The sequence below is a fragment of the Rutidosis leptorrhynchoides genome, chromosome 9 (assembly GCF_046630445.1).
Source record: "Rutidosis leptorrhynchoides isolate AG116_Rl617_1_P2 chromosome 9, CSIRO_AGI_Rlap_v1, whole genome shotgun sequence".
Taxonomy (NCBI): Eukaryota; Viridiplantae; Streptophyta; class Magnoliopsida; order Asterales; family Asteraceae; genus Rutidosis; species Rutidosis leptorrhynchoides.
The window spans coordinates 233445489-233517577 of record NC_092341.1 but is presented as its reverse complement, the minus strand read 5'-3'; the positions used below and the strand labels follow the sequence as shown (position 1 = coordinate 233517577).

Genomic DNA, 72089 nt, shown 5'->3' with positions numbered 1-72089 from the left:
ATAGATAAAACACTACATGACCATATGTACAAACTTTAAAACAAATTATACAATCTTTTACAAAACATTCTATGAGCACATTTTACGAACTTTGAAGCATATTATACAACTTCATATAATAATTGTATTTTAATTTTTTTTTAAATTTTAAGAGTCATTTGTTATTACTAAGTACTAATAATTATTATTAAAATTATAAATACTCAATTTTTATGCAAATTTTATTATTATTGTTATTTATTATTATAATTATAATTGTATTATTGTTATTTAAATATAGGTTCTCTTTACGAGATTAATTATGTTACATACATTATGTATGCGAAATACATGTCTCAATAAAAGGTTATAATGTAGGCCTTTTATGACCAGAAAAATAATAACTGTGATAAAAATCGGAAAGGAGTGGTGAGAGATATGTATTTCATTTATTCAAACCAATTTAAGTACAACAATATATTTTTAAAAACAACGACAAATTTTTTAGTTTCTACGGGTCATTAAACTAAATGTTTTTTGCATTTACAATCACTTAATAGTACCTAAACATATCATTAAAATGTTTCGTTCAAATAAACTCGTAATTTCACTAGTTAATATTAATATGAGCAAATAATTCCGTTCCATTATATAAGTATTATGTTAGTTAACCTATATTTACTTTATTGTTTAACTAATAAAAAATTTTAATTGAGTAGATGAAAAGTGTAATTAATGATAATAAAATTAAGGCTATTTTAATAAACTTTTTTAAAGTTTATATGGTACAATCATATTATTTGATATATACTCCGTTTATCCTATAATGGAATACGAAGTGAAAATATATATACAACTTATTTGTAACTTTAACTCTAACATTAATTGGAACCATTTTAACTATGATCGTTTTAACTATGATCGACCGAGAGAATTATTGAAGTCGGTCAACAATCAACATATCTATCCTCCAAATGAATGGAACTTAATTAACAGCTCACGTGGGTTTATGGGACTTTTTACATAGCTATGCATTTAGTCCGTCACAAAACATGTCACATTAGACTTATCCCAAAATAGATATCTCATACACTTTTGGCCCTTCACTTGGATATCCCTGTGGATAACTTGATTTATGCACCACTTTACTTTTAACATAAATATATATAAAAAATATCTACACTAAATATCTTAGTATTTGTACTTTTGTCTACATATCCACTATATATTTCCTTGGCATATATATACTACGGAGTACAAAATTAGTGAGAAATACATAACATAAAAAGAGAACAAGATATGAGAAGGATTCAAAGTCATAAGTTACAATGCTTACATTGTCAATCTAGTCGCCATAAGCTACCATGCTTAAATTGTCAACCTCATGACTTCATTAGAATGGTAAGTTCATACATACATGCTTTTGCTTTCAATATACACGAACATATGAAACACAACACTCATGTTTCTTGTATAAGCGATTCGTTTAGAGTCTTAACAAGTCTAATTAACAAGTGTTATTATCTAATGTGCAAACAAGGTTGCTAGTAGATACGAGATATCCAAAGTTTTATTTAATAAAATGTTATCAAAGATAACGTGAAGTCACAGATGTAGCTACTTGCGTGGGAGTGGTGACAAGTGACACCAATGAGACTTGTCAACGTTAAGTTTGATAGATTTTATATTTTGTTTTGAACGGTGAACTTTTACTAAAAGAAAGACTCACAAAAAGATTTAATAGGTTTTATACGGAGTATTAGTTACACTATGTAGTGAAAATGGATGGACTCACGTTGACCCGCTCAAGTGCAACAAAATGTTTTAGATCCAATGAAGTTAGCCAAATATCACTTGATTGATTTAATTAATTTTTATGTTGTATGTTCAAACTTTTTGTGACCAAAAATAAAATATTAATTTATGATATTACATAATGAATAATGATTATTAATATATGTATAAATGAGAAAGTTTGAGTTTTTTTGTTGAATGACAACAAAAAAGTAAAAAATACGATATACTGATTGTTATTTTGTCTATAAACATTTATGGCTTCGTCAATAAACCGTGTCACTAATTGTATGAATTGATCACAGGTTCATAGTTTAATAGAAAGATGCATTATCTTTCGAATGGGTCGCGATGACTGCATAAGGACGCTTGCTAAGCATGCGAACATCGATCCGACAGTTACCTTTACAGGTTTCTAATAACTCGTTATCACTAGCTATATTACATATTGTGTATCTATATGCATATCTTTCTTACAAATTATGGTTGGACAATTGATATAGTGTGGGAAGCATTGCTTAAAGAGAATAAATTCTTTTTTCAAGCATATTCACGTTCTATTCTACCAGTTAATTTATTCTACAGTAAGTTTCGGTTAAAAATGAAAAACTGAAAAAATTATGAATCAACCAAAATAACCACAAATGATCGATTTTGAATTTGATTTTTCGTTTTGAAATAAGTTTGTGACCTATATATATTAATATTCAGTAGTTGAATTTGTAAACCAAACTACAAATTAAAATCAATCATATTAATTCCGATTTAATAAAATTCATAAAAAATAAAACGAAAAATCAAACTAAAAAATTATTCACATTTGTAAACCAGACCGAAATCAAATTCGGTTTGATTATTTTGGTTTTCATTCGATTTAAATTCTGATTAAACGGTTTGAAACTGAACTTTTACCTATTTATGTTTTGTGATTGATTTTATTATATGATATAGCACAACCACAAGAGGCAAGCGACATCAACCGTATTAGAAGAACAGGGACATCATGGAGGAGGTGACATTCGTTTGGTAGTTGCTCGATTAAATTTGTAATAGTTCTTGAGTTGGCATAGAATTTGTAACATTTCGTTTTTTAATCTATGAATAATTATTCGTGACATTCTTTTTAAATCCATAATGGTGATAACATTACAAATCATTAACTTACACGATCATCTAACCATTCAATTTTCACTTTCATTGTCTACTACTTTCCTGCAATACATAAGATAATATACGAGTTAATTTAATGCTAACACTTGCTAACGAAAACAGTAACCTTCATTGCTTGTTTGCATAATGGGCAGTGAAATTCTTGTATCATCAAAGTAACAATCCGTTTATTAACCACGACAACCGCAACCAAAATGATAGCAACATCACCAAAACTTGAAATAACACATTCTCAATGTATAAATATAAGAACTAACAGAAATGAGGTTTTATGATATACATTGATAGCTTATAACACATTCTCGAGTAATGTATCTAATTAAGAATGAAAGTTAGGGTTTACGATCAACATACCTTTAAACTACAAGAAAAATTATTGATTTGGAGAGAGCCAATCGCCTGTCACTCCGTGAAATCTTCGAAAATTTGATCGGATGGTTGACGCCGATACTTATTGAAACAATAAGTTTCATGATCAATTATATAATTCTTTCATGTGTTGTCTATGTCAAAGCATGCTATTCAACTGATATCGAATACTAAGTTGAATATGAAAAGGACACAAGTCGGCGAATGACAAGTGACCTTTCAAGATGACGTGGGATGCAGAGGTATAACCGCGCAGTTCATGGATGTACCTAATGTCAACGCTTAGGGATCCCAACATTCTATTTGTTTATCAAATGGTATGTCCGCCAAAATTGGACAGTGTAACGTCCTCCCAATAGGGTCTGGAAGGAACGTCACTAATATCAAAACATACCAACATATTATAATAAATGAGAACAATACTAAATGATGAATTTAACTTTAATGAGTACGCAGCGAAAAATGAAATATCGTTACAATGACAGGAATAACAATATCGCAAATGTTCACATGCAGAAGTAATAAATGCGATATCTCTTGATCCTATGTCCAAGTAGCATCACATAAGCAGTAAGTATAAGAGCTTGAATCAAACAGCACCTGAGACAAAACATGCTAAAGTGTCAACCAAAAAGGTTGAGTGAAGTTCATAGGTTTAACAAAAAGTTTGTCGTTGTTTTAGACCACAAGATTTAGTTTGTAAAGTTGATCTCCCGCAAGATCAAAAAGTTATGCCAATGCGTGATATTTAGACTACACGTTCAAGTTTGCCCCATGACAAGTTGTGTCTGTCCTTGTCGGTTTAATTTCATTATTAAGTAATACAATGACTTGGTCAAATGTATCGGGGACGTTACTCCCGATAGGCCTACCCCCAATAATTAAGCATGACGCAGCAATTAAAAATATCACTGTAGGGACTTAGTCGGACATAGCCGGGTATAGCATAGTTTAACAGTTTGGTACTTGTGTCTAAAGTGTAAAAAGTAAAAACAGCATGTGTCTCACCCCAAGTAAAAGTAAGTAAGTTTGCTAGCAATTAAAGAGGGGCTATGAATTCACCTTAGTAAGTAGAGAGAGAGTTATTCCTCGGAATAAAGAGTTGAACGAGTGAGCAGGAAAATCAACCTATTGACATTTAAGAGTAGTTAAGTGTTTTGCCCATGTTTAAGTTTAAGTATGTGTTTAAGTATAGTTTGTTTTACTAAGTTTCTATTCCTAGTAAGTTACTATTTTTATAAAGTTTCCATTTTTAGAAAGTTTCTTATTTTACTAAGTTTCTATGACTAGAGAGTTTCTACTTTTATCAGTGTTTTCCATTTTAGGATACTTGTCGTATTAGATAAGCTTCCAATCACCCCTTTCCATTCGAATGGCTAATTTAGATCTAGGGGCTTGAGCCATAGGACCCTTTAAATCGGAAATCCAAACCCTCTGCCTAGAATCTCATAGAAACCATTCGTCAAGAAAGTTCGAAGATCTATACATCTCTAATACATATCCCAAAATATTTTTATGTTACAATATAAGTAGTAGGTTATAGGTGCTAGTAATAGTAATAGTGTATACATGTTATTTATTTTATTTTTAATTGCATATAATTTATAACATTATTTACATATTTCGGTAAAAATAATAACCGAAGTAAAAAGTAAAAAGTAAAAAGTAAAAAAAATAAAAAGTAAGAAAAGGATACTTACTAATAGTAATTCTTCAAAGAGAGAATGAGAGAAATTTTGGTGTGAGTTTGAATGAGAAATGAGGGGTATTTATACTTGAAAAAATTAGGTAAAAAGAATAAAATAATTAAAATAAAAAGAAATATTTTAATTCTTAATGAGATTTTAAAATTAAAAAATATTAAATGTTAGGTCATGGAATAATGCACAAAATAAAATAATAAAAGTAGTTTTTCCATTACAATTTTTAATTAAAAAGTAATTTATTTATTTATTTATTTATTTTTTTCATTTATTTTAAGGATTTTTTATATAAATAAACAAATTGATTTAATGCTTTTCCAAGAATATTTGTCAATAATATTTTATTTTTTATTATTTTTTTTATTTTTGTTTTATTTAATTAATAAATACAAATTTTGCATAAAAATAATAAATAATTCGGTATTTTGTATTTTTAATAATAATTATGATTTTAATTATTAAACTATAGTTTTAGTAAGTTTGTAAATATTATTACATTTATATATAATTGGATTTATTATATAGTTAAATATATAATACATTAACTAAATAATAAAAGTGATACAAAGTTTATATACTTAGTTAAATTATGTCAAATTATATAAATTAATAATATATTATTTATTTAAGCGTACATTGTTGACTGAAAATTACTATTCGTTCAATATTTAATTGTATATAACAACCCTTAATACATATAGTTAGACATATAACCCTAGGATTAATTCAGTAATTTAGAAGTCGAAAAGTGAGGGTTGTTACAGTACCTCCCCGTTAATAAAAACTTCGTCCCGAAGTTTTAGGTAGACTTCTCGGATGCATCAGCGGTTGAGAAGAGATGGGGATATTTCTGTTTCATTTGGCCTTCACGTTCCCAGGTATGTTCGGGGCCTTGCGTGTTTTCCAAAGGATAGAATATTGTTTTGTTTCAAGCGTTTAAGTCATACAAACCATAATCTCTATAGGTTCTTCTACGAAGTGCATTTTATCATTAATGCAGAGATCATTCAAAATGATGATGTTATGCAAGTCATTTCAGTAAATTGGATACATGAAATGTGTTATGAATAATATTGAGCTCATTTAAAACCTTGAGCGTTTATGCTGCAATATTAGGCAGACAACAAAACAGAGAGGAGTTCATGAAAATCATAGTCATGAAATTTGATAGAGATCGTCATTCTTTATAACAAGAATGATGAATTAGAGTTTTATCGACATTAAATAATATGGATAAAGTAATTCGATTATAGAAAGAGTATAAACGAAGCTATCGTAAAAGAGTAAATGAGAAAATTAAATGTTCGCCTTAACTTTTGACGTAGTTACGATTGATTTCCGTATTTCAAGAAATTAAAGAAATCTTCGAAATCTTTATAAGATTTGATTTTCCGGTAATTACGGAAATTAGGATTTTCTTTAATTAAATGCGGTTAATTGCCTCGATTGCTGTGTCTGAAATTTTTGCTATAAATTAGCTTCTTCCGTTTCATTATCTTCACCACTTATATACTTTCTTTCTCAATTCATACTTCCAAAAGTTTTGTTAATATGCTCAATCTAGTTCTTGTCTTTGACATTATATTGGTTATCGCCACAATCATCCTTTTTTTCCAACTCCCACCAGAGGAGTCTGTTTACTTCTACTATGCTCTAGGATTTATTGTGTTTTTAGTTCTCCCGTGTCTTTATATTGCTATACGCATTGATATACACGGTTTGTAATTTCAGTGTTGTTATCGGGATTTATATTTTCCCTTATATGTCGAAGCTTCATGCTTTTGTAAAGCAAGTAACGGTCCAGAATTCGTAGGTATGAAGTTTTGAATGATCATGATATTCAAAGCAGAAGGAAAGGTAATAGCACAATTTGATTTGTCATATTACCAGAATATCCAGAAAAGACCGGATTATCAAGAAAAATATTTTCTTGATATGTTTAGAGTTTAAATAGATAAGAGTCGTGTAACATGGCAAATGATGATTATAAAGTCTATGAATCATCATCTTCCATTAAAAATTTAGCATGACTTACTGTAATATAATCACGTTGGCCTGACGTCATTATATTATACTAACTCATGCTTCAATTCCCAACACTACTTCAAATCATTCATAATTTAAACTTGAACTTTACAGAATATAGAAACTAAAACAGTTTCCTTTATGATGTGATAAAGATATCGCAAAGAGATAATTAATTGCTGACAAGAATCGTTATAAAGATATCTTCAGAAATATAGAGGATATTTATAACGAAAGATACAGTGATATCTCAGAATTTCTTAGTTCCAATGACGAGGAAAATTCTTTTGTTTCCTCTGCATTTAATGCTACCATATCTGAATCATTGGTTATCAATCCGAGATGGTTTCAAGAAATTTTATTTTTTAGATGATTAAACGCTGATTGTAATCGTCAACGGATCTAATGGTTAACGAATAGGCGTTGTTGATGATAATTTCGGTGATTTGATGTGATAATTCATCATAGAATACGAATGAATATAATTCATGAATGTAGTGATCTTTAGGAAGATAACACCTGCTAAAGCTTTACTTGAATTCTGGCATGTTAATTTCAGAATGTGTAATTAAATTTGTATGAAAATGATTGTGTATCACAGTGAAGGCAGTGAGTATAATTAATGATTTATGAATCGAAATTGAAGAATGTACAGTGTATTTATGTGAGATGTAACTATTTCTCGGGTATTACCTACCCGTTAAAATATTTTCACAATTAACAGTTTTTACAATCTTTATGAAGATATACGTTCATATATGTATTCTTCAGATATAATCATGGATTTAATGAGTTATTATATATTAAACTCATTTGATTTGCGGTTTGGAACGAGAGTAAATAATCTCCAAAATCTTAGAGATTTCATAATTGTTGCGAAATATTTCGCTAATGAAGTTATGAATCAATACATTCATCGTTATACTTGATTTATTATGAAATGGAGTTTATTGTGCTGAAGCAGTGATTAACAATTGTTAAGTCATTAGCGAAGGGTGTACATCATAGCATATTAGTGATATGAATTAACCAAGTAGTACATACTTGTGACGATCGCTCCAAATCCATATGGACGAACACGTCATTCATTGATTTCATTGCGAGGTATTTGACCTCTATATGATACGTTTTGTAAACATTGCATTCTTTTGAAAAGGCATACCATAAATGAATATTTAATTCCAAGGTTTTCGACATCTGATGATTTCTACATATAGACAATCACCGTAAATAATAGTTTACAATAATAATACTTCCGTTGACAATGCAGTCAAAATAGATACATGATGATGGTTTTGTGAATGCAACATTTTCTTGAATAAAGCATGCAAGACTCCATGCACATAGCTTGTATATCATGTAAGCAAACAGCGGAAGACTTCTAGGGAACCTGAGAATAAACATGCTAACAAGTGTCAACACAAAGGTTGGTGAGTTCATAGTTTTAATGTTTCGTATAATCTGTATATAAAGGTGGATCACAAGATTTCAGTTGTTTCATCCAGAAACGTTTATCAATAGATTATATAAAAGTGGATCACAAGATTTCAGTTGTTTCATCCAGAAACGTTTATCAAAATATTCTACGAAATTGAGCACCCTGGTAACTAAACTTTAACGTATATATAATTTGTACCCTTTGTATAATCATCTTAATAATACACGCAAACCAACGTGTACGCTTCTCAAATAGCATACGTCCGTTAAAAGGCTAGTGCTCTAGCTCGGACGGGGATATCAAGCCCTATGGATCCATATACTACTACTCGCGCCCACCAGTTCTTATAACTGGCAGTTAACAGTTACCAAAGCTAAGGGATTTTCGGTTCAAACTCAGTGTAGAATTTAGTATGTACTTGTATCCATTGCGTTTAAAATAAAGTGCATGTATTCTCAGCCCAAAAATATATATTGCAAAAGCAATTAAAAAAAGGAGCAATGAAACTCACGCATATAAATATTGTATATCGGTTAATAAAGCATTTGCATGTATTCTCAGCCCAAAAATGTAGAGAGTAAAAGGGATCTTATGAAACTCACGCATATAAATATTGTATATCGGTTAATAAAGCATTTGCATGTATTCTCAGCCCAAAAATGTAGAGAGTAAAAGGGATCTTATGAAACTCACAGTTTAATATTGATATACAATATTGCAGGAAAGCACGTAGACGCATCGGAGATGATAAACACGAGGTTTGATTCACAAAAATACCCCCGAACATTACCCATAATTTCCTTGGCAATAACCCATATTTTCCTTAGCTCTAGTTCGCTCGGAAACTCGTTTTGAAAATTACTTGGACAGCACTCCGTCGTAATATTTTTTTGTACATTATTATTTTTGTATCGCAAAAATAATAACACTAATAATAATAAAAAAATAATAAGATTGATAATAATCTTATTAATAATAATAATAATAATAATAATAATAATAATAATAATAATAAATAATAAATAATATTACGGAGTATATCTATATTTGTGTATGTGTGTGATTATCTCGAGCCAAAAACTGCAATTTATAGAACCTGGCCTGAAATCTGGAGTCATGCGACTCGCATGGAAATGGCCTTCTGGCCATGCGACTCGCATGAGGACCAGGGACAGCTCACATTGTTTTGTATTTTAGTTTGTCGACATATTTAAATATAATATATATTATATTTAATTTATATAATTATTTATATATTATATTATATTTACGTGCATAGTTAACTTGTAACTTTTGTTCCGATAAGTCGTACGTTGTTACTTGACTTATGTCCCGGTTCCGGTTTCTCGAATGTCCTTTCGTACGCTGAGAAAACTTGCATTTTACATTTCGTGACTCGTACCTTTGTTAAAATATAGCCTTAAATTATTCCTAAACTATACCACTCAAAGTATATCTTAAACTTTCGAGTATTTTGGTCATTTACTTCTATAAATCATCGTCTCACTATTTGTTAAAATACATTTTTAAAATAGTGGTTTACTGTAGCAAAATACATTTTTAGTCGAAATTTCCGGGTCATCACAATACTAGTTGAGATTCTCACGTAATTGCTTAGTACGACAAGATTTATTATTGTTCCAAATCATATATATATAAGGTATACATATATAATTCTTCACGAAGAATGAGTCAATACATCTTAACTCTTTATTGCTAATATTCCTTGGTATCTATGGGGCGTATCATGTTGATGTTTGAGGTACTGAGTGTGTTGTTGAGGCGGGGGATGCGAATGTTGTTGTTGATGAAGCTGATGCTGTTAGTGGTGATGTTGATGGTACTGATGGTACTGGTGGTGATGCTGGTTATGCTGCTGGTGCTGCTGCTGGTGTTCGTAGGTTTCGTACCAGATTTTCCAGAGCCACTACTCGAGCGGAAGCTCGTTGACTTCTTCTATTATTCCGGGATGATTGGTGGTTGGAACAAGGGGGTGAATAAGATCTAGAATCTTCGATATTATATATTCGTGACGGGATACCCTGGAAAGAAGAGAGAAAATGGTGTTTCGGACTGGTTCGCCGGTAAGCGCTTCAGGTTCTTCGCCAAGAGGTGAATTCGGTTGGTGGAAGGGATCACCTTCTTCTTGTCTCTATTGATTGAGTCGGCTACGAACCCATCCCCAATTCATCCAGAATAGATGATGGATGATTGGTTCGTTTGTTCCGGTTACGCTGCCGTGGGAGCTTGAAGAGTTTGAGAAATTCATATTATATGTTTGGAATAGGGTTTGATATGAAATGGGTATTGAATACCGAATGATATATTCGTCTCCTTGAATACGTATTTATAGCAAAAAGATTTCCGTAATTTACAGAGGAAATTTAGGATAAGTGGTAGACAAAGTTTATAGACATGATAATATATGATAAGATATGATGTGTCATCCATTTATGTAATAATGGTGGTATGACGTGTTGAGATTTGTAACCAGATATTGATTAAAGAATTTCAATTCGTATACTGTGATAACCCAATAATATTTTCTGGTTCGCAAACCGATGCATAAAGGCATAAGATACGTGAGTGTTTGAAGTAGTAGCAGGAGCTTGTGGACGAACCGTTATCTTCAATAACATATAGAAGTTTGATAAACTTGATAGGTCATAAGTTTGAAAAAAAAAATTAAGTGGATTAAAGATGAATATGATATAAATGAAACACTTTATTTTATTAAGAACAAGGCTTTAAACAAGCCTTCTTATTACACGATTCGGGGATAGAAATAGTTTAAGGCCTAGCCTTTGCATAGATAGAAAATAACTAGGAAATATTAAGATTGAAGTAGTCTTCATATTTCTTCTTCTCGTCCTCAACCTCCTTCATAAACTTCTCAAACTTGTCGTTCTTCTCCTTTTGTTCCTCATAAAGATACTCGATGTTATCATAAAGATTGGAAACATCATTGTTTATTACATGGTACTTGTGATCCCTCATAGAAAGTTGATTATTCACGCGGTTTTCCTCCATCTTCAATCTAAAGTCAACATCTTCTCTTAGGTAGGAGAGATATTGCTTCCCCCATCGGGCATTTCTTGTAAGGGTGCAAACTAAAGTCAACATCGGTCATGGGATAAAACAAATGTATGTATATAATCTCTTTCTTTAGCTCAGCATTTTCCTCCGTGAGCTTCTTGATCGCTAGGTCTTTTTCCTTCATTTGAGCATCGATCCTTGCAATATGGCGAATAAGGTCATCGGTAGTTTTTCGCAGATTCATGAGCTCGTACTTGGCATCAAATTCATCGTAGGAAGGAGATCGGGATCTTTTCTTTGACGGCCCAGTTTCTTCAAGACATTTCCTCTTGTCTTTATTCCTTGGGGTTGGATAGTATTCAGGAGACCCATGTAACTTTAGAGTAGTATTTGGGCTATAATTTGGTGAGGGAGGACCACCAAAGTCATAAGGTGGACTTTGGACTGGTCTTTCTGTGGAAGACCTTTCAGTATCTTTTTCGGTTGGCTTGAAAAGATTCATTTTGGTCGTTTGATGATAATTAGACATCCTAACATTAGGAAGGATATTTTGATTAGAATCTTTAAGCATAATCGTTAAGATTATGGGGCAATCCTAAGTGCTTTAATTCTAAGGCAGGAAAGGTTATAGTTTCCTAGATTGCTAAGGCACCCTAGCTAACAAGTAAGGCACACATAAAAATGCAATCCTGGTTCTCTATAACAGCCTGATTATGCTCTGATACCAATCTGTAACATCCTCCCAATAGGGTCTGGAGGGAACGTCACTAATATCAAAACATACCAACATATTATAATAAATGAGAACAATACTAAATGATGAATTTAACTTTAATGAGTACGCAACGGAAAATGAAATATCGTTACAATGACAGGAATAACAATATCGTAAATGTTCACATGCAGAAGTAATAAATGCGATATCTCTTGATCCTATGTCCAAGTAGCATCACATAAGCAGTAAGTATAAGAGCTTGAATCAAACAGCACCTGAGACAAAACATGCTAAAGTGTCAACCAAAAAGGTTGAGTGAAGTTCATAGGTTTAACAAAAAATTTGTCGTTATTTTAGACCACAAGATTTAATTTGTAAAGTTGATCTCTCGCAGGATCAAAAAGTTATGCCAATGCGTGATATTTAGACTAAACGTCCAAGTTTGCCCCATGACAAGTTGTGTCTGTCCTTGTCGGTTTAATTTCATTATTAAGTAATACAATGACTTGGTCAAATGTATCGGGGACGTTACTCCCGATAGGCCTACCCCCAATAATTAAGCATGCCGCAGCAATTAAAAATATCACTGTAGGGACTTAGTCGGACATAGCCGGGTATAGCATAGTTTAACAGTTTGGTACTTGTGTCTAAAGTGTAAAAAGTAAAAACAGCATGTGTCTCACCCCAAGTAAAAGTAAGTAAGTTTGCTAGCAATTAAAAAGGGGCTATGAATTCACCTTAGTAAGTAGAGAGAGAGTTATTCCTCGGAATAAAGAGTTGAACGAGTGAGCAGGAAAATCAACCTATTGACATTTAAGAGTAGTTAAGTGTTTTGCCCATGTTTAAGTTTAAGTATGTGTTTAAGTATAGTTTGTTTTACTAAGTTTCTATTCCTAGTAAGTTACTATTTTTATAAAGTTTCCATTTTTAGAAAGTTTCTTATTTTACTAAGTTTCTATGACTAGAGAGTTTCTACTTTTATCAGTGTTTTCCATTTTAGGATACTTGTCGTATTAGATAAGCTTCCAATCACCCCTTTCCATTCGAATGGCTAATTTAGATCTAGGGGCTTGAGCCATAGGACCCTTTAAATCGGAAATCCAAACCCTCTGCCTAGAATCTCATAGAAACCATTCGTCAAGAAAGTTCGAAGATCTATACATCTCTAATACATATCCCAAAATGTTTTTATGTTACAATATAAGTAGTAGGTTATAGGTGCTAGTAATAGTAATAGTGTATACATGTTATTTATTTTATTTTTAATTGCATATAATTTATAACATTATTTACATGTTTCGGTAAAAATAATAACCGAAGTAAAAAGTAAAAAGTAAAAAGTAAAAAAAATAAAAAGTAAGAAAAGAATACTTACTAATAGTAATTCTTCAAAGAGAGAATGAGAGAAATTTTGGTGTGAGTTTGAATGAGAAATGAGGGGTATTTATACTTGAAAAAATTAGGTAAAAAGAATAAAATAATTAAAATAAAAAGAAATATTTTAATTCTTAATGGGATTTTAAAATTAAAAAATATTAAATGTTAGGTCATGGAATAATGCACAAAATAAAATAATAAAAGTAGTTTTTCCATTACAATTTTTAATTAAAAAGTAATTTATTTATTTATTTATTTATTTTTTTTCATTTATTTTAAGGATTTTTTTATATAAATAAACAAATTGATTTAATGCTTTTCCAAGAATATTTGTCAATAATATTTTATTTTTTATTTTTGTTTTATTTAATTAATAAATACAAATTTTGCATAAAAATAATAAATAATTCGATATTTTGTATTTTTAATAATAATTATGATTTTAATTACTAAACTATAGTTTTAGTAAGTTTGTAAATATTATTAAATTTATATATAATTGGATTTATTATATAGTTAAATATATAATACATTAACTAAATAATAAAAGTGATACAAAGTTTATATACTTAGTTAAATTATGTCAAATTATATAAATTAATAATATATTATTTATTTAAGCGTACATTGTTGACTAAAAATTACTATTCGTTCAATATTTAATTGTATATAACAACCCTTAATACATATAGTCAGACATATAACCCTAGGATTAATTCAGTAATTTAGAAGTCGAAAAGTGAGGGTTGTTACAGACAGCTCCATAAATAGCTTATAAACAAATAGTGATCCATGTGCTTACTTACAAGCTTGCCGACTGAAGTACAAACATCCTTTGGACCAGCGGACAATGGAGCTATTACCCGATTATTAGTTACTAATGGCGTGTGTTTATTAAATCAATAGAGACTGTAATCTAGCACGTGCTTAAGAGCTTTCTAAGCTATCTAGGCGTTATCTGTATCAACCAGTCATTTCTCCGCTACAACATGACCGTCATTCTTTGAGATTATATCAATAAAAGAATAAGTTGAAAATTGCATTTGACTCTGTGTGTTTATTTGTGTCTTGTTGTTTTTATATGTTATCATGGGTGATGTTGATGCTCTTACTTTGATTAATATAAGTTAGATTTTGGTGATCCTCTCTATTTGCATCCTAGTGATACATCTGGTACTCCATTAATTACTATTAAGTTGAAAGGTACTGAAATTACAAAATATGGAGTAGATCTGTTATGCTTGCTCTTGGTACTAAAAACAAAGTAGGATATGTTGAAGGTACGTATGTTAAGAATACTGATGATAATGTTTTGGCTAATCAATGGGATATATGTAATTCTGTTGTTTTATCTTGGTTACTTGGTTCTATATCTGATGAACTTTATTCTGGTTTAATCTTTTCTGAAAAGGCTTCTACTGTTTGGTCTGAATTGAAAGAAATGTATGATAAAGTTGATGGTTCTGCAATTTTTATCTGCATCATAAAATCAACTCTCTAAAACAAAATGGATTGTATTTATCTGATTACTATCATGGTCTTGATGGTCCGTGGAAACAATATGATGCTAAGGTTGTTATCCCTACTTGTACTTGTGTTGCTACTGCTCATTTAACAGAGTACTTAAACTAATGCAATTTTTAATGGGCTTAGATGATTGTTATATGGTTGTTAGGAGTAACTTGTTGTTAAGAGATCCTATGCCTGATGTTAAAGCTGCTTAAGCTATTGTTTCTAGAGAAGAGTCTCATAAGGGGTTTGTCTAATAAAGACAATGTTTCAAAACCTCAGACTTCTGCTTTTATTGCTCAAACTTCTAATAACAAGTTTAACATCAATTCTAATAATGGTAATAGTAGAGGCCCCAATGCTAATCTTAAATGTAAAAAATGTAATAAACCTGAGCATACTATTGATAGGTGTTATGAAATTATTGGGTATCCATTTGGATATAAAAAGAATAATACTCATAATAATTGGAAACCCGCTAATTCTAATAAATGGAAATATGCTAACAATAGTATTTCTAATTCTGTGGAAGAAGGTCAATATTCTCCTTCTGTTTCTCATGTTTCTTTTTTTAGTGAACAGATGTTGAAGGTACTCAGCCTTATAAATGACAAACCCTCATCTTCTTCTAGTCATGCTAATGTGTCAGGTAATTTGTTTAATAATAGTAAAAAAATTCAACTCAAACTTTGATAAATTCTTTAATTACATTGTTTTGAAAATAAATTTGTTTATCCCATTGTTGGAAAAAGTTCAATTGTTGGAAAGCTGTGATCCATGAGAAGTCATTACTTCTAGGTTCAATATGCACTACAATGATACTAATATGATGTTGATCCAAACACAATACTAACAAATTCAGTTTTCATTCAAGCATTTCATCAAACAGCTTATATGCAGGTTACAAAAACTCACAAGGTCACGTTTAAAAGAGAGAAAAAAAATGATCACAATCACCCTTACCAAATAAAAACATTTCAAATCATCATACTTACCTGAATTTATCTTCAACCTCTTGTTTTGTACTAGCAAGTTTGAAAAAAAAAAATACACCCTTTGTCCAATTTTACCATGAGCTTCGATCTATAAATCACATAATGATGAACTGCAAAACCCCCAAAATCAAATGAAAAATTCGGTATTACCTAGGGCAGAGATAAAAATGAAAGGAAAACGATAAGAATGGAACTTCAAGTATTTGAAAATATATTACTGTGCTCGGAGAAAAGACTCGTCATTTTCAAATTTGAATTCGAATAGAATTAGTTGTGTAATTAATTCTTAAAACTGATTAGATGCCAGAAAAGCTATTGGAGTAAGAAGGCGGTTGGCACTAAATTTATTGAAGCAACCAACTAAATTGCTTCTTCGCATGTTTTACGGAGTAGTTTTAATATTTGCTCCAGGTCTATATCCTTTTTTACATTTTATTAAAAAAGTATATTTTAATTCTATTAATTAATTGGGTTAATATTAGCTACAAAAGTATGTAGCCAAATCCCTACATAATTGTGTCTTAGAAACTAAATTTTTTGTATTCGGAAGCCATATTCCTCTTTTTAATAGCCAACCATCTCAGGAGCTTGCAATCCAATAATGTTTGTGATGAGTGGGATTTGTGTTTTTCATTTTCAAAATTGCCAAAACTAACGAACAGTAAAGAATCACAAAAAATATGCTATATTTTGAGACTAGCATGCAGCTTGTTGGCTGCATTCTTTTGTATGGATCATTTTCCCTAATTGAAATTATTTAATAACTAATGATATCATTATGTTTTTTCAAAATTTATTAGGAAATGCCAAGTGTCTAGATTTGTTTTTGAAGCTTTGTAAACACTTGTTAATGATGTCATGTTTTTAGCCTTATAGATAGATAGATAGATAGATAGATAGAAGTATAGATAGATGAGTGGAGATTATATTATCGGCACGCAAGAATGGGCCAATAGCCTAGTGGTGAATGACTCATTCTCCTTTAGGGGAGGTGAGGGTTCGATTCCCACTAGGTGATGATTTTTCAAATAATTGGATCAAAAACCATTCTTACCGGGCCCAAATGATCCCTTGGTCCCACGCATGCGAAGATTGAAACAATGACAATGCAGGTTCGTTTATCGGGTCTGACATGCTGTGGGGAAATGGGTGATGGTGTTTCGCCAGGCTCCAGTGGGCTACCGGGGACCGCTGGATGGGTTGACAAAGTCAACACAGGGCTAACATGTCCCTGCCGATACACATGTTTTTGAAACAATATTATCGGCACGCGGAATGCGTTGTATGGCCTCAATCACTTTAATTAATTAATAACTAATTTATTTATTTTATTTAATTACTCAATTAAATCAAAAATACGATGAATTCTCGCATTGCATCAGATCCACTGTGTCCACGAGTCCAATCTTTGACTGCAGAATCCACGCACCACATATATATTATAAGTATTATTATTTTTCCTAAAACAAAACAAATTAATAATTCTCCATTCCAGATTCCACGCAACATTTTACTTTTCCGATCTTCGTCGTCGTTCGGATCGGAATAAAAATAAGGTAAATTTACTCTTACATTGTGTACGACTAGTTGATTGATCGATCGATCGTAAAAACAGACGTCTATATATATATATTATGTATAATTTCTCTTCTAATTCTGCACTGCTTTCAATGTTTGATTTCAGCTTCATTAGTTGGTTGTATGGTTGAATATGAAAAGCTGATGTTTATCTGTTTGTTTTATTTTTTATATAAAAATATGAACATGAATGTGAATTCAGCTGAATTCTGTATATATATTGATTCAAAGCTTGTACTAAAAAGATGCAGTTCAGTTGACTGTTTAATTCATCGCTTGTGTATGTATTTATTTTGATCATGATTTATTGTTAGTAGTAGAATCTCTGCTTATCTGTTTGTTTTGGATTCGAGCCACTCGGATATGGCTCCATTCTGTATGTTTTGTATGCAATGCTACTATTGTGAATGATTCTGTTATTTTGAGTATATTTGATTCAGATTATATATGACCTATTATCAGGTCTGCATTATAATTACGTTTATCGTCAACCGAATGTTTTGTGGTTTAAGTTTTTTAGTATCGGCTAAATTTCGATCAATGGTTGTTGATTTCTAAATCGTACGAGATTCACAGTGTACTATTGTGCAAATATTCCAGAGTTGAAGAATTATAATTAGGTGACTCAAGTTCTCTGATATAGGCCAAGTTACATTTATCACAATAATATGTTGTATCACATGTCTACTTGAGTCTCGTTTGGGATAAATGTTTGATTAAACTATTATCGCAGTAAATGAGTTTTAGGTATAGATGATATATGATCATGAATTTCTGGTAAAAAAATTTAGAATTTTTAAGAAATCTGCTTATTAAGTTAAATAAACTTTAACACCTACTTATCCATAGCTCTTGAAATCACAATTTTTCACGTTCGTCATTATGTGTGAATGCCCCTAGAGGTTCTTAAGCATCATACATACATTAACATAGCTTAATAAGTTTTTAACAGGATGGTGCTTACTTTGGATGGTGATACTACTAGCTTGGATTACTGGATGAACTGGAAATTCTTAATCTGTTGCGTATGGGTCTTCGGTTCCGTGATTTTGGCATCCATTCTAATTTGGATCTATGAAGTTACACACTATTGGAAAACTTACAAAGAGGCAACTCGGCTTGAACGGGATTGGTCTTCGTATGATAGTGAAGCATGGATGACATGCGTGAAAGCGATACATCCTGCTTGGTTACTGGCTTTCAGAATCATTGCATTTTGTATACTTTTATCCGCTTGCACTGCTAATGTTGTTGTAGCTGGGACCGACTTATTTTATTATTATACTCAGTAAGTCATTATCATCTTCTTTCAACCACTACCTACACTATAATATATACTTGCAGCATGTATATTATTGTTGGCAACTTGGAATTGAAAAGTATTCAGTTTATGTACTTTTTACTGCAAGTTTTTGATAATTTTTCTTTGATCTGGATAGGTGGACCTTCATGCTGGTTATCTTTTATTTTGCGGTATGTGTTTTGCTTCGAGAATGTAATATAAAATAGAAGTTGCTATACTTTTTGTAATTGTATACTTATATATGGTCTTATTCGCAACTAAAAAGAACAAAATTCAAAGCTTTTGCATTAAATTTTAACCAGTTTGTTCTTACAATTGTTCTTAAGTTCTTTTGCAGTTTGGATCAGTGCTCTCAGCTTATGGGTTGTATCGGTGGCACAAGATGATTACTGTTATGAGCTTGGATGCAGATGCACAGCAAGCTATTTATGCCCCTCTTAATCATGAAGATTTGGAAAATGCGTCAAGTCGAAAAGGTGGAAGTTTATTTTTAAGTTCTTCCTTTTGGGGCTACATCTTTCAAATTCTTTATCAGGTACACAAGAGCTTTTTTTTGACAAAGAATTTCTTTATTTATTTTTTAGTTTCTTTTTCCATTTCTTGTTATCTTTATTGGATTAGCGGAGAACTTTACAAATTTGACATGTTTAATTGTAATCTACATTTGAAATTCTTATATAATTTCTGATAGCTTAATTACTTGTTTGTTGTACACAGATGGTTGCTGGGGCATCGATGCTAACGGATTCTGTTTATTGGTTTGTGATCGTTCCATTTCTTACCATCAACGATTATCCCATGAATACTGTGAGCGCTTGCACATTTCTTATTATCAACTGATTTTCATTTTCTTTGGTTTTTTTCTTACTCATAGTTTGGCAGCATTTAAATTATTGGTTTCTAAGCATCCTGATCTCCTTACCATATATCCTTCATCTGGTTTAATGATATTGTTTTCATTTGTGTGCCAGGTAACAGTTTTTGCACACTCACTTAATCTTGTCTTCCTTCTTGGTGATACTGCACTGAATAACTTGGTTATATTCTCTATCTTTACTTCATCTTTATCTCCTCAAGTTAAATATATTCTAGATAACAAATGTTAATATCTGGAAACTCTCGTTTCAGCGGTTCCCGTGGTTCAGAATATCATACTTCATCTTCCTTACCGCCTTTTACGTGATCTTTAATTGGATTGTCCATGCCTGTGTTGAAACTTGGTATTTTGTTCTCTATCGAATTTAGTGTGATTTAACACATATTTATTATATAGTATAATTTCTTATCATATTTGTCTTATTTTTCAGGTGGCCATACCCAATTCTTGACTTATCTGTTCCATATTCTCCCTTATGGTATGTCATCTCAAACATTCAAACGTTAACCTAGAATCATATTCTGATAAGCAAGTGATCTTATTAAGTTCTTCGATGCAATTACATACAATTCCCTTCATAATCCAATACCCGCTCTCAGTTAAATTATATCGTTGGTCACTGGTTTCTGTCATCGTTAATTTATCGACAAAAAAACTGCATCTTGTTTCAAAAGTTATATGGCCTAAAAGAATAGTAGATTAAACAAAAAGTAAAAAGAACAAGCAGAATGAAATTCTCTTAAACGTCTTGGTCATTATGCTTCCGACGTCAAAAAGGCATTTTGGCAAGCTCTTTGTTGGACTTCTTATTATCTCATTTGGAAGGCAAGAAATTCAAAGGTTTTCAAAAACAAAATCGAGACGGTTCCGGCTTTATTTAGTGAGATTCAAGTTGTTTCGTTTGAGTGGATTTCGCGGAGAAGTATCAAGCATAAGTTGGATTGGCTTAAATGGTTTAATAACCCTTTGACTTGTTAGTACCTAGTTGCAATCTTAGCAACAGGTTGTTTTTCTAGTTTAGCTTCTCTCATGTATTTCGTGTAATCTTTGATGCTTGGCATCATCTCGTGTACTTTGTTCCATTTTAATATAATCACTTGCTTTTCAAAAAAAAAAAAACGTCTTGGTCAAACATTTTACTTTCTCATGTTATTGTATTTATGGTCAAACATTTCTCTTAATCTGCATGAAATTCTCTTAATTGTTACTTAATTTCTATTTAACTCATCCAAACACGCCTTGCAGGTACTTAGTGGTTGCATTATTGCATCTCCCATGCTACTATACCTTTGCACTGATTGTGAATATCAAGTATCGTATATTGACTAGATGGTTTCCCGAATCATATCAACGTTTGAGATAACATCTTTCCTCGAGACTAAACTGTAATCAAGAACCTGAATGGTTGATATTGGTACAGAATGCTTAAGCCAAAGAAAGTCATCGCAGCAACGTTTTCTTGCGTGCTGCAAATTCTTTTGAAGCCAGAGTTTTTCGCTCTGTTATATATCATTCTGGCAGGCTAATGCGATTTAGCATATAAATAGTTGCATTGTTAATGTAAATGACATTGGAATAGGCGATTCTTTGAACATATTGATGTATTGTGATTGCACATTATACTTTTCTTTGTTTGGTTTATTCAATTGATTGCTACTTCTGGCATGCCTGATTTCAATGTGGTAACTTGCAAGTTGTGGCCGCTGTGTGAGGTAAGGCTACAAACTAGGTGAAATGAGTTTGAGGTCCACTCGATAATTTTACAATAAGGTCGAATTTGATTAGGAAGCTGTGGGAGTCCTTTTGATGTACTTTTCAGCTTGTAGTTATTTGACAATCTGGTTTGAAAAGGTCAACTAGTTTACCAATATTTGAAACTGCATTAATGAAAAGGTCAAATCGCTTACCCCGGTAATCACTCTTCAGTCCTCAAAAGTGATGCAAGTTCAAGTTAATCCAGCTATTACTAGGATTGTTAAAACTATAATAAACGTAAGTGGATGAAGTTTTTCTTGTTCACGTGATCCGGGGAGGGTGAATATATTTACTCTCGTGTACGCACCCTAATCAGGTATCACGTGATTGTTTCTGACAATTTCTCTGGTTACCGGGGAGGGTGAATATATTTACTCTCGTGTACGCACCCTAATCAGGTATCACGTGATTGTTTCTGACAATTTCTCTGGTTACCGTAATATCAGAGCACCAACTGTTAGGCTATGTTGTGAAGACTTGAAACTCTTAGATTAGCAGCAAGCAGAACATACAAAATCTACAAAGCCGACAGAACTTGTAGTGGAGTCGAAACTTTTTATCAACGAAATTTTAGAAGACAATTCGTGTATTAAATTGGCACAACTCTATTATCCAAGACATCATTTCAAGAACAACCACAGGCTAAAAGATCAAGTTCTATTTCGACTCTTGAAAGAATCCTATTTGTCATGTCCTATAAGAACCTTTTTTTTTTATTTTTATTTTTATTTTTTTTTATGTTTTTGCTAGAGATGATATTTTGACCCATTAATTATAAGTTGGGGAATTTTTACCCCAACGGGTCAAGAAGGCAAAGTAAATACAAAAAATAGTTCAGATGCATCAAACAGGTCCAGACTGTATTTTAGTTCAAACTTTCAACAATAGTTTCGTAAGGAAAAAAAAAATATACTTGGGGTCTACATCAACCCACTTTCCACTCAACCCACACTAAAGTTTACCTGTGTTGACCCGTTACAAAACCCATGCGACCTGTCCAGTTTGCCACATTTAGTTTTAGCAATCAGGATAAAACTGAACTAAGCTCCTAAATGTGTGAAACCTAACCCTTCGCAGACGATTATGGGATTACTCGATGCATAGTTGAAGACCTGCAAGGAGGGAATCCAAAACACAATGCCGGGGTAGTAAGATGTGTGCAGCTTCAGGTGAAAGAGGAACCATCTTATGCATTCATTGTATGGTATAACAATCAAGTGATATATGATATAAATACTTCAATACTGCAATTAAAAATATATGAATAAGGTCCTAAATGCTGCAGCAGCACCTACAGTAAGTGGACATGTTAGCACTTTAGCTGAAGTAGTGGCCTTTGCCCGTGAAACACGCCAATCAGGCAAGGCTTTTAAGACATTAGAACGATGCCTTGTTCTCTGTAAGCACAAACCGTCGTCTCAGGGCTCATAATTATAATCATCTCATTCACCAATGGCTTTAATCGTCTTTGTATCACTTACAGATTGTTGAAAACTTTCCACTTTATAAAATGGACTTCGGTAAAGAATCAACATATTACTCGTAGTAATGTTTATGTGCACCTTTGGTTTATCATTCAGAAATTAATAATAAACAAGCTCCAAGATCTACAAATACTGCAAGCATAAGACAAGATAGATACACACATATATCCTGAATACCAAAATGCAACTATTGTAATTGGTAACACAAATCCCAAAAGATCAGGAGTCAATCCATAAACAAAAGTTCAGAAAGTTTCATAATACTGTTCTTTAATGGAAGAAAGTTCATTAATGATATTATTTAAGATGCTCCCATGAGTATACTTCTTTTAGGAAGATTTGGTAGCAATTGCTTTAGCTTCAGTAAGCAGAGGAATAAGCTTTCCTCCTTTGTGCATGTTAACGGTACCTAAAACACGATTGTCGTGGAAAATTACATTACATTCAGTAGTCTGTCAGAATTAAAACTAAAAACCGATAAAACATGGAGAATGTAAAGAAGAAAGGCCGCCTTACTGTCACAGCCACCAATGTGCTTGCCGCCGATGAACACGTTTGGTACAGTTCGTTGACCAGTCCACTCGTGCAATGCTGCTTGCATCTCACTTCCATCACCTTTAGAAATAAATATATGATTTTTTTAGCTATACTGCAGGTGATTTAACTACCCAGATTTAAATTTATATGTCAACTGACAAAGTATAATGATGTTTTCAAATCCAAATTTAAAATTTTAAAGGTTTTTATTCAGAAACCAAACTTGGATGGCGGTCCACCCAAATAATGATCCACCATTACCATTAAACATTTCTAATGAATTGGATTTTTACTTGCTCAGGTGGGCGATTGAAAATGTGATACTTCTATCCAACTAGACAAGTTTTTTTTAATTTTTATACAGCTTTAGCCATAGAATAACAACTTATGTTGTATTTGTCCCTTTAGGGGCAACATACAATCTTATGTTCCACTAAACCATTTAAAGTTGGTTTCGATATTCCATTTGGGCATTCAATAACCTAGAAACTTGTTTAGCACTTAAAATTGTTTAGCACTTAAACTTGTTTAATATGGATAACTACTTCACAATGATTATAGCTTATCTTAAATTTGATGCCGCAGCCAAATTACTTACGCAAATTGTAAATTCATACCTAAGGAACCTAGTATGCTCATGTAAAAAGCATGTACTGTCATTGTCAAAAATCTTGTTGGTCATTGTAGAAACTTAAGATGATTCTTTCAGAAAATTTTTTTTACCTTATTTGGTATGTCAACAAATCAAATTTAATAATTATCCGAGTAAAAACCATGTAATCATCAAGTCAACAATATCACCTTCTTAACAGGTCAACAAGTTACCTATATCCCAAAATATATATTATAACCAATTTTTGATAGCCCTAATGAACATCAAATCATAGGTTGCTGCATAAGGGGAAACCTAGTTGTTCTGACTCTCTCGGGGGGATTCAAAAAACCTTCACAAAATTTTTACGGCGCCGGTAACTTGCAATCATGGGTGTCCGATCCCATTATCGGAAAGATGAAGATGGATGGTTCTTCAGAACGAGAAACAACAAGGCAAAACCGATCTCGAATCCATACAAGAAGGCAACAACTAGGGTTCAATACTCCACGTTCTTTATCACAAACCTTCCAGATCGAATCGATCGTAAAGGCTTGTGGTCCATTTGCGAACCCTACGGTGACATCACTGATTCGTATGTTGCGTTCAAGAGATCTATTCACGGCAAATGATTCGGATTCGTCAGATTCAAAAACGTCAAAGATGACGAGAAATTCGCCAAGGTATTGTCATCTATATGGGTTAACAAGAATCGGCTTTTTGCTTCTACTGCTAGATTCCAGAAAGATCGGAAGGGGAAAGAACGTCGATCGGAACCTGCAGCACAACCTCGTTCGAAGGAAGTGAAACACAAGATTCCTACCAAGACTGCATCTGATTCTTCTCTTAATAAAGCATCTGATTTTTCTCTTAATAAAGCAGAAGGTTCTTATGCTAACACGTTGAAAAAGGATACCTCACAATCATCATCGCATGCATCGAAAGTGATCAAGAATGTTACCCTGGACAAACACGATTTACTTCAGCTTTCGAACCCCATGGAATCTTTATTATTGAAACTTAAGGATGCTGCATCCATGGCATGCCTTTAAACGGTCATTAAGGAAGAGGGTTCGAGAATGTGCGAATGAACCACATTGGTGGATTGTGGTTGTGGTTAACTTTTCCCTCGGTGGAGGCTTGTTGAGCATTCAAAATCAACACAATGATGCGATCACTTTATTCTTTCACTAGACCACTATCGAAAAACTTTGTGGTAGATGAAAGAATGACGAGGGTGAGGTGATTGGAATGCCATTTTGCGCCGGGAAGGCTTCGGCATTTAAAAAAGTGGTGGCTACAGTCGGTAGGTACGTGTTTATTGACGCTGATAGGCACGGTGCAGCTTCACTTGGCAATGTTTGTATTGCTACCAGATCGATCGAGACTATCAATGAGAAAGTGATTGTGTACATTAATAGTATGGCATTTGACGTTACCATTGAAGAGGTAGGTTATTGGGAAGTTGAACTAGAAGAAGAGGAGGAGGAATCAGACGAAGAAGATGGATTCTCTATCCCTTCTGCTGATGAAAAACAGACAAAAAATGATGAGGAACATGAGCTAAACGATGAGGAGGATATCCCTGTCGCTAAAGACAAGGAGTCGGGTAAGAATTCCACTAAACATGAATTTAATGTTGAAGATAATCCTTCTAAAGATAAGGAAGGAACATATTAAAAACAGTGGTAATATTCCGGGATTTTCTGCCTCTTTTATCAAGAAGATAGATGAGGTTGCTAAAACAGCAACAAAAGTGGGAATGCACGAATCGAAAATGAAATCTTTGATCTCACAATTGGTGGATCAAATAGGAGTTCTATATTGTCATCAAAGAAACTTCTATCTATTAACAAGGGGGAGTAGAAAAAGGAGAAGAAAGGTTTGGATTAAAGACATGTGCTTCGCAAATGACATCCAATTCCTTAGGGTTCAAGAGTCGAAGATGACACGTCTTGAACTCTTTCGCTGAAGTCAATGTGGGGAAATTTCTCGTTTGACTATGCGTGTAGTCTATCTAGAGGATATTCGGGAGGTATCATACCCATTTGGGATCCTAACTTCTTCACTAAAGAAAGTATTTGGAGCGATGGCAATTTTCTTATCATTAAAGGAAAGTGGTCTAGCTCGAACTCCGCGTTCTACATGGTGAATATCTATGGCCCGAGCACTTCTATTCTTAAGTCGCAAATGTGGGATAGAATTAAATCGTTCATGAGTGCTCATGTTGGCGAATACGTTTTGTTCGGGGACATGAATGAAGTAGCCGATGAATCAGAAAGATTGGGTACGATCTTTAATAGTCGTGATGCCACTGTTTTCAACTCCTTCGTTGGAGATCTTGGCTTGGTTGACATGACTCTCGGTGGTAGGAGGTTTATGTGGATAAACAAAACTGCTACTAAAATGATCCGGATTGATAGGGTATTAATTTCTCCGAACGTTTCAAACATTTTCAACGACTTGAAACTTGTCACATTAGTAAAAGGGTGGTCGGATCATCTTCCACTTGTTCGAAGTGATAAGATGGATTTCAGACCAATTCCTTTCAAGTGCTACAACTCATGGAACAATGATAATGACTTCGTTGATCTTGTTAACAATGCTGCGTCCACAGCTTTCAATGAAGTTGGGCTCACCCTCTGACAAAATGAATCTGATCAAACAAAAAAATAAACTACGGGCCAAGGAGAGGCGGACTACTGGACTCACAAGGAAAACTGAGTTGATGGGCCAGATTAATGAATTGGAGGCCCAAATTGAATTGTCTAATGATACTTCTGATGCACTAGACGATATTCGAGCCCAAAGACTAGCCACGAACTGGACATGATCGATCGTGATGAAAACATTGATCTTTTGCAGAAGTCACGTGTTAAATGGGATATCGAAGGGGACGAGAACACTCATTTTTTTCATTGTCTGATCAAGCAAAGTCGAAAGTCTCAGATGATAAATGGAATTAATATTAATGGAGAATGGATCACGGAACCGATTGTTATCAAAAAAGCGTTCTTCGACTTTATAAAGGTAAAAATTTCGGCACTCTCCTCTCCCTTTTCTCATCCTGGTCTCTTGGCGGATGTTTAGATTTCAGATCAGGATCGCTCTGTCCTTGAAGGAATCGTTTCAGAAGAGGAAATTCGGGACGCGGTATGGGATTGTGGAAGCAATAAAGCCCCGGGCCCCGATGGCTTTACATTTGATATGTCAACAAATCAAATTTAATAATTATCCGAGTAAAAAACATGTAATCATCAAGTCAACAATATCACCTTCTTAACAGGTCAACAAGTCACCTAAACCCCAAAATGTTTATTATAACCAATTTTTTGATAGCCCAATTGAACATCAAATCTTAGGTTGCTGCATAAGGGACAATTACCAAGAGTAAGTTGTTATCCTTTGTATAATCCTTTTTTTCACTAAAAATTTGGAAGGAAATTAACAGGTTTAAAAAATTCTAATCAAATAGGAGATATATAATTAAAAATTCAGATCAGCTAAGTCTAACCAAATTGAATGAAATGTTATACGGAGTAGTAATGTTTATAAACTAGCAAATACAACATACATACACAAATTTCATATTATTATATATTATATTGAATAAAAAAAAGAGTGTAATAAAGAGAGGAACTACTGACTTTCTTGGTCAAGCTCAATAACTTTAAAGGAAGATCCAACTTCAGTTAACAACTTCTTAACGCTCACACAGTACGGACAATACGATTTGCTACAAAAAAAAAAAACAGGAATAAAATAATCAAAACCTACAATACATAAACATAATAATTATAACTAGAATTAGAATGACTAGATCCATTCAAACGCAAATCAGCATCTATACACAAAGATAAAATCCGATATGTATATGAATTACAATAAATAATTACACTACGCACAAAACCTACAATCGTAATCGGTCACATCCACAATTTCTTCTGATTTATAATTTATAAAATATTATTATAATTAAAATGATGATAAGTAAATTGAAAAGTAGGGTAAAAAAAAAAAAATGAATTTAAGGAACCTGAATACAACGACAGGGTTTGCGGAAACGAGCTCTTTCGCCTTTGCGGATGCCATGCTAATTGCCGATTGAAAATTAGGTAAAAAGATGAACGGAGTGGAGTGTATGTTATGATGAATTTGGTCCAGAAACTGGGTTTATATAGTCACCAATCAGGGCTAATTTATAGATTAGGGGCGTGTTTGGTTGGGAGTTTAATTATTATTATTTTTTTTTTTTTTCTCATGAGGCTTCTAGTTTTGTTTGATAGAAAAATATTTTAGATAGTATGTAAAAAATAAGTTAGTTGACGTAGAGCTTCTAGAAATAAACTCGGAAGCTTATTGAAGTAAAATTACATTATAAGTTCCTAAATCATTATTTATCATTTATTTTTTTGTCCTTTTATATCATTTTATATACATAAGCTCCAGTTACTTTATCAAACAGTTATAAAACATAAGTTTCAGCTTCTATCTTAAAAAATAAGTTTCAACTTCCAGTTTCAACAACAAGTTCAATTACAAGCTAATTTCATCCAAACACGTCTTAGAAATCTATAGTTATAGAGAGTAATTATTATTATTATTATTATTATTATTATTATTATTATTATTATTACTAGCTTAAGACCCGCGAATTCGCGGGAATCTTTTAGAGGCGAATCAAAATTTGAATTGTCAGAATTATTATATTTTATATAGTATTTGTTAATTTGTTAAAAAACCAAAACAGTTTCAGTAGTGGTATATATCTACAATCTTAATGATGGTTGAAAGAGCCCGTGCGTTATACGGGTGGGTAAAATAACGGTGCAAAATGTATTGACTTTATAGATAACGAATCAAGAGGTGTTTTATGAAATGTTCGATTATATGTATAGATAGTAATTTTGATGGTTTACAACTTCAAGTATCTGATAGAATGATTTTTTTGTTGGCCACAAATGTTAGAAACACGAAAAAATTACCTTATAGAACAGAGCTAAAGATCATTTTGTGAAAACTAATATAAGTAATTGATAGTCGAAGACTTGCAGGTGTATAACTATAATCTTAAATTTTGATGTAGTTCCTAATTCATGAACCTTAACCTATTTTAAGCTCTTATAAGGTTGCAAAAGTCAAGTGAAGTATGTTTAGTGTAAGCTTTTTTAGATCTTTTGACCTTTTTGAACAGATGTAAGTTTCAAATTAAGTCAACTTTTATACTGTAAATACATATTTGATGAACAAATCGATCATATATTGCAATGGGTCCAGATTGAACGATTCAACAATAGATATATCGGTTCAGATCGTAAATCCAAACAAAAAGTAAATGGGTCAAGATTGCCACATCTAACTAAATATACTAAAATTAATCTAGTATTATCAAATGGTATTATTGACACTAAATATACATGTTATTTGTTATTAGAACAAAGAATAAACTATCAAGTATTAATCTTCATCCCGAAAGAAATTTAATAACAAATGTAGAAAGCGAAGTAACATCATACATCAAACGTTAAAAGCTTTGAAAAAGTTTAGAAGTAAATAAGAAACTAAGATCAATTCATCACATTTCCGATTCACAAACTAAGAATTTACCTTTGCAATATACTTTGCATGGATTTTTAGCGTAGTAAAAGATTGTCAAAAGCGCAATTTTGAAAAGCCCTGAAGTTTCACTCTTTGCAGCCTGCAAAATGGTCAAAAAAGCATGTACAGTTAAAAAGAATAATCAAGGTTTGAGGTTTCTTGAAAACCTTTGTAAGTGATCCTCTTCATGGTGACACAGTTTCTAGCAAGTAAATGTTCTTTACTTCCTTCACTCTCATCAGTTCCCAATTTTATTTCACCAGTTGAACAATGCTTTTGCATCTTCTGCAACCAATTCCAAACACCCCTTGAAATATTTTAAATAATTTGACTTAAAAATTTACAGGCCAAATTGTGCATCAATTTTCATTGGCATGTGATACACTAAGGTTAACATTAGTGTGCTATTAGAGATATTTGTATCTTAGAGTTTCAAACTCTAATCGTTGAGACCAAGTATCCCGAGAGATAGCTTTCATTATGCTTATCCTGAAACGAACAAACGAAAATGTCTAAATCCGCAAGACATGATAACATTACAACTTACTGCCCTTCTAACAACCTGTAGAAATTTGCACCAGTGAACAACTAATGGTAATGGCCACTGCTTTTCTACAAATAACAATTGCCACATCCTTATAGTCGTATCTAATGTCAGACACATACAAACTGAAGAGTTCAAAATATACGATTTAGATAACCTAAACATACCTCTTTTCACTTAGATACAATTAACAACTAAAAAATGGCACATTCTTCTTACAACCACTGCTACGACCACAATCTTTATCAGTAGTTGAACTGTATAACATATTCAATGCCATATATATGAGAATATATACAAATAAATATCATTAGGTAACAAAATCGAATAAACAAATTAAGATTACCAAATTCAAACTATAACAAAATAAATCTAACATATGCATACCCATATCACATTGCATTGAAACTCAATACATTTGCTATAAAGATAATGCAATATAACTCCATCAGTATTCATTATTTGAATTTGAAACAAACATGAAAATAAGGAAACGATTATAGTGTATCTTTTTTTCTTTTAACAAATAAAAGTATTAAATATTAAACTTCAGCTACCAAATATGTGGGACCAATATTTGGTAGCTGAAGTTTAATATTTAACACTAAATCAACTACTAAATAGAAATTTGAAGAAAAAATGAAAAAATAAAAGTATTAAATATTAAACTTCAGCTACCAAATATGAGTTTTTAAACTACCAAATATATAATATATAATCAAAATAAACAATATGCACACTAAAATGGGTCAATATTGTTAGGCCGAAAGTATATTAAAATAAATCATTATTGCATGGTTTATATCAGCATAAAAATAACTATTTTGATGTGTAGTGTGTTCATATGTGTCAAGATTTGAAACAAATATATTTTGAAAACTTACTTGGATAGAAGTCATGCGTACAGCATCACCTCTTTCATAGTTTATTCATCCATTGGTACATGAATTACAATAGAAAGCCAAGCCCTTAAAAACTCAATGAAAAACACAATTAAACACAATAAACACGTCACATAACAAAAGGTAAGAAACATATCAAACGGGTTACCAGCTGATACTTATAAATGAAAGGTTCGATAAGATGATGTCAGATGAGCTGGATAAAATTCTTGCCTCCTAATGCGAACTAACAAATAGCATGTCAGTTAAATCATGGTTGGTTCAGATCAAAAACCATACCTGTAACTCAACCAACTAACCAAATTTTACACATTTAATGTAGTACAAGAACACCAAACCTGAAAAATTGAAACAAACAAAAATGTTTATCGTCAGATTATTACATAAGAATAATTGAAGTTTTTTTACCCAAACAATGATACTAAATAATGTCAAGCCTGATAAACTAATAACAACATTACTTACCAATCACAAACTGAAAGTAAGTGTAACACAAATCATACCATGTAACTTTATTACTCTCAGACATTTCATCAAATACCTTTCATACACTTGAACAATCCCAATTAAAATGCTCACTTGCCAAACCTGTATCAAACCTAACTAAAAAGAATAGTATGTGTATATGTAGGCAAAAAAAGTTTCTAAAAAGTACTCTCTTTTCCAAGATTAATAACCCTTAATCTTGTATCATTACACATTTCTCTAGTAGCTAATCTTTTGCAGTATACCCATTTGGCCCAAATGAAATAAGACATATTTGAGTCATCTCATTCATTATTTGACATCCGTTTCATTTTATTAATTATACTTATAATTATTTTCCTTTCTACAGTTGGTAGAGATACTACCATCAGGCTCTCATTTATTTATCTTGAAGAAGCTTCCACCTAAAAAAGGATACATCATTATCACAATATCCGCTAAGAAATGACTATTTAGGAAATGGGTCAAAATTTTGTTCAAATGGTATAACTTATCCATAAGATCATCTTAATCATTATCAAGATGCAATCTATGAAATAGCCTTGTACTACTATTTTTAAGTATACGATAGGAAATAAATGTAACTGTTATCATCAGTTATGCAATTGCCCATTTTGACATCTACAAAACAGACTTCATTTGACCAATTTTGAGTGAAGAATAGATTTTAATGCACTACATTCTTGAACTTGTAAGATGATTTTGCAAGGGTTATAAAGCCACAAAATCAAAAGCATCCATACTCTCAATCACAAGATATAAAAATTGTATGAGTAAGAATCATATATACTCATAATGATAAGAGATACAAATCTATGATAAAGAAGCATTCATATTCATAATCATAGCATATAAAATTTTTACTTCACATTTAGGATACAGAAGCTTAAAATACATATAAAGCACAGATTTGTAATGGCCATTATCTACCCTTTAATCATAATCATAATAATGTTGAAGACTAACCTGATTATCGTTTACAACAGCTAGTATGATTACAAATCTGATTATCGTTTACAGCGCCTTTAATCATCATTATAATTTCCAACACTAACCTCAGCAGAATCTGACTCAGACCCATTAATCTTCCTGTTATATTCGATTTATTTACATCAGAATCCGAAATTTTGATCTACATCAGAATCTGAATCAAACCCATTAATCTTCCATACATCATAATTCAACAAATTAATACGCAAAAGAAATTAGTTCATCTCTGATTTGACAACCTTTTGCAACTATTTGATTTTATAAACATTCAGATATCGTAGCTGATGAAAACTATGCAAATTAGATAATTATAAACGCATCTTTGCAAGTAAAAAAGCATACTTTACATAACGACTCAACCCTTCTTCGATGAACTCTGTGGGGTAGTGCTACTAACATCTCAGTGTGGTTTAAACTAACCGGGTTCAAACCTATCTTCATTTAACTGATTTATATCCTTAAAACCATCAATGAATGTATAAGCGTCTCTTGAACCACCAAACCCACCATATCGATCATTTATTTTCTAAAAGCTACTTCCACTCATTGAGGCTGAATTAAATGTTATTCCACTTGACAATAATCCAACGTACCTAATAATCAAATAACAATCACATTACCAGAGTTAGCATTTAATAATAGAAACATTAAGAGATAATATCCTTTCAGTAACGAATAGGTCGATATTAATCACGGATGATTCGATATTGTTGATGAATTAACAGTGAAGGTACCGTCATCCAACTGTCCTGCAAATTTTAACATTACTTAAATCAATATTATCTTATAACTGTAATACGATCTAGGATGATTTCAACATCTAAACCCTAACAAATGCGAAGTGGTAATTAAACCCTATTAACAGTATAAAAACCTCACCACTAACAGTATAAAACTCCAATTATTAAACCTGTAAATGTTTATTACAATCAAATATCACTTAAAACATAGTATATTTATATTATATTCAAATTCAGATTAGATAGTGTAAAATGGCTTACGCTGACTTGAAATCGTTGATAGCGTACTGTGTAATCAAAAGCTTAATATAACAAAGAGTAATTAGTGATACAAAATCAATAATCCAACGTACCTAATAATCAAATAACAATCACATTACCAGAGTTAGCATTTAATAATAGAAACATTAAGAGATAATATCCTTTCAGTAACGAATAGGTCGATATTAATCACGGATGATTCGATATTGTTGATGAATTAACAGGGAAGGTACTGTCATCCAACTGTCCTGCAAATTTTAATATTACTTAAATCAATATTATCTTATAACTGTAATACGATCAAGAATGATTTTAACATCTAAACCCTAACAAATGCGAAGTGGTAATTAAACCCTATTAACAGTATAAAAACCTCACCACTAACAGTATAAAACTCCAATTATTAAACCTGTAAATGTTTATTACAATCAAATATCACTTAAAACATAGTACATTTATATTATATTCAAATTCAGATCAGATAGTGTAAAATGGCTTACGATGACTTGAAATCGTTGATATTGTACTGTGTAATCAAAAGCTTAATATAACAAAGAGTAATTAGTGATACAAAATTAAAAAAAATACTAACCTTGTTAATCTATTGTTGGAAGGACGAATTAGACGAGTATAATGTATCTTGATCTGGAATTCAATGATTGTTAATCGATTGTTGAACCTGTTTTAGGGTTCGAATGAATAACGTGATCAATTTAGGGTTCGGTTAGGGATTAATTTAGGGTTCGAATGAATAACGTGAATGAAAGGGATGAGAGTGACCCTCAATCGTGTTTTCTCTCCGTATGTCTTGATACCTAATTTATTAATTTGCTCCCGTGTGTTTTTAAAATTGAAGGGAGAAGGGTGTTTTAGTAATCAAACAATTAAAGATCAAGATTATGAGGTCATTAGGAAAATTAGAAAGAAATTAAGGGTTAAGATCAAAGATGGTTAATTAAATAGATGGCTAAGATTAGTTTAGACTCCTTAAAATGATCTATTTTTACTTTTGTTATTATATATAGAATAGATAGATAGATTATTATTATTATTATTATTATTATTATTATTATTATTATTATTATTATTATTATTATTATTATTATTATCTAATTTCATTCCAGGTGACGTCACACAGCTAAGGTACATCTAATATGTGAAAAGTTCCCAAATATCAAAAGTTTACAAAATCTAACTATCTAAGACCATTAGCTACGTTGATGGGGTTTAGCGATGGCGTACAGTGAGTTCTCACACTTTTTGAAATAAAAAAAGAAAAATCTCACTATAATGTGATAATGTGATAATGTTAAATTCAAAGGGTGTATTATGGTGAGTGTTAAATTTGTGTATTAATTTTTTTGTGAAATTTTTTTTGAGTGATGTACTAAAATATTTTTGAAAGTTGAGTGAAAAAAAGAAATAAATAAAGCGTGAAAAATATTAACAAAGTAGGCACAACGACGCGAATATCGTCGCATCCCCACGACACGCTTTTAAAGAACAAACGGATCGTAATTTTATTTATGACGAAGCGTAGAGAGTTTTAAAGATTGTCTGAAATTTTTAATATCCGAGGGGGTCGTGAGCAAGAGAAAGAACCAGATCGAGGTACCACCACCAGTTTCGAGTGGACCAGGTGAAACCACGAACCAAGGTCAAAGTGCGGATCCGCGTCAGTTTGAGAGTTTATTTCGAGAGTAACCTCTACGTTGTCCACTGGGTCGTGCAAGTCTCAAAAGTCAAAGGAGTCGGCGTCATCTGATGCGACCTCACGTTTGTCATCCTAGGAAGCCCGTCAAACATTCATCGACATCGCTAATGCTACAAGGCGTACTATGGAGAAGATATACGACAAGACCGAGACGCGTACAATGTTGGATAATTTAACGTTTCTCACCCAACCATGTGCACCCGACTTGACTCCCGAACAACGCGATTTGGTATTGAAAGTCTGATAACAAATTCAAAGGAAATACCAAAATTCTTTTGACTTATCCGACAAATAGTAGTTTTAATTATTTTATAATGTACTTTTGTTTTTAATTATGTCTTTTTTAAAAAAAAATGTAACCGTAACTTTGTTATTTAATATATGTGCTGTTCAAAAAAAATTATTAGATGTAAAATTATTTATTATTTATTTGTTAGTTAATAATAATAATAATATAAAAAAAGGATAATAATAAGACAAAATTGCTCATTTCGTTCCTGTATTTTACCATTTTATCAATTTTCATTCCTGTGTTTTATTTCTTGCAATCTTCATCCTTAAAAAAAAATTCAGTCTCAATTTCATCCCTCACCTTAATGAAAGTTAATTGTCTCTTAAATAGGGCACAATATAACTATACTGAGAGTTTAGAGTAATTTTTGTAAATAATCCAAAATCATCACCAAAGCTGCCCTTTGATTTATTATCAAGCTTTAATCTAAGATCTAAGATTCAATTGAAACTGAGACCCTAATTTGAATACCTTTGGTGATGCTCGAGTTATTAACTTGAGGCTATTCACCTAAATTGATAAATTAAACCCAATTTGGTATTATGATAGAACACATTCACCTAAATTGATAAACCCACTTTGGTATAAATTAGGATGAGTAAATTGATAAATTTGAGAATACCCACTTTTGTCTATTCGTTACCATTCACCTAAATTGATAAATTAAACCCTAAATCTATACGTTCGTGATTCAAGGCCTAATCTGACAAAACGCTCATATGACGATGTTGGTGCATCAAGCCCGAATTAGATATCACGGTCTAATTTACAAGTTTTCAATCAGGTAATCGTTCAATTTTATGATAATTTCTTTTCGAGTCACATGTAATCTCATTTCCATGTGAATCTGAGTTTTTTTGTTTTGAAGGCATAGAACTTGATTTACTCATACATGTAATCATTCGTTCAATTTTGTGAAGCTTCTGGAACAACTTTCAGATCACCTCTTCCTTTCAATATAAATCGACAAGTGCTTCTAGCTTCAATATGTTGATTCCTTTAAGTATTTGTTTTGTTGTTATGCGGTCTGCATTTTAATTTTAATTTGTTAATATAACTTATATTTATATTTATATTTATATTTAAAAGTGGGAACAAGGCATGAATCTGACAAATTAAAGTGCAACTTTGGTGATGACTTTGAATTATTTACAAAAAGTACTCTAAACTTTCAATATAGTTATAGTGTACCCTATTTAACGGACAATTAACTTTCGTTAGGGTGAGGGATGAAATTGGGACCTGAAAATGCTTTTAAGGATGAAAATTGCAGAAGATAAAACACAGGGATGAAAATGGATAAAATGGGAAAACACAGGGACGAAATGAGTAATAATAATAATAATAATAATAATAATAATAATAAAATTTGAGAAAGTATGTCATGGTTTGCAATGATCTATTATGAGAATTTCATAGGAAGAAGTGGAGAGAGAGTTAATGTGGCACTGAGTTGGCAGTAAAAAAGTAAGTCATGATTGAGAGTGGTCTAACTACTACTAGAGTAATCGTAGAAGGTGAGTTGAACACATAATTTCTGCTTAAAACTTTTTTATCACTTTCTTGATAATAATCAAGGAATAATCTTTATAGTTTACAGTGAAAATAAACAAGACAACCTAGCATATGCAAACTATACTTGCAATAAATTTAATTAGACCGTCTCTAACGTCCGCGTGCTGGGCTTTTTTTGAACCAACACGCCACCCAACACGGGTTAGCGCGGCATGCTGGGCTGGTGGGAGGCTCGCGTGCTTCAACCCAACACCTGAACATTTTGATCCGTGTTGCATGAATTGGTGACGTGGGAGGTTATATACCTTCCAATTTCAACGGATATATACATATATTTATATTTTAATAAATTAAAAAACTTAAATTTTATCTATAAATACAATATCAAACACAATTTCAAACACACTTTCATTTCTCTCATTACTAAACAATTTCAATTTCTCAACAAATCATTACTCAAAATGGATGTCTATTTAAAGCTCGACGATGATGATTCTTCGGACGATGAAATGTTATTAAGTGTTATGCGTTCGTGCGCCGAAGAGCTAGACTAAGAAGCTGGTGAGGGCTCAAGTCAGGGACCTCGACGACCTCCCGAGCCCGAAGCTATATTCCTAGGGATCGCAAGGTGCAGCTGAACGTCTACACAGAGACTATTTTGCTGAATCTCCTACTTTTCCCGATAACAAATTTAAAAGACGTTATCGAATGCAACCGCAATTATTCGAGCGCATCATATCAGGTATACACGATTGTACTATTAATCCTTTACCAGCACACTTTGCATATTTTAGGCACTCATACGACGCTATTGGTCGTCAAAGTTTTAATATATATCAAAAGTGCACATCTGCATTACGACAGTTGGCCTACGGTACGGCGGGTGATATGTGGGACCAATATTTGCATATGAGTGAGCAAACCTCATTAAACTGTTTAGACAACTTTTGTTTGTGTGTTACTGATTTGTACCAAGACGAATATCTACGTAAACCAACTGCACGTGATATTCAACGAATATATGAAACGCATGAAACAAGGCATGGTTTTAGGGGGATGCTTGGCAGCATTGATTGCATGCATTGGGAATGGAAGAATTGTCCCGTTGCATGGCAAGGTCAATACACAAGTGGGCATCAAAAAAACCATCTCTTATTCTCGATTATGTTGCTTCGTATGATTTGTGGATATGACACGCATATTTTGGTGTTGCAGGTTCCAACAATGACATCAATGTGCTAAACCGTTCCCCATTGTTTGATTCTATTAAGAACGGTTCCGCTCCACCTTCACCATTTACAGTAAATGGTCATGACTACATACATGGTTATTATCTCGCAGACGGTATCTATCCGGATTGGGCTACACTTATCAAAGCATATTTATCCCCAACCGACGAGCCATCTGCAAGGTTTACACGTTATCAAGAAACTGCACGAAAAGATGTCGAGCGAACATTTGGTGTCCTTCAAGGTAGATTCAATATATTACGTGTGCCTGGACGAGTTTGGATAGCTAAAAAATTGTCCCGCATATTATATTGTTGTGTTCTATTGCACAATATGATCACAGAGGATAATGGTTTTGCTATAACGTCACTCGACGAAGAGTATCTAAGAGCGCCAGATAATCGACCCATTTTTGTTAGGAATCGAAATACTACTCGAGCTGCACGAGAAAAGGAAATACACGACAAAGATATGCATAATTCACTTCTTGCGGACTTAACCGAGCATATTTGGAATCTTCCACCAAACTACCGTCGTACCATTTAAGTAATGTTTAGTTATTGTAATGTTTTTTTAATTATCGTATTGTAATCTTTTAATTATAGTATTGTAATTTTATATTTTTAGGACTTTTTAAATGTAATCGTATTTTTATTATTAATTTTAGTGTGTTTTATTAAATTAATTTGTTATAATAATAATATAACTAATTAAACAAAATAAATTAAATACATGAAAAATGATAAAGAAATAAAAAAATACCCCCAACACGCCACTCAGCACACAGCAGTCTGACACGCTCATTAAGCACCCCACCCCCACCCAACAACACGCCAACACGTGTTGTATATTAGAGTTTCGAATTCGGATTTCTGATAGTCGTGTAATCACTTTCAGATCAAAGTATTTCGATAGTACTATCGAAATCTCTAATCGGATGAAACTCGGAATTAATTGAACAGAGAATATGGATTTTTTTTGTGTATATGAATTTGAAAACGTACCAGACTAAATAACCAAAAAACCGGAGGTTTCATAACTGCACAGATATCACACCATTCATAATAAGCTCACGAATTATGCTATGTCTAATACCTAAATGTCTAGACTTTCCATTGTACACCTGACTATAAGCTTTAGCCAAGGTAGCAGCACTATCACATATGATAGATATGGTGGATATCGGTTTAGGCCATAACGGAATTTCATAAATCAAATCCCTAAGCCACTCAGCTTGTAAGACCCAAATATTTATTGTACATAATGTATTTATGGTGTACGATGCGTGTATGAAGGGTACGTGTTGCTTGCTCGAACGCCGAAGGAAACTAGACATTGTCTGAAGTGACAAGGTGTGTACGTATCTTTTCAACCCCAAATAAAGTTTGTGTTGATGTTTCAAAGCCTTACCATTGGAAAGGAAATCTTATTACGTTTCCAACGATATTTTATTCATCGAAAACGGAGTTACGGTCGAAAAGTTATGGCCAAAACAAGTTGTTGAAACCTGTTTTGGGCTCGACCACAAATTCCAGTTGTTTGGAGCGGCGCTCCACCTTTTGGCGCGGCGCGCCGATTGTCCCTGAAGCATTTTTCAGCCTTTTTAAAAGGTTCAAATGAGGGGTACTTTGGTCTTTTTATTTAGGGTCGGTTTAGGGTCACCAAAACTGATCTAGAACTTCATTGGAGCTCATTTCTCACCCACACAAACACTCTCATCCATATCTAGAGAGAGAGGAAGAGTTCTAGAGTGAGAAAGCTTGAATTGGAGAAGAAGGAGTTGGATTCTCACCAAAGCTCGGGTTTTAAAGTTGTTCATCTCGCTCCTAGCTATGTTTTGGTAGTATTGGTAAGTCCTAACTCCGAATTTCATTTGTTAGATTTGATATTCAAGTTAGGGTTTGAGATTGTTAGTTGTAAAACCCATTTGGTTGATGAAGAGGGTTTTTGGAAACTTGCTATTTTGATATTTGGCGGGTTTTGGGTTGGTTAATGATTTAACCATGTTTAAGACTTGTAAATGGTGTATAATCACTAGTGTTAGTGATTATTGGTGTTTTGGAAACCATTAGAGTTCTTATGGTTGACTAATTTTGACTATAGTCAAAATTAGGGTTTGTTGATGATTATGACTCAATTGCCGATTTAATAAGGTTTATAAACTTAAAATGGATTAAGTTGAAGCATAGAACCGAGTTAAATATGTTTTGGTGTCAAAACTTGCTAATGGCGTGATATTAGCTTCTTATGGGTCAAATTAGGGTTTAAGTGTCATTTTGGGCAAGACAGGTGTTTAACACCTATGATTGGGTTTGATTGGCATATTAGGACCATTCTCACTTGTGTTAGTGATTATTGGTTAGTTTGGGCGCGGTTTATGTTTGGAAGTGCAAATGGGTCGAAATTGCACTTATTGGTATTTTGGGCATAAGCTAGAGTGTTTAGCTTACTTGTTTGTGAATTACTTAGGTAATTTGCATTTGGACGATTAGGAGCTCAAGCGGGATTGCTTTTCAAGTAATCAAGGTGAGTGGAATATTTATACGCTTATGTATATAATTTGGTTGCTTGTGTGCGATGTGGTAAGTGACATCCGTTAGGATTCACTTTTCGTGGACCACGATTGAGATGGGAAAATATAGTGAGTGATATCCGTGTAGATAGCTCTTCGTTGGCTATATTCGTTTTGTGTTTGTGGCGAGTGATAAACGTATGACCTATCACTCTTTATCGGCCGCGCGTGTATATATGGTGTTTGGAATGTGGTGAGTTATATCCGAAAGGAATGACTCTTTGTCGACCACGATTGGAGGTGAGCATGTGACGAGTGATTAACGTTTGACCTATCACTCTTCGTCGGTCACATGTGTGTGTTTGGGCATGTAGCGAGTGATTAACGTTTGACCTATCACTCTTCGTCGGCTACATGTGTATGTTTAGATATGTGGTGAGTGATTAATGTTTGACCTATCGCTCTTCGTCGGCCACATATGTGTGTTGGGGTAAGTGGTGAGTGGTATCCGTTTGGGGATCCGCTCTTCGTTGGCCACTTATCGTGGGATGGAAGCGGTTTTGCTTTTCGTCGGCCATCCTTGTGATTGAGGTAAGTGTTAACGTTTCGGTTGCACTTTTCATCGGCCTCATGGTGCGTAGTGGTGAGTAGTTAACGATTTTGACCTACTACTCTTCGTCGGCCACGTACGCGTGAGATGGGTGGTGAGTAGTTAACGATTTTGACCTACTACTCTTCGTCGGCCACCATCGAGTCGAATGTCGACATTGGGTATATTGGGATGTTTAATTTTATTAGCATTGTACGTATTTGTATTTGGCATATATTATTGTTGAGATCTCTATGCTAATGATGTTGACTTGTTGTACGTACGATTATTCGTTTATTCGATATTGCGGTTTGCTAATGTTATTGTGTTGTTTTGTAGGTGTATGCAAGTAATTGGATTATGTATGTATGCGTATAAGTATTGCATTCACTAAGCATTAGCTTACCCTCTCGTTGTTTACATTTTTAGGTTCGGAGGCGGACGTGGCAAGGGTATGCTCGGGATTTAGATGATTTCCCTTTTTGGTTGCTTGCTTGGATTACTTGTGGATTCAGCCTAGGATTTGGGTAGTTTATCCCCAAACATCATGCTCGTAGTTTGTTTGGAAAGTAAACTAATGTGGTCGAAACTCAAACTTTTGTATTAAACTCGTAAAACGGCCAAAGTAGGCCCCGCTTTGTAAAACTTATTTTATGTTTGAATTGTGTTAGTTTTACATGTTTGAATATGTTGTTAAAAGCGTATTGTCTAATTATGTCGGGAAGTGGCCGATCTTTTTCGCATTTCATGACTTTTGGGACAGACCAGTTTGGCGCGCCGCGCGGCCATATGGCGCGCCGCGCCATATGCTGTCCCAGCAATTTTTTTTTTATTTTGAGATTTTAACGCGGGTCGTTCGTGGTTTGGTTTGGGTTGTTACAAGTGGTATCAGAGCATGGTCTAAGGGATTTAGGCGACTTGAGATAGGTGCCTAGACTTAGACTTTATTGTGTGTACGCTTTATGCGGGACTTGTAGGACTTTTGGTCTAATCGGGAATTGTTAGTGCTTTGATTTATATGAACTAACATTGTGCTAATTGATTTGTGTTGTGTTTAGCAATCATCAAGCGAGATGGACGTTGTACTAGCGAGTTAATGCGACGTGTTCGCGTAACAATGATTAGCTACCATTGTTACGGGTTCAAATCGTGTCAAACGAGCGATGTACGACGATTGTTGATCAAGATGGGGTAGTGTGGTGTATATGTATATACCTATATGTTATGTCCTTTCGTTTCGTTGCTTAATTACTTCGTTTTATAGAATGAAGATGAGAAATGGACACGACACCAATGATGGAAGTACGAGTGAGGACGTTGAGTTCACGGCCAAAGTTGAGGCCATCTTTAAACGTCAAAAAGCGGAGTTTCTCGAAGATGTTAAGAAGATGTTCCTAGATACGATTGACGAGCAACTAGTCAATGTGGTAAAGGAGCAAGTTAAGGCCGTTCTTCAAGAGGATAATGTGAGGAGACGGGACTTTTTCTTTAAGAATTTCAAGGATTCTCAACCTCCCACCTTTGAAGGTGAACGGGACCCACTTAAGAGTGCCCGTTGGATCTCCGATATGGAGGGGGCTTTTCGTACGTGTGAATGCCCTCTCGATAAAAAGACGAGATATGGTTGTAGCATGTTAAGAGGTGATGCTAAATTGTGGTGAGACGAGAAGATCCGACTTTATGGCGAAGAACAATGCATGGAGTTCACCTGGGATGAATTCAAGAAAGAGTTTTTCGACGAATACCAAACTTCGGCCGATCTTACAAGGCTTAAGGACGAGTTACGTTCCTTGAGGCAAGGGCCGATGGATTTGAACACTCTCAAATCCGTGTTTTTGTCAAAGACCCAATTTTGCCTGGAGTATGTCGGTAATGATAAAATGTTGAAGGAAGACTTCTATCGAATCTTGAACGATGGTTATCAAGAGAAGATTAGCGTAAACGTGGTGAAAACTTTTGACGAGTTGTTTGACATGGCGAAGGGTTTTGAGGCACTTGTCCTTAGGAAAAGTGTTCCCGATGTTAGTAAGTGGAAGTCCGAGACTACGATGCATTCGAACAAGAAAAGTAAGAGCACTTCCGAGGGTGGCGGAAGTGTGAAGAAGAGTGGCACCGGTGGTTTTGTGCCCACGTGTTATAATTGCGGGGAACGGGGTCATTTGTCTCGTGAATGTACGAATGCGAAGTCTAACAAGGTTACTTGTTTTAATTGTCGAAAGGGGGGACACCGAAAGTCGGCGTGCCCGGATCTAGTTGGTAATGCATGAGAACCTGACGACGGTGTTCAGGTACTCTTCGACTATCTTATTGAAACGTACTTATGGTGTTGTTTAATGCATTTTGTGTTAGTGCGTAGTGTAATGAGGGGTAGCGTTCCTTGTGGAATTACCCTATGTTGATGGTCTGGTTGTAGGGCGAAGGGCGTAAGACTTGGTGCAACCAAGCATTCCTTGATATTTGGGAAATGTTTATACCAAGCCATATGGGTGGGTTTTGGTGTTCGGATGTTAGAGCGTGCTCGCTCTCGCGTTGAAGTGGATGAACCGTGTGGTTCGTCGAGTGGGTGAAACCCTTGAGATCAAGTGTTTTGAGTCTCGATGTATGATTTGTGAAGGAGTCTACATGACGCGATGTTAGGTGCCTCTCATACCTACAAGCGTAGTGTTCAACTCCGATGGTGATGCGGTTACAATGTACTTAGAGTACCGGAGAAACCCTTAGGTACATGAGTGACCAAGTGGAATTTGACAAGCCATAGCAATTGGATGATTGCGAGAGTAAAGTTATGTAACTTGTGGTAAACTCTTTGTTCGAAGTGTTTAAGGATTGATTGAAATCCTTCGTGTGCTCAAGATTAGAGCAAGATATGGTGATGGGTCGTGTGAACCCAATTGTTGGTAAAGTCTACCTTTGGTAGCATTGTACGAGTTGTGGATATGGAACGTAGTTCCAAGTGGGGGAGTTATACTCCCGCACGAGGGGACCTTAGGGTGAGAATTCGGATAATACTTATGGTAGATCCGAAACTTGTGTTGGGACCTAGTTTTGGTCGATTTGCGGTAGAGTACAATTTCGGTTAAAATTGTACTTATGATTTTGGACTTAAAAATATCACCGAGGTGGTAAAGTGGGAAATCTCGTTGAGAGATAATGGACGTGTTTGACGAGCAAGGAAATCCCTCGGTTAAGGGATGTGCGTGTTGAATTCTCTTCTAGAGAATTATTGTTTTGCGCCTATGAGCGATATAGGTGGTTCTTGCTCGATTGTGATGGCGATATTCGCGCGTGCGGATATTTCGTGTGCAGAAATTCCTGGATGTGTGGAATGATTCTAAGTATGCGCATATACTTAATTTGTTTGTATGTATTGTGGCAAGTGCTATCCAATTGTGAGGATTCACTTTTCGTTGGCCACGATTGAGGTGTGATAAGTAGTAAGTGCTATCCGCGGTGATACACTTTTCGTCGGCTACTTGTTGTTGTACGGAGTGCGTTTTCCGTTAGGAATAGCTCTTGTTTGGCCATATGCGAGGAGAGGTAAGTGTGATCCGTAAGGATGCGCTTTTCGTCGGCCTCTTGTTGCGTAGTGGTAAGTGGTTAACGTTTGATCTACCGCTTTTCGTCGGCCACGTACGCTTGAGAATATGGGGCAAGTTTTATCCAATCGTGAGGATTCACTTTTCGTCGGCTCCATTATATTGTTTGTTGGCCATGTTATCGATGTGTTGTTACTTTAGCGATGTACATGAAAAGGGTACGCTAAAGGGATTGCTAACTTGGTACGAGATTTGGAATGTTAACTTGTTTATGTCATGCAGTCGAGGCATGACTTCGTTCCGGTTTAGGAATGAAGCGAGACTTAGTGCTCGGTTTGGTAGATTTGGTAAATCAAGGATGATGATTTAAATCGGAAAGGTAACTTTGTGTAAAGTCGCCTAAGGGAATTGTGTGAATCTTCGGATTTGTGGAAATTGTTGAGGACATCAAATTTGGACGGATGTCGGAGGACCATGAATTGTGGGTCCTGTTTGTTTGAATGGCAAGGATCACGGCGTGATCGATTTTAAGTGGGGGAGAGTTGTAAGACCCAAATATTTATTGTACATAATGTATTTATGGTGTACGATGCATGTATGAAGGGTACGTGTTGCTTGCTCGAACGCCGAAGGAAACTAGACGTTGTCTGAAGTGACAAGGTGTGTACGTATCTTTTCAACCCCAAATAAAGTTTGTGTTTGTGATGACCCGAAAATTTCCGATCAAATTTAAACTTTAATCTTTATATGTTTCCGACACGATAAGCAAAATTTGTAATGTTGAGTCGTGCAAAGCTTAAATTTGTTACATGGATTCAATTACCCTCTGACTGTGCCCGACGATTCACGAACAATGGTGTGTAAAGATATATATATATATATATATATATATATATATATATATATATATATATATATATATATATATATAATTATATGTAGAGATATAAATATAAATATAAATGTATATATGATATTTTGAATGAATAAAATACACCTTAATCAATTAGAATCAAGAATGTAAAATAATGAATAGAATAAATAAGTTACTATATATATAAATATATATTATTAACTATGAAATTAGATGTACGATTCCTATAAATAAATATTATATTGTATGATATAAAAATTAAATGTTCAAAATATGTTATATATATATTATTAGTAAAATTAGTAATATTGTTAATAATAATATTATTGTTATACATTTCATAATGATTATTATTATTATCATTAGTAATAATATTATTGCTATTACTATTATATTTGAAATACAATTATATTAAAGAATATTAATAATGTATTTACATATATTAATAAGATTAATTATAATCTATAAGTATAAATATTATTGTAAGAATAATTAAATGTACAACTTAGTTATAATTTAAATGTCATTAGTTGTCATTATAAGTAATATTATTATTAGTATTATTTATTCATTATCATTATTCTTATATGTAATATTATAAGAACTAGTATCATTTATATTGTTATTACAAAAATTATCATTGTTATAATTATGATCTTGGTTATTAATATGAATATTATTATTATTAGTATTATTATAATTAGTACTATATTATGATAAATACTATTATTATTATTATTATTAATTTTATAGATATCATATTCAATACCGTTAATGATAATATAATTGCTAATACAAGGATATTATTATAAATTTTATTATTATTTAGAATATTAAGTGTATCATTATAATTATAATTAATAATTAATAAGAGTAATTATATAATGTAAAAACAAATATATTAATACAGATGTAGATTATATACATAATCACAGCAAACAGAATACGTGTATATATAAATATATAAATACAGTATATATGCATATAAATACATAAAATAACGTAATCTGTTTCCTATTATTTTTAAACTGTTTTAAATTGATAATCTTGTCTATAAGATTTGTACTGAACGAAATCTGAATCCAGAAAACAAACAAAATCTGTTAAGGGTCGTGCTCACCTTTATATTTTTTTTTAATTTTATTTAGTACCTGATGGAAAATTTATGGTCGACAAGCCTAGCTACAAAACAACTGCAATTTAGTCACATTAGCCGTAACATCCTCTAATTGTCTTTACATTATATTCTGTATATGCATTGCGTTTTAAAACAGCCAAAAATCAGATTAAAAGTTAATACATGCTCGATGACCTCTGTTCTTCATCCAATTTTCCAAAACAGCGAAATTGAGTTTAATTTCAAAATCCCTTAATGCAGTTCTGTTATAAATGTTTCATTTAAACTATCTGCAAGATTTCATCGCCTATTTCATCCTATCGCGTTTCAATTTTTGAGTCAAAGCTTTTGGAAATAAAAGTCAACTTTCTGTTCTTCAGTAAATTAGAATTAGTTTTTGAGTTTCAAGTTCAATTGTTAGTTTTAAAAGTTTCTAAGAAGGATTTGAGTACTATTTCATGTTATGAGTTTAGTCTAAAACGGTTTCAAAATTTAAATTGAAATTTGAGTTTAAAATTGCTCGTCGTGGTTCTGTACAGGCAATTTTCATTTTTTACTTTTGCTTTAACTAGCTCAAACAAATTTAAATGGCAGTTTTATTTATTGTATAAATCATAATGGATGAGTAATTTGAGGATTTAGGATTACTGGGTTGATTTGATCCTGTTACGAAGAAGAGGAGATATAGGAAGATAATTTGATACGGGTTTAATGTAATTAGGATGTAACTTAAACCAGAAAAACGATTACAGCTCAATGGTTGGGTGTTGATTCGGGTTGGCGAGGGATTCAGGTTCGAGCCTTGCTTGCGACAGATTTCCATTTCTTTTTAGGTAGTTTATCTTTTATTTTTATTTTTTTATTATTATTATTATTATTATTATTATTATTATTATTATTATTATTATTATTATTATTATTATTATTATTATTATTATTATTATTATTGTATTGTTATTACTAGTATTAATTATCATTGTTGTAATTGTTATTATTACAAATATCACTATCATAACTTAGTATTGTTGTTCTTATTATCATTAATAATAATACATATAGTTATGATCATTATTATTATTATTATTAACATTATTATGAACATAACACAAATTATTATTATAAATATTATTATTAATATCATTTTATAAATTGTTGGTATTGTTAGTGTTATTATCCACAAAAGTATTAGTAACAATATCATTATTATTGGGAATATGATTATTACTAAGGTTATAATTAAATTTATTATCATAAGCAACAAAGTAGATATTTTGTAGATATTATTATTATTAAGAATTATGTATTATTATCAAAAGTTAATAATTTCATAACCATTATTATTAAATTTTTCATTTTGTTAAAAACTACTGATATTATTATTATTATGAGATTGATTATTGAAAACTACCATTAATATAGTTATTAATAGAACTATAGATAATATTATCAATTTTATTAATATCAGTATTAACACTATTATTATTTCAAATATCACCTAAGTTTTATTAAAGTACTGATTTAACTAACAAATAATATATATATATATATATATATATATATATATATATATATATATATATATATATATATATATATATATATATATATAATATAAATATATTTATTACATATAACATAACGAAACTTAATATAAAATGAATATAAGTTATTAATATAAAAGTTATATCACTAATAATAGTATATACATAATTGTTCGATTACAAGAATATGTATTAATATATATACAAATGATATAGGTTCGTGAATCCGAGGCCAACCTTGCATTGTTTAGTTGTTCAATGTCGTTATATGTATTTTTACTACAAAATACAATACAGTGAGTTTCATTATTCCCTTTTTATATATATTTTGGGCTGAGAATACATGCAAATGCTTTATTAACTATTTTACAATATTTATATGCGTGAGTTTCATTTGCTCCCTTTTTACTCTTTACGTTTTTGGGCTGAGAATACATGCAAATGCTTTATTAACTGTTTTACAATATTTATATGCGTGAGTTTCATTTACCTTTTTACCCTTTATATTTTTGGGCTGAGAATACATGCGCAATATTTATAAATGTTTTACAAAATAGACACAAGTACGTGAAACTACATTCTATGGTTGAATTATCGAAATCGAATATGCCCCTTTTTATTAAGTCTGGTAATCTAAGAATTAGGGAACAGACACCCTAATTGACGCGAATCCTAAAGATAGATCTATCGGGCCCAACAAGCCCCATCCAAAGTACCGGATGCTTTAGTACTTCAAAATTTATATCATGTCCGAAGGAGGATCCCGGAATGATGGGGATATTCTTATATGCATGTTGTGAATGTCGGTTACCAGGTGTTCAATCCATATGAATGATTAATTTTGTCTCTATGCATGGGACGTATATTTATGAGAAATGAAAATCTTGTGGTCTATTAAAATGATGGAAATGTTTATTTATGTTAAACTAATGAACTCACCAACCTTTTGGTTGACACTTGAAAGCATGTTTATTCTCAGGTACGAAAGAAATATTTCGCTGTGCATTTGCTCATATTAGAGATATTACTTGGAGTCATTCATGACATATTTCAAAAGACGTTGCATTCGAGTCTTTGTGTTCATCAAGATTATTATTAAGTCAATTATATTTGGATATATTATGAAATGCTATACATGCCTGTCAACTGTCGATGTAATGAAAGTTTGTCTTTTAAAAACGAATGCAATGTTTGTAAAATGTATCATATAGAGGTCAATTACCTCGCGATGTTGATTACTTATCGTGGGACCTCGACGACCTCCACGAGCCCGAAGCTATATTCCTAGGGATCGCAAGGTGCAGCTGAACGTCTACACAGAGACTATTTTGCTGAATCTCCTACTTTTCCCGATAACAAATTTAAAAGACGTTATCGAATGCAACCGCAATTATTCGAGCGCATCATATCAGGTATACGCGATTGTACTATTAATCCTTTACCAGCACACTTTGCATATTTTAGGCACTCATACGACGCTATTGGTCGTCAAAGTTTTAATATATATCAAAAGTGCACATCTGCATTACGACAGTTGGCCTACGGTACGGCGGGTGATATGTGGGACCAATATTTGCATATGAGTGAGCAAACCTCATTAAACTGTTTAGACAACTTTTGTTTGTGTGTTACTGATTTGTACCAAGACGAATATCTACGTAAACCAACTGCACGTGATATTCAACGAATATATGAAACGCATGAAACAAGGCATGGTTTTAGGGGGATGCTTGGCAGCATTGATTGCATGCATTGGGAATGGAAGAATTGTCCCGTTGCATGGCAAGGTCAATACACAAGTGGGCATCAAAAAAACCATCTCTTATTCTCGATTATGTTGCTTCGTATGATTTGTGGATATGACACGCATATTTTGGTGTTGCAGGTTCCAACAATGACATCAATGTGCTAAACCGTTCCCCATTGTTTGATTCTATTAAGAACGGTTCCGCTCCACCTTCACCATTTACAGTAAATGGTCATGACTACATACATGGTTATTATCTCGCAGACGGTATCTATCCGGATTGGGCTACACTTATCAAAGCATATTTATCCCTAACCGACGAGCCATCTGCAAGGTTTACACGTTATCAAGAAACTGCACGAAAAGATGTCGAGCGAACATTTGGTGTCCTTCAAGGTATATTCAATATATTACGTGTGCCTGGACGAGTTTGGATAGCTAAAAAATTGTCCCGCATATTATATTGTTGTGTTCTATTGCACAATATGATCACAGAGGATAATGGTTTTGCTATAACGTCACTCGACGAAGAGTATCTAAGAGCGCCAGATAATCGACCCATTTTTGTTAGGAATCGAAATACTACTCGAGCTGCACGAGAAAAGGAAATACACGACAAAGATATGCATAATTCACTTCTTGCGGACTTAACCGAGCATATTTGGAATCTTCCACCAAACTACCGTCGTACCATTTAAGTAATGTTTAGTTATTGTAATGTTTTTTTAATTATCGTATTGTAATCTTTTAATTATAGTATTGTAATTTTATATTTTTAGGACTTTTTAAATGTAATCGTATTTTTATTATTAATTTTAGTGTGTTTTATTAAATTAATTTGTTATAATAATAATATAACTAATTAAACAAAATAAATTAAATACATGAAAAATGATAAAGAAATAAAAAAATACCCCCAACACGCCACTCAGCACACAGCAGTCTGACACGCTCATTAAGCACCCCACCCCCACCCAACAACACGCCAACACGTGTTGTATATTAGAGTTTCGAATTCGGATTTCTGATAGTCGTGTAATCACTTTCAGATCAAAGTATTTCGATAGTACTATCGAAATCTCTAATCGGATGAAACTCGGAATTAATTGAACAGAGAATATGGATTTTTTTTGTGTATATGAATTTGAAAACGTACCAGACTAAATAACCAAAAAACCGGAGGTTTCATAACTGCACAGATATCACACCATTCATAATAAGCTCACGAATTATGCTATGTCTAATACCTAAATGTCTAGACTTTCCATTGTACACCTGACTATAAGCTTTAGCCAAGGTAGCAGCACTATCACATATGATAGATATGGTGGATATCGGTTTAGGCCATAACGGAATTTCATAAATCAAATCCCTAAGCCACTCAGCTTGTAAGACCCAAATATTTATTGTACATAATGTATTTATGGTGTACGATGCGTGTATGAAGGGTACGTGTTGCTTGCTCGAACGCCGAAGGAAACTAGACATTGTCTGAAGTGACAAGGTGTGTACGTATCTTTTCAACCCCAAATAAAGTTTGTGTTGATGTTTCAAAGCCTTACCATTGGAAAGGAAATCTTATTACGTTTCCAACGATATTTTATTCATCGAAAACGGAGTTACGGTCGAAAAGTTATGGCCAAAACAAGTTGTTGAAACCTGTTTTGGGCTCGACCACAAATTCCAGTTGTTTGGAGCGGCGCTCCACCTTTTGGCGCGGCGCGCCGATTGTCCCTGAAGCATTTTTCAGCCTTTTTAAAAGGTTCAAATGAGGGGTACTTTGGTCTTTTTATTTAGGGTCGGTTTAGGGTCACCAAAACTGATCTAGAACTCCATTGGAGCTCATTTCTCACCCACACAAACACTCTCATCCATATCTAGAGAGAGAGGAAGAGTTCTAGAGTGAGAAAGCTTGAATTGGAGAAGAAGGAGTTGGATTCTCACCAAAGCTCGGGTTTTAAAGTTGTTCATCTCGCTCCTAGCTATGTTTTGGTAGTATTGGTAAGTCCTAACTCCGAATTTCATTTGTTAGATTTGATATTCGAGTTAGGGTTTGAGATTGTTAGTTGTAAAACCCATTTGGTTGATGAAGAGGGTTTTTGGAAACTTGCTATTTTGATATTTGGCGGGTTTTGGGTTGGTTAATGATTTAACCATGTTTAAGACTTGTAAATGGTGTATAATCACTAGTGTTAGTGATTATTGGTGTTTTGGAAACCATTAGAGTTCTTATGGTTGACTAATTTTGACTATAGTCAAAATTAGGGTTTGTTGATGATTATGACTCAATTGCCGATTTAATAAGGTTTATAAACTTAAAATGGATTAAGTTGAAGCATAGAACCGAGTTAAATATGTTTTGGTGTCAAAACTTGCTAATGGCGTGATATTAGCTTCTTATGGGTCAAATTAGGGTTTAAGTGTCATTTTGGGCAAGACAGGTGTTTAACACCTATGATTGGGTTTGATTGGCATATTAGGACCATTCTCACTTGTGTTAGTGATTATTGGTTAGTTTGGGCGCGGTTTATGCTTGGAAGTGCAAATGGGTCGAAATTGCACTTATTGGTATTTTGAGCATAAGCTAGAGTGTTTAGCTTACTTGTTTGTGAATTACTTAGGTAATTTGCATTTGGACGATTAGGAGCTCAAGCGGGATTGCTTTTCAAGTAATCAAGGTGAGTGGAATATTTATACGCTTATGTATATAATTTGGTTGCTTGTGTGCGATGTGGTAAGTGACATCCGTTAGGATTCACTTTTCGTGGACCACGATTGAGATGGGAAAATATAGTGAGTGATATCCGTGTGGATAGCTCTTCGTTGGCTATATTCGTTTTGTGTTTGTGGCGAGTGATAAACGTATGACCTATCACTCTTTATCGGCCGCGCGTGTATATATGGTGTTTGGAATGTGGTGAGTTATATCCGAAAGGAATGACTCTTTGTCTACCACGATTGGAGGTGAGCATGTGATGAGTGATTAACGTTTGACCTATCACTCTTCGTCGGTCACATGTGTGTGTTTGGGCATGTAGCGAGTGATTAACGTTTGACCTATCACTCTTCGTCGGCTACATGTGTATGTTTAGATATGTGGTGAGTGATTAATGTTTGACCTATCGCTCTTCGTCGGCCACATATGTGTGTTGGGGTAAGTGGTGAGTGGTATCCGTTTGGGGATCCGCTCTTCGTTGGCCACTTATCGTGGGATGGAAGCGGTTTCGCTTTTCGTCGGCCATCCTTGTGATTGAGGTAAGTGTTAACGTTTCGGTTGCACTTTTCATCGGCCTCATGGTGCGTAGTGGTGAGTAGTTAACGATTTTGACCTACTACTCTTTGTCGGCCACGTACGCGTGCGATGGGTGGTGAGTAGTTAACGATTTTGACCTACTACTCTTCGTCGGCCACCATCGAGTCGAATGTCGACATTGGGTATATTGGGATGTTTAATTTTATTAGCATTGTACGTATTTGTATTTGGCATATATTATTGTTGAGATCTCTATGCTAATGATGTTGACTTGTTGTACGTACGATTATTCGTTTATTCGATATTGCAGTTTGCTAATGTTATTGTGTTGTTTTGTAGGTGTATGCAAGTAATTGGATTATGTATGTATGCGTATAAGTATTGCATTCACTAAGCATTAGCTTACCCTCTCGTTGTTTACATTTTTAGGTTCGGAGGCGGACGTGGCAAGGGTATGCTCGGGATTTAGATGATTTCCCTTTTTGGTTGCTTGCTTGGATTACTTGTGGATTCGGCCTAGGATTTGGGTAGTTTATCCCCAAACATCATGCTCGTAGTTTGTTTGGAAAGTAAACTAATGTGGTCGAAACTCAAACTTTTGTATTAAACTCGTAAAACGACCGATGTGGGCCCCACTTTGTAAAACTTATTTTATGTTTGAATCGTGTTAGTTTTACAAATTTGAAGATGTGGGTAAAATCGTTTCGTCTAAATATGTCGGGAAGTGGCCAATCTTTTTCACGTTTAAAGACTTTTTGGACAGACCAGTTTGGCGCGCCGCGCGGCCATATGGTGCGCCGCGCCATTTGCTGAACAAACAAATTTTTATTTTTATTTTTGCATATTTCGGTTGCATAAGGGTTGGGTTGTTACAAGTGGTATCAGAGCATGGTCTAAGGGATTTAGGTGACTTGAGATAGGCGCCTAGACTTAGACTTTTTGTGCGTGCTTATTTGTTGCGGGACTTGTAGGATTACGGGTCGGTTCGGGTTTTAGCTAGTGCCTTAGATTGTAGGTGAACTAGCTATGTATTGATTATGTGTTACTAATCATGTTGATTTGTGTTGAACGTCTAGCGAGATGGTTGTTGTATTCATGAGCTCGGCATGGCGTGTGAGCGTAATAATGCTTCGCGACCATTATTACGGTTGCAAGCCAAGTCATGCAAGTGATGTACAACAAGTATTGGACTAGATGGGATGCATGAACGTTGGCATACTTATATGATTGTGATTTTTGTTCGCGGCGGTGTATGTACTTTATTCGTGTTGCGTTCCTAACCAAGTTCATTTCTTAGAATGAAGACGAGAAACGGACATGATAATGGTGATCAAGGCGATGACTCCGAGTTCACGGTCAAGGTTGAGGCCATTATACAAGGTTATTGTGTGGAACTTCTAGAGGACGTTAGGAAGATGTTCCAAGACTCGATCAACGAGGAATTAGTCGATCTAGTCAAGGAACAAGTTAAGAATGTCCTTCACGAGGATAAGGTGAGGCGGCGAGACTTCTACTACAAAAATTTCAAGGATTCTCAACCTCCCACTTTTGATGGTGAACGAGACCCACTTAAGAGTGCTCGTTGGATCTCCGATATGGAGGGGGCTTTTCGTACTAGTGAGTGCCCTCTCAACAAGAAGACGAGGTATGGTAGTAGTATGCTAAGGGGTGACGCCAAGTTGTGGTGGGATGCAAAAATCCAACTATATGGTGAGGAACAATGTATGGACTTCACATGGGACGAGTTTAAGACGGAATTTTTCAATGAGTATCGAACTTCGGCCGATCTTTCTAGGCTTAAGGACGAGTTGCGTGCTTTGAGACAAGGGTCAATGGATTTAAACACTCTCAAATCCGTTTTCTTATCAAAGACCCAATTTTGCCCAGAGTATGTCGGTAATGATAAAATGTTGAAGGAAGACTTCTATCGAATCTTGAATGATGGTTATCAAGAGAAGATTAGCGTAAACGTGGTGAAAACTTTTGACGAGTTGTTTGACATGGCGAAGGGTTTTGAGGCACTTGTCCTTAGGAAAAGTGTTTCCGATGTTAGTAAGCGGAAGTCCGAGACTACGATGCATTCGAACAAGAAAAGTAAGAGCACTTCCGAGGGTGGCGGAAGTGTGAAGAAGAGTGGCACTGGTGGTTTTGTGCCCACGTGTTATAATTGCGGGGAACGGGGTCATTTGTCTCGTAAATGTACGAATGCGAAGACTAACAAGGTTACTTGTTTTAATTGTCGAAAAGAGGGACACCGAAATTCGGCGTGCCCGGATCTAGTTGGTGATGCATGAGAACCTGACGACGGTGTTCAGGTACTCTTCGACTATCTTATTGAAACATACTTATGATGTTGTTTAATGCATTTTGTGTTAGTGCGTAGTGTAATGAGGGGTAGCGTTCCTTATGGAATTACCCTATGTTGATGGTCCGGTTGTCGGGCGAAGGGCGTAAGACTTGGCGCAACCAAGCATTCCTTGATATTTGGGAAATGTTTATACCAAGCCATATGGGTGAAACCCTTGAGATCAAGTGTTTTGAGTCTCGATGTATGATTTGTGAAGGAGTCTACACGACGCGATGTTAGGTGCCTCTTTCATACCTACAAGTGTAGTGTTCAACTCCGATGGTGATGCGGTTACAATGTACTTAGGGTACCGGAGAAACCCTTAGGTACATGAGTGACCAAGTGGAATTTGACAAGCCATAGCAATTGAATGATTGCGAGAGTAAAGTTGTGTAACTTGTGATAAACTCTTCGTTCGAAGTGTTTAAGGATTGATTGAAATCCTTTGTGTGCTCACGGTTGGAGCAAGATGGGGTGATGGGTCGTGTGAACCTAATTGTTAGTAAAGTCTACCTTTGGTTGCATTGTACGGTTGTGCAAAATGCGGTTATGGAACGTAGTTCCAAGTGGGGGAGTTACACTCCCACACGAGGAGGTTTTTATTGTGAGATTTCGGATGATGCTCATAGTGGATCTGAAAATTTGTGTCGAGACCTAGATTTGGTCGATTTGCGGTAGAGTACAATTTCGGTTAAAATTGTACTTATGATTTTGGACTTAAAATTATCACCGAGGTGGTAATGTGGGAAATCTCGTTGAGAGATAATGGACGTGTTTGACGAGCAAGGAAATCCCTCGGTTAAGGGATGTGCGTGTTGAATTCTCTCCTAGGGAATTATTGTTTGCGCCTATGTGCGATATAGGTGGTTCTTGCTCGATTGTGATGGCGATATTCGCGCGTGCGGATATTTCGTGTGCGGAAATTCCTGGATGTGTGGAATGATTCCAAGTATGTGCATATACTTAATTTGTTTGTAGGTATTGTGGCAAGTGCTATCCAATTGTGAGGATTCACTTTTCGTTGGCCACGGTTGAGGTGTGATAAGTAGTAAGTGTTATCCGCGGTGATACACTTTTCGTCGGCTACTTATTGTTGTGCGGAGTGCGTTTTTCAGTTAGGAATCGCACTTGTTTGGCCATATGCGAGGAGAGGTAAGTGTGATCCGTAAGGATGCGCTTTTCGTCGGCCTCTTGTTGCGTAGTGGTAAGTGGTTAACGTTTGATCTACCGCTTTTCATCGGCCACGTATGCGTGAGAATATGGGACAAGTGGTATCCAATCGTGAGGATTCACTTTTTGTCGGCTCCATTGTAATGTTTGTTGGCCATGTTATCGATGTGTTGTTACTTTAGCGATGTACATGAAAAGGGTACGCTAAAGGGATTGCTATCTTGGTACGGGATTTGGAATGTTAACTTGTTTATGTCATGCGGTCGAGGCATGAGTTCTTTCCGGTTTAGGAATGAAGCGAGACTTAGTGCTCGGTTTGGTAGATTTGGTAAATCAAGGATGATGATTTAAATCGGAAAGGTAACTTTGTGTAAAGTCGCCTAAGGGAATTGTGTGAATCTTCGGAGTTGTGGAAATTGTTGAGGACATCGAATTTGGACAGATATCGGAGGGCCATGAATTGTGGTTCCTGTTTGTTAGAATGGCAAGGATCACGAGGACGTGATCGAGTTTAAGTGGGGGAGAGTTGTAAGACCCAAATATTTATTGTACATAATGTATTTATGGTGTACGATGCGTGTATGAAGTGTAAGTGTTGCTTGCTCGAACGCCGAAGGAAACTGGACGTTGTCTGAAGTGACAAGATGTGTACGTATCTTTTCAACCCCAAATAAAGTTTGGGTTGATGTTTCAAAGCCTTACCATTGGAAAGGAAATCTCATTACGTTTCCAACGATATTTGATTCATCGAAAACGGAGCTACGGTCAAAAAGTTATGGCCAAAACAAGTTTCTGAAAACTGACCTGCAGGTTGGAGCGGCGCTCCACCATTTGGCGCGGCGCGTCGATTGCTGCTGATGCAATTTTTAGCCTTTTTAAAAGGTCTAAATGAGGGGTACTTTGGTCTTTTCACTTGGGGTCGGTTTGGGGTCATCAAAATTGATCCATTGGTCATTTTGGATCACATTTCACTCATCAAACACCCTTATCAAACCCTAGTGAGAGAAACCCACTTTTAGTGAGAGAGAGCTTGATTTGGAGAAGAAGGAGTTGGATTCTCACCAAAGCTCGGGTTTTAAAGTTGCTCTACTCGTCAACGGCATCATTTTGGTAGTATTGGTAAGTTCTAACTCCGAATTTCATTGTTAGATTTGATATTCAAGTTAGGGTTTGAGATTGTTAGTTGTAAAACCCATTTGGTTGATGAAGAGGGTTTATGGAAACTTACTATTTTGATATTTGGCGGGTTTTGGGTTGGTTAATGATTTAACCATGTTTAAGACTTGTAAATGATGTATAATCACTAGTGTTAGTGATTATTGGTGTTTTGGAAACCATTAGGGTTCTTATGGTTGACTAATTTTGACTACAGTCAAAATTAGGGTTTGTTGATGATTATGACTCAATTACCGATTTAATGAGGTTTATTAACTTAAAATGGATTAAGTTGAAGCATAGAACCGAGTTAAATATGTTTTGGTGTCAAAACTTGCTAATGGCGTGATATTGACTTCTTATGGGTCAAATTAGGGTTTAAGTGTCATTTTGGGCAAGATAGGTGTTTAACACCTATGATTGGGTTTGATTGGCATATTAGGACCATTCTCACTTGTGTTAGTGATTATTGGTTAGTTTGGGCGCGGTTTGTGCTTGGAAGTGCAAATGGGTCGAAATTGCACTTATTGGTGTTTTGGGCATAAGCTAGAGTGTTTAGCTTATTTGTTTGTGAATTACTTAGGTAAATTGCATTTGGACGATTAGGAGCTCAAGCGGGATTGCTTTTCAAGTAATCATGGTGAGTGGAATATTTATACGCTTATGTATATAATTTGGTTGCTTGTGTGCGATGTGGTAAGTGACATCCGTTAGGATTCACTTTTCGTGGACCACGATTGAGATGAGAAAATATAGTGAGTGATATCCGTGTGAATAGCTCTTCGTTGGCTATATTCATTTTGTGTTTGTGGCGAGTGATAAACGTATGACCTATCACTCTTTGTCGGCCACGTGTGTATATATATATATATGGTGTTTGGAATGTGGTGAGTTATATCCGAAAGGAATGACTCTTTGTTGACCACGATTGGAGGTGAGTATGTGACGAGTGATTAATGTTCGACCTATCACTCTTCGTCGGTCACATGTGTGTGTTTGGGCATGTAGCGAGTGATTAACGTTTGACCTATCACTCTTCGTCGGCTACATGTGTATGTTTAGATATGTGGTGAGTGATTAATGTTTGACCTATCGCTCTTCGTCGGCCGCATATGTGTGTTGGGGTAAGTGGTGAGTGTATCCGTTTGGGGATTCGCTCTTCGTTGGCCACTTATCGTGGGATGGTAAGCGGTTTCGCTTTTCGTCGGCCATCCTTGTGATTGAGGTAAGTGTTAACGTTTCGGTTGCACTTTTCGTCGGCCTCATGGTGCGTAGTGGTGAGTAGTTAACGATTTTGACCTACTACTCTTCGTCGGCCACGTACGCGTGCGATGGGTGGTGAGTAGTTAACGATTTTGACCTACTACTCTTCGTCGGCCACCATCGAGTCGAATGTCGACATTGGGTATATTGGGATGTGTAATTTTATTAGCATTGTACGTATTTGTATTTGGCGTATATTATTGTTGAGATCTCTATGCTAATGATGTTGACTTGTTGTACGTACGATTATTCGTTTATTCGATATTGCGGTTTGCTAATGTTATTGTGTTGTTGTGTAGGTGTATGCAAGTAATTGGATTATGTATGTATGCGTATAAATATTGCATTCACTAAGCATTAGCTTACCCTCTCGTTGTTTACATTTTTAGGTTCGGAGGCGGACGTGGCAAGGGTATGCTCGGGATTTAGATGATTTCCCTTTTTGGTTGCTTGCTTGGATTACTTGTGGATTCGGCCTAGGATTTGGGTAGTTTATCCCCAAACATCATGCTCGTAGTTTGTTTGGAAATTAAACTAATGTGGTCGAAACTCAAACTTTTGTATGAAACTCGTAAAACGGATGATGTGGGCCCCACTTTGTAAAACTTATTTTATGTTTGAATCGTGTTAGTTTTACATATTTGAAGATGTGGGTAAAAGCGTTTCGTCTAAATATGTCGGGAAGTGGCCAATCCTTTTCACGTTTAAAGACTTTTTGGACAGACCAGTTTGGCGCGCTGCGCCATTTGCTGAACAAACAAATTTTTATTTTTATTTTTGCATATTTCGGTTGCATAAGGGTTGAGTTGTTACAACTGATGATTCTGGAACATCACTCACTTGATTTGAATCATTGGTCCGGGATTTCTGAATCATATCCCTAGGTCTAGGTATAGATGTAAATCTATTTTCATCAAATATTGCATCTCTAGACTATATCACAGTGTTAATTGATACAGAGTCATTAGATTCTATCACATAAAATCTATATGCCTTGGAATGCTCAGAATACCCAACGAAAATACAATCAATACCTTTTTCACCCAAGTTTTTCCTTTTGGGTTCAGTGAGTCTCACAACCGCTCGACAACCCCAAACTTTGAGATAACTCAAATTTGGTACCTTTTATGCCATATTTCATAACGGGTATTTTTACTCTTTTTATTTGGAGTTCTATTCAATAAATAACAGGCTGTCAACATAGCTTCACCCTAAAATCCTTCACTTAAACCAGAATAGGATAACAAAGAATTAACCATTTCCTTCAACGTCCTATTCTTCCTCTCAGCCACACCATTTTACTGTGGTGTGTAAGGAGCCGTGGTTTGATGTGTTATACCAGTAGATTGAAAATAAACTGGATCATAATACTCACCACCTCTATCAGTACGCAAAACTTTTATTAATTAATTTTTATGCAACTCTACTTCTTGTTTATAAATTTTAAATTTATCGAAAGCTTCATCTTTTGTATGCACTAAATACACATAACAATATCTAGATGCATCATCAATAAAAGTTATTACATACTTTTTGTTCCCAAGTGAAGGTGTTGCATGAAAATCACATAAATCACTATGAATAAGTTGTAAAACTTTACTTTCTCTATTAACTTCCTTAAAATGTTGTCTAGTTATCTTAGTAAGCATACAAGTTTTACACTTTTTATTATTTGTGTCAAATGCGGGAATTAAACTCATTTTGGACATATCTTTTAATCTTTTATGATGTATATGTCCTAACCTAGAATGCCATAATTCTGATTTGTTTAAACTATTATTTACACTAGATGTAAGCATACAAACAGAATTAACATCAAAAGGATAAACAAGATTCAACCTAATCATACCATTACAAACATAACCAAATCCAACAAAAGTACCATGTCTTGACAAGATATACTTGTCACTTTCTAACACTTGTTTGTAACCAAACTTATTCAATACAATTTCAGACAAGAGATTCTTTCGAATCCCGGGAACATACAAAACATTATTCAAACATAAAACATTTCCAGAAGTGAAATTAAGTAACACACCTCTTATTCCTTTGATTGGTTCAGTTGCAACGTTACCCATCTTCACACAAGATCCATCTTCAATTGGTTGACATTCTTCAAACCAACGAAGATCCTTGCAAACATGACACGTTGCACCCGAATCAACCCACCAAGCAACATCATCATCCTGAACATAAAATGCATCAGAAATCACAGAAATATAATTCTGAATATTATTAAATTTACATAACATGGCTTTTCCGGATCCTTAGACCCACTTGGACGAGTGCTATCCTTTTTTTCCTTTTCCAACACGGCATTCCTTCTTCATATGACCAGGTTTGCCACACTTCCAACATTCAAGTTTAGCCTTTTTAAAACGACCAGACTTGTCATCACTTCCTTTGTTTTTGCGTTTGTTGTTGTTAAACTTGTTGAACTTCTTAGAAGATTCACCTTCCACCATGTTAACAGAAGAATTCCCAACTTGATTCTTACCTTTCGGATTGTTGTCAAGTTCTTGAGTATTCAAGGCCTCTTCAATCCGAAAATGACTTCCAAGTTGAATTAAAGTTAATTCTTCCTTGCTGTGTTTCAGAGTGTGTTTAAACTCTTTCCATGATGGAGGCAGTTTGTCAATAATCATTGCAACCGATATGGCTTCATCCATTTTCAGATTATGTTGAACAAACTGTCCCAAAATCCTCAACAATTCATGAAATTGTTCCATAACAGGCCTGGTATCAACCATCTTGTAATTCATGAAATTACCAACCAGAAACTTCTTACTAGAAGCATCTTCTGCCATGTACTTGGATTCCAGTGAATCCCATAGTTCTTTTGCGGATTCGACATTTTGGTAAACATCAAATAGAGAATAAGACATACCATTCAAGATGTGGCCACGTCATATGTAATCGTCATTATCCCATTTTGATCTCCTCCTAGTAACCTCCAGTGTTTCTTGTTCATCGAATTCAGGTCTGGGAGTACTCAGAACGTACACCACTTTCAGGGTTGTGAGAAGGAAGTGCATCTTCTTCTGCCATCTATGAAAGTCCTGTCCTTCAAACTTCGCCAATTTGTCAAACTTGCTTGTCATGTCTTTCACAGATTCTCCGTTCGTCATCTTCACATAATACTTTGATCTTTGTTGTATATTAGAGTTTCGAATTCGGATTTCTGAGAGTCGTGTAATCACTTTCAGATCAAAGTATTTCGATGGTACTATCGAAATCTCTAATCGGATAAAACTCAGAATTAATTGAACAGAGAATATGGATTTTTTTTTTTGTGTAATTTGAAAACGTACCAGACTAAATATCCAAAAAACCGAAGGTTTCATAACTGCCGAATGGCAGTTCTGCCCCTTGGACCCCGCCAGGGGTTGCCACCCCTTGGACCCCGCTATCGGGGGCGCTGCCCCCGAACCCCCTTCATAATCAAGATAAGTTCAAACAAGTGTGCACTCCACACTTTCCCGAACTTGTTTGATATTTATCAAGATTATTTTGATTAACAAATTAATCATATTACACTTAAATCATATTGGTGACACAAAATCACCAACAACACGCTCCTCAGGATTAAAAATGGTCTTATGACAACTCAGTGAACTACACACTTTGTGATCTTTTCTAAAAGTGAAGGCATAATAATCCCTCGTTGATTTATATAAGTACGTAGTACTACACCCAAATGTCTTAATCTTTAATGTAATTTGAACACTTAATAGAACAGTGAGTATTTTTATATCAATATTAAAATTAAAATCATTACTATGAAACATGCCTCATGAACACTTAATAATAGATGAATATTTTTATATTAAATTTAAAGTTAGATTTCAAATTTTTTTTTTTGTTGAAATAATTGTCACGCAGTAAATATATATAAACCAAAAAGATTACATGAGTCTTTAGAAGATTATGCGAGATGCCTCATAATCACACAACCAAATTAACCAGACCCAGGAACTTAAGAAAGTAACAACCACAAGCTTAAGATAGACTTGAGACACACAAAAAACTATCCCCACAAAACAACATTAAGGAATCTTCCGGTAATTCTTCATATCCATCGTTGACTGTCTTGCCTTCTATTTTAGATATGACTCTTCGTCTTAATTTTATAGTTCACTCGTTTCAAAATAAACATTCACCTTATTATATGTATATGTCTCAAAATAATGTCTACTTGTAACATATTGATGGAATTCAACATTATAACATGTTCTTGATGTAAACATAGTCACAAACCAATTTTTGAAAGTTAATGAAAGCGGAAGCATGATTATCAAGAAAACAAGTTTATGTGCATAACCATTATAATTGAATTCCATGTAATATCAAGTCTTGAAAATAGGCTTACATATAATTAGCAAGGAAGTAAGAATATATTACCTCCTCAAGTAAATTGAGGGCTGAATATGATGAGCAAAGTGATGGAAAAAGAGTGTAAAACCCCAAGCTTTTGATGCACCAACACCACCCTTAAATTAGTTAGGATTAAGACACCCAAACACTAGTAAGACCAAGCTTTAAACCTCTTTTATATGCTGGAAAAATTTGGACAGCAGCAACTCAAGAGATGATGATGAATGTGAGCTCCAAAACTATGAAACCTCAAGGGATAATACCCCAAGCCAACCTCCAACACCTAGTACTTTAGTTAGGATTCAATTGGACACTTGAATTAGCTAGTAAACCAAGCAAGAACCCTTCTCCTTTCAGCTCCAAAATTCGGCCAGAATTTTAATGGTAAGAGAAAGAGTTGTTTTCAAAGATATTCACCTTATCAATGAGTCAAAATTCTTGGTTTTATGGTTAAGCATGCATATGTGAAGTTGTGCTATCTAAAAGTAACCAAATTGTGCATGTGAAGTTCCCTTGGAGAGAGCAAAACCGTCCCCCATGGGACTTTTATAAAACAATGGGATTTTTTTTTATAAAACTAGTTAATAAATCATGCATTTGTCAAGTTACTTTTATTTTATAAACCATTTTATAAAATATAACACAATTTAATTATTTAAAACCTATAAATAATTAAATCTTCATCATATAAATTATCCAAGTAATTAATCTTAAGTGATAATATTTTAGAAACCCAATTTTCTAAAATCCAAGTGTCGTGTATTTACTTAATGATCTAATCGTTAAGCTTAAATACGTTTAAGGCGTTGGTAAGCTTGTTATTGGGTATGACCCGACTTGGATCATAATATATTAGCCACATTAATTTAATATGTTTTTCGGGCATAGGAAAAACCTACAATCTCCCACTTGCACGAGAAACATAAGAAATTAATGCAAGCGATGGATACCACCTAACGACCGTCCATCACCCCCAATATGTTATGACTTTTGCCATTCAATAACATCATCCCTTTCGAGTTCCCATCTCGAATATGAATAGGTGAATCTTTTCATATTATCCTTTCGTCCTAGATGTCATGTTAAATCCAAGAGACACAGAGTGATCACTCTCTTCTAGATTTAACTTTATCAGGCCTTAAACATCTGACTCTCAACGAATAAGAGGGACAAATTCCATCTTGACTACATATGTCCTAAATACATACCTTGCATTATACCTGAGCTCTTCCTTATGAACTACCATATTTCAGAATAGCGAAGGAAAGAATCAAGGCATAATACCTGGTAAATATCCGAACCCAATACGTATCTCAGGTCAGAGGATACAATGATATTCGCCTTTACTCAAGATTACATGTGATCAACCACAAAGGCTCCATTTAGTAAATCTTGAGAGCGGGTCTTCCAATATTTGTATCCAACAAATATCTATGAATCTTGGTTGCAACCTTGCCCCACATTCATCCCGTGAATGTATACCAATCCAAGTTCATAATAGTCTAAACCTCACATTTGCTCCCACAAATGTGATCGACTATGGAATTTAGAATAATTACTTATTCATGGATAAAATATGCAAAATAGGAACATAACTCAAAATAAATTAATACCATAATTATATTAATGAGTTTGAACAATTTCGTTCCGTTACAATACTTAAAACAGATCATGACCAATCACTAGAATATCGAAGCCCTAATGCACAAACATGTCCTGCATGTTTTGATCCATGTATGAGCTTCGTGAGAGGATCCGCTATATTAAGGTCTGTGTGAACTTTGTGAATACATATCTTTCCCTTTTCAACTTCATCCCTTATGTAGTTGAATCTCCGCTCAATGTGACGGGTCTTTTGGTGAGCACGAAGTTCTTTGATTTGAGCAATCGCACCCTCGTTGTCACAAAAGATCTCAAGAGGGTCCTGAATGGAAGGGACTACTCCTAAGTCGTCGATGAATTTCTTCATCCATGCAGCTTCCTGAGCTGCCAATGATGCGGCGATGTACTTCGACTCTGTAGTGGATAAAGCAACAACATCCTGTTTTGAACTCTTCCAAGAGACTGCACCTCCATTTAACGTGAAGACATAACCGGATTGTGATCGAGAATCATCTCGATCAGTTTGGAAACTCGCGTCCACGTAACCTTTTACAGCGAGTTCCTCCTCACCAGACCCGTATATAAGAAACGTATCCTTAGTCCTCCTAAGGTATTTCAATATACTTTTAACAGCAATCCAATGACTGTTTCCTGGGTTATTCTGGTATCTACTTGTCAGGCTAAGAGCGCATGACACATCCGGTCTAGTGCATATCATTGCATACATGATTGACCCAATAGCAGATGCATAAGGGACCTTCTTCATTCTCTCCTGTTCATCTTTCGTGGTGGGGCACTGAGATGAACTAAGGAGCGTTCCTCTTTGAATAGGTACCAAACCTTTCTTAGAGTTCTCCATCTTGAACCTTTTCAAGACCTTTTCAATGTATGCACTTTGATTTAAACCTATCAGTTTCTTGGATCTATCCCTGTAGATCCCAATCCCCAAAACGTATTGTGCTTCTCCAAGATCCTTAATGGAGAAGCATTTACTTAGCCAAGTTTTAACACCTTGCATTGCCGGAATATCATTTCCAAATAACAATATATCATCCACATATAGTACAAGGAACATGATAGTGCTCCCACTAGCTTTCTTGTATACACAAGCTTCATCACCATTTTTAATGAAGCCAAATTTCTTGGCCTCCTCATTAAATCGATGATTCCACATTCTAGATGCTTGTTTCAATCCGTAGATTGACTTCTTTAACTTGCATACCTTTTTAGGATATTTCGGATCAACAAAACCTTCAGGCTGAACCATATAGACATCTTCCTCAAGATGTCCATTTAGGAAAGCGGTCTTCACATCCATTTTCCATATTTCATAATCATAATGAGCAGCAATGGCAAGTAATATCCTAATAGACTTTAGCATTGCCACAGGCGAAAAAGTTTCATCATAGTCAACCCCTTGAGTTTGAGTGAAACCTTTTGCTACAAGTCTAGCTTTATATGTATCCAAGTTTCCATGTATGTCGGTTTTCATTTTGAAAAGCCATTTACAATCAACTAGCCTTGAGCCAGTAGGTTGTACAACCAGTTCCCAAACTTGGTTGTCATACATGGATTGCATCTCAGCGTTCATGGCTTCCTGCCATTTATCCTTATCAGTCCTTGACAAAGCATCTTGGTAGTTTGTTGGTTCATCCAAATCAACCACATAGCAACCATCCATGAGAAACCCATATCTCTCAGGAGGATTACTAATCCTACTAGATTTGCGAACGTCTTGTGTATTTTGATCATCCATCTGATCACTCTCAACATTTTCATGTTGAGTGCTAGTGTCAGCCAATTATGTATCATCTACTTGATCTTGAACCTCTTCAAGATCTATCTTCCTTTCACTATTTCCTTCCATTAGGAACTTAGTTTCAAGGAATTCAGCCTTTCGAGCAACAAATACATTTTGCTCGGTTGGATCATAGAAATAGTATCCCATATCATCCTTGGGATATCCTATGAAGATACACTTCGTGGATCGAGCATTCAACTTATTAGGGACGTAACGCTTAGGATAAGCTTCACATCCCCATACCTTTAAGTATGATAGAGATGGAGGTTTTCCAAACCACATCTCATGAGGTGTTCGTTCCACTTTCTTGGTTGGGGCCATATTTAAAATACGAGCATAGACAATAACCCCAAAATGACAGAGGTAACGAGCTTCTAGCCATCATAGATCGAACCATATCCATTAGGGTTCGGTTCCTCCTTTCGGAAACTCCGTTAAGTTGTGGTGTCCCGGGTGGAGTAAGTTGCGAGATAATCCCACAATTTCTAAGATGATCTTGGAAAGCATCACTTAGGTATTCACCTCCTCTATCGGTACGAAGTACCTTGATTGTCTTATTGAGTTGATTTTGTACTTCGTTTTGATATTCCTTGAATGCCTCAAAAGTTTCGTCATTATGTCCTAATAAGTAGACATATCCGAAATGACTGAAGTCATCAATGAAAGTGACGAAGTATCTTTCACCATTCCTAGTTATGGGCTTAAAGGGTCCACATACATCCGAGTGTATTAATCCCAATAAGTCCTTAGCCCTTTCATAGGTCCCTTTGAAAGGTGCTTTAGTCATTTTGCCTTGTAAGCAAGACTCACATACATCAAACGAGTCTAGTTCATTTGATTTCAAAAGTCCATTCTTTTGAAGTGTATACATTCGGTTCTTGTTTATGTGACCAAGGCGACAATGCCATAAGTAGGAATCACTCAAATCCCTTTTGAGTTTCTTGGTGTTCGTATGGAACATTGAGCTACTGCTTGAAGTGTCATTATGAACCAATTCATAAATACCATTCGAAGGCGAAGCCTTAAAATAGAACACATTATCTAAAGAAACATGGATATCATCATTAATGAAATTAAGATTAAAACCACATTGTTTCAAACGGGATACAGAAATAATGTTTCGAGATAAATCGGGTGCATACAAAACATTTTTCAAAATAAGCTCCAAACCACTTGGTAGCTTTAAAACAAAGTCTCCTTGAGCTTTCACTTGCACCCTTGCTCCATTTCCCATGAAGAGACTTGTCATTCCCGCTTCTCGATCACTTCTTTTGAACCCCTGCAAAGAATTGCAAATATGAGTTCCACATCCTGTGTCTAATACCCATGTATTAGAAGAAGTAATACTAAGCTCAATGTATACCATATATACATTACCTGAGGTTTGCCCTGCATCCCTCTTTTCCTTCAACTCCTTAAGGTAGACCGGGCAGTTTCGTTTTCAGTGACCCATTTCACCGCAACCGAAGCACGGATCTTCCTTGGGGTTAGCTTTACCGGCAACCTTTTGCTTCTTGTTGTTGGTTGAGGTAACCATCTTCCCCTTTCCCTTGCCCTTGCCTTGGTAGGCGGGTCCTTTCCTCTTAGCCACCTTTGGCTTAGAAGTGTTATGGTTTTTGGACCCGCCTTCATTGATCGTAAACACGGGTGAAGCCCTTTTTCCCATGCTTGCTTCTGCCGTCTTAAGCATGGCATGTAATTCGCCAATGCTTTTATCCCAACCATTCATGTTATAGTTTAACACGAATGTGTCAAACCTCTTTGACAATGAGTTAAGGATAAGGTCCGTGGCTAATTCATTAGACACGTTGCAGTTTAGACGGTTTGCTCGATCAATGAGGCTTTTCATCTTAAGGACATAAGATGAAACGGATTGGGTGTCGTCCATCCGACATGCATGAAGCGCTCGGACCGTTTCAAAGCGCTCGACACGAGCTTGTTGAAGGAACATCTCCTTCAATTGTGTGATCATGTCATATGCACTATGATGCTCGAAATCCTTTTGGAGTTCGGGTATCATAGTCCCAAGCATGAGGCAAGAAACTTGCAACGAATCGGTGCAATATTTCTCCCAATAAGCCATGGCTTCCGTATCATCCTCGTCCGGTTGATCGGGAATGGGGTCTTCCAACACATACGCCCTGTCCTCAAGTTTGAGGACTATTCTTAGATTGCGGAACCAATCCATGAAGTTTGTATGGTTGAGTTTTTTCTTTTCGAGGATTGACCTCAACGATAGGTTGTTAAAGTTGATAGGTGCGTTTGGAATGTTGTTGTTGTTATTGGCGGCCATCTATAAAATTTAACAAAGTTGTTTAAGTATTAATTTTAATTTAACAATCAATACCCTTTAAATCCAATTGATATTTATTAAATTTTAGAATCCAACGGTAAACCAAATTTCGGTTAGGTGACCTTTATCCCGTCATTTGATTTAGCTAGGTAGTCATTATATGACAATTGCAATCCTTTTGCAACTTCTAAGTTATGAGATCATGCAATCCTTTTGCATGGCATATTATCCCATCAACGCCTATTTGTTCATCATGCTTCGGTGACCCTAAGTTCATGATTCCCAAATCAAGTCGTCCTACTTGTGCTAACGTGTAAATTCAACATACTAGTGGTTAGGTGACCTTTATCCCACAAGTGTGCGAAATTCACCCCAATCATATTAGTTTGCTCATAACGGTTAGGTGACCTTTATCCCATTAAGAGTTCCCTAATATTTTTAAGTGTTTGCACAAAAGGATGGCATTTAACTTGTTTGTCTTGTTGTTAAAAGGGATTTTAAGTTTTCGTTATTTCTAGTTTGAGAAAACATTTATGCCATACACCAACATGCATTTAGTGTATGGTACTTATGAAAATCCATTTTCATGTCATGTAATAATGCCAATTTTATTACTATGATATAAACCATTTTATATGTGCAATCCATTTCTAGTTCTTAATAACCATTTATTAACGTCTTTTGCCATTTCAATTTAACCAATTAAATTGTAGTTTTGTTCATTGCATATAGTTAATAATTTAACCAATTAAATTGTAGTTTTGCTTGTAGATAACTTGTGTGATAACTTGTTGTAGTAACATACACAATCCACAATCATACAAGAAAATAAAACAACCACGCATGCAAAATAATTTTGTTCACAATCAAGCCTTTAGGTAAGCATTTTGTTTAGCCGAAAACAAAATGCCACCGGGTAATGGGTCGTAACACAAAGTAGAAGGTTTTAACCTCCCACTTAAACTTGCATCCAAATGCATCTTCATGTGTCCATCAAGTCTTCATCATCTTCATCATTTTACAAAATATATCCTAATACATTTTGTCTAAAATGAAATACAACCTAATCTATTTTACATACCAAATATAAAATAAATTACATAACCAAAATTAATAATATTACAAACCAAATTGAATAAATATTATTACAAACCAAATGAATGAATAATCAACCAAACAAACATGCAACCATTCACAAGGTCAAGGCTATGATTGTGAACATCAATATATCAACAAATATGAACCAAATGGCAAACCCAAAACCACTTTTGGAGCCCTCCCAAATTCGGCCTAAATCATATGCCCACCTTAATCCATTAATTTTGCATTTTACTTTCATGCATGTTAGTAGAATGCAAAGTTGGTGGGTTTTAAAGACCATATATATAAGAAGCATATTTCATAGACTTCGGATCTAGATACCATTGATGGAATTCAACATTATAACATGTTCTTGATGTAAACATAGTCACAAACCAATTTTTGAAAGTTAATGAAAGCGGAAGCATGATTATCAAGAAAACAAGTTTATGTGCATAACCATTATAATTGAATTCCATGTAATATCAAGTCTTGAAAATAGGCTTACATATAATTAGCAAGGAAGTAAGAATATATTACCTCCTCAAGTAAATTGAGGGCTGAATATGATGAGCAAAGTGATGGAAAAAGAGTGTAAAATCCCAAGCTTTTGATGCACCAACACCACCCTTAAATTAGTTAGGATTAAGACACCCAAACACTAGTAAGACCAAGCTTTAAACCTCTTTTATATGCTGGAAAAATTTGGACAGCAGCAACTCAAGAGATGATGATGAATGTGAGCTCCAAAACTATGAAACCTCAAGGGATAATACCCCAAGCCAACCTCCAACACCTAGTACTTTAGTTAGGATTCAATTGGACACTTGAATTAGCTAGTAAACCAAGCAAGAACCCTTCTCCTTTCAGCTCCAAAATTCGGCCAGAATTTTAATGGTAAGAGAAAGAGTTGTTTTCAAAGATATTCACCTTATCAATGAGTCAAAATTCTTGGTTTTATAGTTAAGCATGCATATGTGAAGTTGTGCTATCTAAAAGTAACCAAATTGTGCATGTGAAGCTCCCTTGGAGAGAGCAAAACCGTCCCCCATGGGACTTTTATAAAACAATGGGATTTTTTTTATAAAACTAGTTAATAAATCATGCATTTGTCAAGTTACTTTTATTTTATAAACCATTTTATAAAATATAACACAATTTAATTATTTAAAACCTATAAATAATTAAATCTTCATCATATAAATTATCCAAGTAATTAATCTTAAGTGATAATATTTTAGAAACCCAATTTTCTAAAATCCAAGTGTCGTGTATTTACTTAATGATCTAATCGTTAAGCTTAAATACGTTTAAGGCGTTGGTAAGCT

At 34.3% G+C, this 72089-nt stretch overlaps 5 protein-coding genes across 5 annotated transcripts; 4 read left to right on the top strand and 1 right to left on the bottom strand.

Annotated features, from left to right (window-relative positions):
• The first annotated feature begins 1225 nt into the window (after positions 1–1225).
• Positions 1226–2888, top strand: LOC139866277 (uncharacterized). The gene is made up of 4 exons (XM_071854469.1): positions 1226–1380; positions 2079–2184; positions 2277–2357; positions 2725–2888. The coding sequence occupies exons 1-4, from the start codon at positions 1279–1281 to the stop codon at positions 2787–2789; spliced, it is 354 nt and encodes a 117-aa protein (XP_071710570.1). The 5' UTR covers positions 1226–1278; the 3' UTR covers positions 2790–2888.
• Positions 2889–17490: 14602 nt separating this feature from the next.
• Positions 17491–21473, top strand: LOC139867159 (uncharacterized). The gene is made up of 9 exons (XM_071855489.1): positions 17491–17666; positions 18641–18976; positions 19128–19161; positions 19329–19526; positions 19709–19798; positions 19963–20028; positions 20120–20211; positions 20299–20346; positions 21114–21473. The coding sequence occupies exons 2-9, from the start codon at positions 18642–18644 to the stop codon at positions 21229–21231; spliced, it is 981 nt and encodes a 326-aa protein (XP_071711590.1). The 5' UTR covers positions 17491–17666; position 18641; the 3' UTR covers positions 21232–21473.
• Positions 21474–23262: 1789 nt separating this feature from the next.
• On the bottom strand, positions 23263–28390 carry LOC139866495 (glutaredoxin-like). Its single transcript, XM_071854747.1, has 4 exons — positions 28273–28390; positions 27884–27972; positions 23624–23722; positions 23263–23516 (listed from the first exon to the last, which is right to left on the bottom strand). The coding sequence occupies exons 1-4, from the start codon at positions 28326–28328 to the stop codon at positions 23437–23439; spliced, it is 324 nt and encodes a 107-aa protein (XP_071710848.1). The 5' UTR covers positions 28329–28390; the 3' UTR covers positions 23263–23436.
• Positions 28391–37986: 9596 nt separating this feature from the next.
• LOC139868587 (uncharacterized) lies at positions 37987–39053 on the top strand. Its single transcript, XM_071856923.1, has 3 exons — positions 37987–38395; positions 38494–38751; positions 38851–39053. The coding sequence occupies exons 1-3, from the start codon at positions 37987–37989 to the stop codon at positions 39051–39053; spliced, it is 870 nt and encodes a 289-aa protein (XP_071713024.1).
• An 11001-nt stretch (positions 39054–50054) lies between these two features.
• LOC139868586 (uncharacterized) lies at positions 50055–51121 on the top strand. The gene is made up of 3 exons (XM_071856922.1): positions 50055–50463; positions 50562–50819; positions 50919–51121. Exons 1-3 carry the CDS (start codon positions 50055–50057, stop codon positions 51119–51121), a joined length of 870 nt encoding a protein of 289 aa, XP_071713023.1.
• The last annotated feature ends 20968 nt before the right edge of the window (positions 51122–72089 follow it).

Bases quoted from the DNA above. Each gene is read 5' to 3' on its own strand.
- LOC139866277 (XM_071854469.1), top strand. From the start codon at position 1,279: ATGAGAAGGATTCAAAGTCATAAGTTACAATGCTTACATTGTCAATCT. The intron at 2,185-2,276 runs GTTTCTAATAAC...CAATTGATATAG, and splicing joins TCCGACAGTTACCTTTACAG to TGTGGGAAGCATTGCTTAAA. The intron at 2,358-2,724 runs GTAAGTTTCGGT...TATATGATATAG, and splicing joins ACCAGTTAATTTATTCTACA to CACAACCACAAGAGGCAAGC.
- LOC139867159 (XM_071855489.1), top strand. From the start codon at position 18,642: ATGGTGCTTACTTTGGATGGTGATACTACTAGCTTGGATTACTGGATG. The intron at 18,977-19,127 runs GTAAGTCATTAT...TGATCTGGATAG, and splicing joins TTATTTTATTATTATACTCA to GTGGACCTTCATGCTGGTTA. The intron at 19,799-19,962 runs GTGAGCGCTTGC...TTTGTGTGCCAG, and splicing joins ACGATTATCCCATGAATACT to GTAACAGTTTTTGCACACTC.
- LOC139866495 (XM_071854747.1), bottom strand. From the start codon at position 28,328: ATGGCATCCGCAAAGGCGAAAGAGCTCGTTTCCGCAAACCCTGTCGTT. The intron at 23,723-27,883 runs GTCAGTAGTTCC...TTATTTCTAAAG, and splicing joins TATTGAGCTTGACCAAGAAA to GTGATGGAAGTGAGATGCAA. The intron at 23,517-23,623 runs GTAAGGCGGCCT...ATCGTGTTTTAG, and splicing joins GCACATTGGTGGCTGTGACA to GTACCGTTAACATGCACAAA.
- LOC139868587 (XM_071856923.1), top strand. From the start codon at position 37,987: ATGCAACCGCAATTATTCGAGCGCATCATATCAGGTATACACGATTGT. The intron at 38,396-38,493 runs GTCAATACACAA...TTGGTGTTGCAG, and splicing joins TTGTCCCGTTGCATGGCAAG to GTTCCAACAATGACATCAAT. The intron at 38,752-38,850 runs GTAGATTCAATA...ATATGATCACAG, and splicing joins AACATTTGGTGTCCTTCAAG to AGGATAATGGTTTTGCTATA.
- LOC139868586 (XM_071856922.1), top strand. From the start codon at position 50,055: ATGCAACCGCAATTATTCGAGCGCATCATATCAGGTATACGCGATTGT. The intron at 50,464-50,561 runs GTCAATACACAA...TTGGTGTTGCAG, and splicing joins TTGTCCCGTTGCATGGCAAG to GTTCCAACAATGACATCAAT. The intron at 50,820-50,918 runs GTATATTCAATA...ATATGATCACAG, and splicing joins AACATTTGGTGTCCTTCAAG to AGGATAATGGTTTTGCTATA.